This window comes from Hibiscus syriacus, unplaced genomic scaffold (genome assembly GCF_006381635.1).
Source record: "Hibiscus syriacus cultivar Baekdansim isolate YM2019G1 unplaced genomic scaffold, ASM638163v2 tig00112231_pilon, whole genome shotgun sequence".
Taxonomy (NCBI): domain Eukaryota; kingdom Viridiplantae; phylum Streptophyta; class Magnoliopsida; order Malvales; family Malvaceae; genus Hibiscus; species Hibiscus syriacus.
The window spans coordinates 2,408,694-2,475,000 of NW_024063276.1; the positions used below are offsets into that span (position 1 = coordinate 2,408,694).

General features: G+C 33.6%; 1 protein-coding gene and 1 pseudogene across 1 annotated transcript; both read right to left on the reverse strand.

Moving 5' to 3' along the window:
• Positions 1-31,055: 31,055 nt before the first annotated feature.
• LOC120176245 lies at positions 31,056-50,710 on the reverse strand (annotated as a pseudogene).
• Positions 50,711-52,470: 1,760 nt separating this feature from the next.
• Positions 52,471-54,108, reverse strand: LOC120176284 (heat stress transcription factor A-4c-like). The gene is made up of 2 exons (XM_039182732.1): positions 53,667-54,108; positions 52,471-53,409 (listed from the first exon to the last, which is right to left on the reverse strand). Exons 1-2 carry the CDS (start codon positions 53,880-53,882, stop codon positions 52,519-52,521), a joined length of 1,107 nt encoding a protein of 368 aa, XP_039038663.1. The 5' UTR covers positions 53,883-54,108; the 3' UTR covers positions 52,471-52,518.
• Positions 54,109-66,307: the final 12,199 nt, after the last annotated feature.

Here is a 66,307-nt window from a genome sequence, read left to right on the forward strand (position 1 = left end):
GCAAAGATGTAAAATGCAAATGTATGTATGAAAAGGTGTTACTCAAGAGTGATAATCTTAGAACAGATTTCATTGAACACAAAAGTTTCCGTGCATCAAACAAAACTTTTACATGTAAGGGATAACTTTCACTCCTAACTTTTCTATTTCTTTTAAAAGCCAAATTAACTTCCACTCATGCTCAGGTGTGGAGTTATCAATCTGCCTTAATTCTCTCGTGAATCCAGCTAAGTTCACCAGCTTATGGTCCATATTGCTTTCTTGAGCAGTAGTTTCCTTTATGATATTATCTTTTTGTTTCATCTTTCGTGTCAATTCTCGGAGTTGTAGACAATGTTGCTCATTTTGTCTTGTGAGAGAATCTTTATGTTCAAGAAGTTCCCGTACAAGATCTCCATAATCATCTAAACATTTCTTCAATGTCTTGTTCTTGTCTATAGTGGCTTTTAATTCAGTAGTAATCTTATGCTGATGGATATGATATGATGCTCCCATATTGGTCATAGCACTATTCAACCTTTGATTTTTAACTTGATATTTTTCAAATTCAATGACAGAGGTATTGTGTTTTTCTTCTGCAACTAGTAAATCATGAGAAAACTTCTTGGCTTGACCTTCATGTATGTTACAATTCTTCTTCAGTTTAGTGACCCTTGTTATCTACTCTTCTGGGGTGTTTCCTATGCCAGCATTTTGAAAGGCTTGACTGACTTTCTGAAAATCTTCATGCATGGTTTCCATTTTGATGCTCAATTTATCGTTTTCAATCTTTAAATGACGTATTTGAGCCTCAGACCTCAACAAATCTTCTTCCTTCTGAACACCCCTACTAATACTTTTACCTTTGACCACTTTTGGTATTAATCTAGCAGGACCTTCAGTTACCAAACTAGGTCGATCATTTTTCACAAACTGTAAGGTTTCATGATCCAAAAGACTTTGGACTCGACGTTTGAAGGCAAGATAATTCTCGATGGTATGTCCTTGAGCTCCGGTATGATATTCACAATAAACGTTGATGTCATACCAATTCGGATACGGAGGTTGGAACGGTTTTATATAGTACGGAGCCACTTCTTGTGCTTCAAGTAGTTTCTCATATAATTCCTTATATGATATAGGAATAGCATCAGAATGAGAACCGCCTTTTGTCTTGGATTGAACCTGAGTTTTAGACGTCGGGAGCAGACTAAACTTCGATGATTTCAAATTACATGATTTCTTTTCATCTCTGGGAGCTTTTACAGTTGTAACCATTTCTTTGGTATCTCCAGACAATTTATGAATACGAATGATGACTGACTGTAATTTCTTAAATTGATTAGGATCCGAAGTTCCTTGCATATATGAAATTGTAAGGTTATGTTCATTGACCTCTCTCTATTTTTGTGCAGAGATTTCTTTTCCTTTGGCCAAAACATATATTCTACCCATAATCTTGGACATGTGCTCTCTTATTTCTTGTATCTCCTTTTGCTCTTCAATGGGCATACGATCTTTGGGTGCATAGCTCTCCTCGATCCTCGGAGTTCCCTCAGGATGTCATTCCATGGTTGCGTCATATTTTGTTCGATCATAAAACTTTTTGTCCATTTATGAAGTCTTTCCAATTTGATGAACAGTCTTTCAAGTCAACACCTTTTGGTTATGCCATGATCATGTAATGCAAACAAAAGAAATCAATATAAACAAGTTAAAGTAAAATATAATGTAATAACAATAAGAAAAAAATAAAATGAGAAAGGAAAAAATAAATTGGTTAGTACCAATTAATGGAAAGAAAAAATACTATCTATCAAGGTATAAATCCTAACCTCATGCTTTCTAGTTCCATACTTTTATTCAGAAAAAAGAAAATAAATAAATTAAAAGCTAGAGCTTATTTCTTCTTTGTGTACACCTACGGACAAAGGTTCAGTACTATCTTAGATCAAGAGAATTTCTAGGGTTTATTATATGTAGGGTTTCAGTTATAGGAGTAAAGGTACTCGAACTGTCCTTGTTGGTGCCCCCTTAGGCTGCCAAACCCTCAATCCTAATCCATCACAGACGTAAGCGGATCGAGTTCAATTCGAGGGGACATATTTCTCTATGCCTAACACAGAGAATAATTTCTCACAAAGACATAGAGCATATGAGCCCCGAAAGCTTCTTGCTAGGTCTGACACGGAGAATAAATTCTCATGAGGACGTCGCTTTCACTCCCACTTAAAAGGGACAAGCTTGATTATAAAGCTTATGTTATGCAATGCAAGTGTTGTGTGTGAGGAGAAATATTCAAACCTTTGACAAACAAATAAAAATGAAAGTTAATAGTTGAAAATAAAATAAAAATATTAATAAAAAAATAATATATATAAATATTAGGAAAATAATAAGTATATATAAAAAATTTTGAAAAGAAAGAATTATAAATTAAATATATGAATTTTTAATTTCTAATTAATAGAGACAATTTATAATTGATTTTAAAGCTTGACCAGTCCCCAGCGGAGTCGCCAAGCTGTCGTAACTGGTTTTTGCCCGGGCACGAATTTTTTACTTGGCGGGAAAATTAAAATGAATAAATAAATGATTTTGATTAGAAAATGTTTTGCGAGTCGCCATCGACCTTTTTGAGTTAGGTAGGTCGAATACCTAAAAATTATCTTTTAAAAGAGTTTTTAAGAAAACATCAGTTAAAAGATAAATTGGTCTGCGTTTTAACCAAAAATTCGTTTTTTTTAATAATAAAAAGGGATTCGTAGTCGATTACGTTTAGGGAAGGATTAACACCCCTATAACGCCCAAAATTAGTACTCATTAATTATAAATTGTCTCTATTATTGAAAATTTAAGAATTTAACAATATATTTAATTTATAATCCTATTATTTTAAATTTATTAGTATAATTTTAAGAAAATATATTAATTTTTATATTTTTTAAATAAGATATTTATTTACTTAGAAATATCAGAAAAGGACTTCTAGGTGCTTTAAGACAGCTCTTTTCTTAATATTAAAAAATAAATAAATATTAATAAAACATTTATCTAAAAATAATTAGAAAGTAAATTAATATATAAAAGTATGATATTTATTTATTTAAAAATATCAGAAAATGGACATCCAGTTATTTTAAGACTGTTATTTCTTAATATTGAAAAATAAATAAATATTAAAACATGATTAAAATAATTTATATTAAATTAAATAAATAAATAAATATAATATATATATATATATATTATAAAAGCATAATATTTATTTATTTTTAAAATACCAGAATATGACATCTAGTTATGTTAAGACTTCCATTTTCTTAATATTTTAAAAATAAACAAATATTATTAATTTATAAAATTAATCAAATAATATATATATTAATAAAAATAAAATAATAATAATAATAATAAAAATATTAAACATATTAAATTAAAATATATTTAAACCATAATTAAAATAAAATTAAAACTAAATATAAAAAGTAATAAAACTTGTAATTAAATAAAAGTATTAAAAATAGTGACTAAATTAGAACATATTAAAATTAAATATCTAATTCATAATTAATTATTTAAAGTTACAGTGGCTAAACATGCTATTTTACTCATTTATTAATTTAGTGACTAAAATAAAATTATATAAAATTCGAACATCAAATTAAAATAAATTAAAACATGTTGTTCAGGATTAAAATATTAATTAACAAAATTACAAGGACTAATTATAATATTTTCTATAAATTTTTAATCGGGATTAAAATAAAATTTATTAAAATTACAAGGACTAAATCTATTATTTATCCTAAAATATATAAATACTGGCATGGGCTAAATTATAAATTAATAAAGTTAGAAGACCGAATTAAAACTTATTAAAATTGATTTCAGTGACTAATTTGTAATGTTACAAAATTAGGGGGTATTGCGGAAAGGGTTTGGCCAGCGGTGAAATTACGCACATGCCCCTCTCCAAAACACCGCCGTTCAGGGAGGGGTATAAATGGACTAAAATCCAGCCATTTAGGCCATCTCCCTCATTTTTCTTATTTTGCTTCTCTCTCCAAGAGAGAGAAGCTCTGCATTCTCTCTACAAGTTCCCTCGCCGGAGGGAGTCGGCCACCGGCCGGCAGCCATACTCCGGTGACGATGGCCAGAAAATTTTAAAAGAACCCAAAATATAGATCAAAATGTGATAATATCGATTTCTGTGTCCTTTTTCCCTAAAAAGCTCCCAATCAAAGCAAATCTACGAAATTACCTTCAGTTTTCGAAGGTTTTTGGTGGCGCTTGGAGGCCAGTGGTGACTCCGATCGAGGTGTTGTTTTCCGTGGTAAGTTTCTCTCGCTCTTCTCTTTCTGTTTTGTGGTTTGCTTCATGGTTGTTGGCATTTTGCTTCTGGTTTTGGTCTCTTGCCCTCTGTCTGGTTTTTTGTTTGCAGGTGAGCCGAGGCTTTATAGCTTCGATGAGGCCTCGTCGAACCGGTCCCAAAGGGGTTTCTCGGTGAGTCACCATAGAGCTGGACATGGGTGGCTGTTATCATGGCAGTAGAGCTTCTGGAGTCTTCTGTTGGCGTCGTAATGGCACTGGTGTGTCGACAATGAGCGGTGGCGCCGCCGCGTGGTCCCTAGGGTTATGATACTCTAGGGTTTCAAGCTGAAACCATCTGGGCCCTTGGATCTGTCTTGATCTGACGGTGGAAAGGTTGAGGCGGTTGGAGATAGGGTCAGAAAACCCTAGCTTCATTTAGGGTTAGTCTTGGGCCATCTGGGTCTGGTTTGGTTCTGATTGGGCCAGTTCTGTTGTAAACAGGCCTGATTATTGGGCTCCGAGATTTGTATTTAATTTAATAATAATAATAATAATGTATATTAATAATAACAATAATAATAATAATAATAATAATGATAATAATAATAGTAATTTTAAAAAATAATAATTTAAGTAATTTAAGTAAAATGAAAAATTAGTGTTTACAGGGGTAAAGGATGAGAAATATATGATGAATGAATTAGTTTGGCTTCATTCTCTTTATCATTGTTCATTTTTTCCCTATTGTTCTTATTCTGCTTCGTTGTTGCTCTCTACTCTATTTTATATGTATTCTAAAACCACTGTTAATTTCTTGTTATTTCCTTTAGTTTCTACTTGTAACCATTACAAGGGTATCATATGAACCAACAATAATGCAACTATGGGTGAAGGACATCAAACACGTAGTCAAACAACACAACACAACAATAATAAGGTGACCTCGTAAAGCTTCAATAAAAAAAATATAACGTCTCAACGATCGGGTCCGTTCTCTTGAGACCGCCCTCAATGAATGATTCACAAAATTGAAGAAGACACTCATAGAAAAATTACATTTCAATTTTAATAAATTGGATGCTACCTTGGATAAGTTTCATAATCTATTTGGCGTTTATCTGGGTTAAGCAAAACCAATGGCTAGTAGTGGTGGATTGGCATAAGATGTAATTTTGTTACAACTATTTTTCTTAACCATCTATGGAGGAACAAGGTGTTGTTTGGTTTCAAGACTTAAATAGAAAACTAGTGAATTTATATGCGACTGTTGGACATATGAGATTGGATTTGGGTACACATGATTTGATTCGAGGAAAGGCACTAACATTATTGTATGTGACTTCAAAGATCCGGGTTTTGGGCATGGTTCACAATCGGGTTTTTCATTAGTTCAAAGTCGACCAAATGAACCAGTTCTTCCTTTGCCTTGTAACTCGATCCGGGATAATACTAGCAAACAAGTTTCGATTGCTACAATCAACACGAGTTCGAACATAATGGATTACCCAATTATAGGTATTTTTTTCCTTCAAGTCTATTTAACAATTATCCTTCAATCTATATAACTAATTTCCATTTGGGTAGAGATTTTCCATGGCATGCAACTGATCGTTTAACACCTAAAATTCTTCATTCGAATTTGTGAATTGTAACACCCTAATCCAATATAACCAGAAATCCGAAAGATTAAAATATTATGCGGAACCACCAAAGTGATTAATCATTTTTTTTAAAACATTCACCATATCCATAAACTTTAACCATAATTAAAACATAGTAAAATCTCAAAATATAATATACGTTTACAAAATATAGGGTGCTCCCAATAGTACTTCATATTACATAAGTTTCAAAAATAGAGTTTATGACTTGAAACTTTCAAAGGATTTATGATAGTACATGCCCAATACAATAATCAAGACGTAATCTGGTAACGGTCCGGTCTGGAAATATACAATCAGTTGATGAGATCCTCGAATTGGCACCTAAGAAACTGTGCATGGAAACACATTCCGAATGCTAAGCTCACAAGTTTAGTGCCACATGAATAACATAATTGTGCTACATGCACCCAACGAATGAGTATGCTACAAGTATAATTATGAACATGAGGGTACATTTAACACACAACAGAAGCAAGCATCATGGTGTAGTTTGGGGTCACTTTAGCATCACAGAACTCACACACCTATTTGCTTACTAAAGGTACCTTGGGTAAGATCTGGGTCACATAGCATTAGTATCTCACCAATACCATAGACTAGGTCCGGGTCACATAGCGTCAACACCTTGCCAAGCTAGTCTACTCCTTTAGAGTACCTAGAATGTATCTGGGTCATGTAAAGTCAACACATCATTCAACTAGGATAATCTTTTACTTAACTAGACGATCATCAAACACAAGTGACTCGGGTGTCATCGTTGTTTCCCGAGTATCCAAATCAATTGTTAATGTCCTCACTTGCAAGCTTTTATTAGTGTTCCCTTTTGATCCTACCCACTTCCTGGATCCTTTGGTAAAAATAAGGTTTATAGCTTATTGCCAACTCGTTGGTACCAATACTCAGCCATATAGTATCAGTACTCGCTTTACTATGGTAACGATACTACCCCGAGCATCGATACGATTTGAATTCATTGGAATTTTAAACAACTTTTGTAACACCCATTTCCTGTATACGTCCCCGTACACTAGTCATATATGTCACATAACTTTCATAACATTTAAGTCCTTGAGAATTAGTAAAATTTTGTTTCTTTAAATAAAACAAAATGTGAATATAGTTTATAAAACATTCTTCAAGTACACACGCGCACACACATATATATAATAATGTTAAAATCCATCAAATAATAGTTTAAGTTAGAACATAATATATATTAAATACGTCTACTCAAAATAATAACATTGGTCCATATTATCCATATTTAAAATAGCATAAAACGATTCAGTTTATCCATTACAAACTTGTTTCCAAAATAGTTAAACAGAGCTAATAAGACATTCGTAAATACATGCCACTAAACAAAGTCAAAATTACATAATAGGATGTCTTACTGATATTGTAGTATAATCCTTGATGCTTGGAGTTGCTTTGTACTCTTTACTTCTAATCCTGGCTTTTACCTATGCGTGAAAATAACCACACGTTAAGTATACACTTAATGAGGCATAACCAAAACATAAGCATACCATAAAATATCAAAATACGAATATAATCATATAAATAATAGTAATACATAAAACTGATTTGATAAACCAAATTTCTTTCACATAACTTGCGAAACAATATTTAGTATGCCCAGCATACCTATATCAATCAATATTTTTCCAAAGTATCCATTTATTTGCCCAATGTATGTCGAATGAGAATGCAAGGTACATGAGTTGCAGCTAAGTGCTAAACGAAAGCATAGGTTATGTGGTGACAACAACACTATACTAAGGTAACGAAATGGTAATTCACAAACTCATTATGAATACCATGGGTGTACACATAGTGCCAAAAGTACACAAAGTAATGATACGAAAATACAACATATGCATTAAACAAAATCGATTGATAAACCATCATACACAAAGTATATCGAAGTGCACCTACAACTCTCAATGCACATACAATAGGCCTTTAAATCAAATCCGCATATTAAACATTTATTCTGAAACATCGATAGTTGTTAAAATAATAAAAAGTTCATCCATATATGTTAGGGCATTTCATACCTTAAAATTATTCGTAAAATAATTTTCATAAACTTTATGAAAATTTTTCAAAATATTGTAAAACATGCTTTTATAAAAACATTAGAGGTTGACTCATTGCAAGTCGTCCTCATATCATATAAGTACATAATAAATGCACTCACCTGGTATGTCTTACTGTAGTCCGACTATTCTGAAACTTTTTCCTCGCCATTTTGTTTGTTTGTCTCATGAATTTGATTACAATCTTCACAACCATCCATATTCACACATACAAATATAAAATACAATGTTAGTATACTTACTAACATTTATACAAAATAATAATACTCAAAAGTACTATTATTTTCGAATTCTATAAAAATTCATCATAACGTTTTATTTTTATTCATAATGGGTCATTGTCATAAATTCTTCAATTAAAGCCCAAAAAAGCCCAATAATTTTTCAGCATTAAACTTACAACCCAATATCTCAACAATACCAAAATTACCACTTAAGCCATTAACTTTCTCAATATTCACCATTTTGTACTTAAACTTTACCAACTTTCCAAAATGGCTTAATTTCACATTCTAACTTCAATTTCAACCCTCAAACAATAATTTCCAGCAATGTACATTAAATATTAACAAATTTCACAACCATTCACAACTTTTCCAAAATTGCCAAATTGGTCCCCCAACTATTCAAAAATTCCATAATGGTCCCCAATTTTTTTTAAGTTTGTAACATACTTCCTAAATCATTTCCAACCATTATATAATTTCCCATAATTTTTGTCACTCAAATACACCATGTCCAAATGCTTTATCTTTAAAACTAGTTTTCATGATTTTGCTTGATTTTGATTCGAGAAATAAACTTCCAATCAGCCTTACAACATCTCTACAATCAAAGCCCTAATCAACTCTCATCAAAACACAATTTTCTATAATTTTCTCTTTTGGCTGAAAATCATAGAATAATTTATATGAAGTTTGAACATGTTTTAATCATAAATCAAGCTTGAAATGGAATCTACAACCTCTAAATCATCAAGATTCATCATCAATTTCAAGAACCTAGTGTGAACACAAACCCTAAATTTTGGGATTTTTGAAATAAAGCAAGTTGAGCAAGCATAATTGGTACCAAAAGATAGCGTTTTTCGAATTGATCATTTTTCTAATTCACGTCATACATTGAAATCTAAATAAAATAGCTCAAAAATGGAAACCAACTTTTTTCTCTTATCTTTGGAAGCTCGCGGCAAACTTGGAGAAGATGATAACAATTTGACATGAATTTTAGATAATTTCATGCTAAATTTATCTTTTAATTTAAACTTTAATGAATATTAAATTCATTAAATTAAGAAAAAAAAACAATTTACCCTTAATTAAACTTCATATTTACCATCCAACCAAGACACATCAACCTTATCATCTTATTAAAGTCAAAGATGAACAAACAATATCTTACTTTATCTATTTGCCCTTGCCTTTTTCCAAAAATTACAATCTTGCCACTTTAATCCAACAATTTATAATAAATATGAAATTAAATCCTAAAATTCAAAGATTTATATTATTTTCCAACATTTAAAAATGTGGAAATAATATTTTTGAGGTCTAATTTACTATCATTCATATTTTTTTTAAATTTCTATTCGATCCGATTTACTGAATTTTTCATTAATTTCATTGTTTTATAACTTTTAATAAAAAAACCAGTATTAAAATTTTGATTCCCACAGAAACATTATTCTTGAGATAAACTATTTATTTACGAAGCCAATTTTTTTAAATTATCATTTTGGTCCCTGAACTTTTCCAAAGTTTATACTTTGGTCACTTAATGTTAAATTTTTTTAATTTGGTCATTAACCAAATCCATTTATGGAATAAAATTCTTTTTGGGAAAATTACCGCTTAGGTCTTTAAACTTTTCCCAATTTTCTACTTTGACAATCAAACTTTCAAAATTTATATTTTGGTCACTATCCAAAATTTTGGGGTATACAACTTTTGGTTTCGATATCCCTGCTAAGAGTACCGGTACCAACTAATCTTTGATGTTGGCAAAAATACTCAGGTATCGATACTCTTACATAGAGTATCAGTACTAACCCCACGATACTGATACCACCCTGGGTATCGGTACTAATTTGGTCTACTGGAATTTACAAAGATTTACTAGCTCAGTATTAAACCCCGATTATCGATACCCTATAAACAATATCGATACCCCAAGAACTAAATAATGATTTTACTATACAAAATCATTTATTTTTAGCTCATTCAATGAACTATATTGGTACTGTTCTTATAGTATTGATACCCTAAACCTAGAAAACCTTATTTCCTATGAGTTTAACTCTTCAAAACACTCTTAAGACCCTTCTAAGGTCCCCAAATGTTATTTAAAGCTTATGATGGTTCAATGGATCATAAAAGGTTTTTGCTTTATGCATGAATAACACCAAACACCCATTTTTATGCTATCAACCCAAATACACCCAAAATCTTCATATACTTATACAAACAACAACGCTATACATGATGATCTAAAAACGATATAGAAGGGTTAAAAGTGTGTTAATTACAGCTAGAAGCTGGAGAACCAACCTAAAGATCACCCAAGCACTACTTTCTCTTTTCCCTTGATTTTGGAGCCTTCACCCACTTCTTTCACTAGACCAATAAAGGAAATAAGTTATTAACTCATTTAAGGACTTAGGAGAGGTGGAAACATGATTCTAGAAATTAAAAATGAGCTAGGAAACTCTTAAAGTTCAAGAACCAAAACCCCACTAAACCTCTTCCATGCTACCACAACCGTTCATGGAGATGAAGGGCTATAAACAAAGCTCAAGAGATGAATATTACTCTACTTACGTTCTCAAAATCGTTCTAAGGATGAAGAATGATAAAAGAGCTTCTTTTGCTCAAGATACAATAGAGGAGAAGGAGAATTTTGAAAGAAGAAGAAAAAGATAATGAAAAATTTGGTTTTCTTCTACTATGACATAAGTTAAAATAAATGGAATTCATCATTTCTAATACTTTTGGGGATATATACAACTTTTGTCCTTTTTCATTTATCTTTAATTAAAAAAATACCCTTTTTCTTTCTAGTTTGGCTCAACTCAAGTCCAATTAATCTCATACTTAGAGCAAGGCTTCCTACAAGTATATTAGGTTTACCCAAAGCCCTTAAGAGTTAGCCTGAAACTATTAACTCGTAAATCGGGGCATTACAACTCTCCCCTTAAAAAGAAATTTCATTCTCGAGATTTTACCTGAAAAAAACAAATGCAAATACTAGAGTCGCATGTCTTCCTCAGTCTCCCAAGTTGTCTATTTGACACCATGATTCCTCAACAAGACCTTTACTAATGGAATCTAATTATTCCCTAAATCTTTAACTTCTCAATCCAAGATCCTTACCAGTTTTTCCTCATAGGTCATGTCTTGGCTTACCTCAATATGCTCTAGTAGAATGATATACTACGGGTCTGATCGATGCCTCCTAAGCATTGATACATAAAATACTTACTAAATGGCTCTATCTCTGGTCGCAAAGCTAGTCGATTGGCTACGAGTCCAGCTCTCTCCAAAATCTCATAGGGTCTAATGAAGAATAGAGTTAGCTTCTCTTTACGCCCAAACTTAAACACACTCTTCCAAGGTGACACTTTGAGAAATACCTTGTCTCCCACCTTAAACTCTATTTCCTTATGCTTTAAGTTTGCTATGATCTTTTCCTGTCAAAAACTTTTTTTTCAAATGACCTTAAATCAGTTAAACTTTCTCTTCGGCTTCTCTATTTAGGTCAAGACCAATCAATTTATTTTCACTAAGCTCTGTCCAACACAAAGTCATTCTACACTTTTGTCTATATAAAGCTTCATTGGGAGTCGTCTAGACACTTGAGTGATAATTGTTGCTGTAGGCGAACTCAACGAATAGAAGATGATTTTTCCAACTATCTTTGAGATTTATCATGTAACATCTAAGCAAGTCCTCCAAAATCTGAATCACACACTCAGACTGACCATCATTTTGCAGGTGAACGATAATATTAAAATGTAGTAATATGCCTAAGGCTTCGTGAAATGCTTTTTAAAATCTCAAAATGAAACGTGGATCTCAATCAGAAATGATCGACGATGACACTCTATACAAATGCACTATCACTTGGATGTACAAGTTAGCTAATCTCTCTAAAGTGAATGTAATACCCCAAATTTTGGCTAATAACCAAAATGTAAGTTTTGAAAGTTTAGTGGCAAAGTATAAACTTTGTAAAAGTTTAGGGACCAAAAATATAATTTTTAAAAATTATATATTTTTGGCCCGTAAATGAATAGTTTATTCCGAAATTAATGTTTTCATGGAAATCAAAATTTTGATTTAGGATTTATATTAAAAGCTATAAGGCAGAAAAGTCCAATACAAATTCTGATAATCGAATCGAACTAGAATTTCATGAAAAATTCAAGGATGTTAGAAAAGGGTTATAAATATTATTTCCATAATTTAGAATAATGAAATTTAATGTGGATCATTGGAATTAAGGTTGATTTTCCATGTTAAGCCAAAATTGTGAAATTTAGTGACTAAATTGAAATTTTTGAAAATTACCAAGATAAAGGTGGAAAGTCAATTTTTTCAATTCATATTTGAATTTGGAATATTAAATTGGAAGATATTGTGATGGCATGGTTGAAATTATTAAGTTTCATTAATGACAAAATGGTAAACTAGTTTTAAATGAATTTTAAATTCATTTAATTAAGTATAAGACAAATGTATTAGGAGAATTATGAAGAAAATTTCAACTTTCTTCTTATTTGGCTTTGAACCACCATTTTTGATTAAGAAAGCTTTTTAATTTCATTTTAAGCTTATTTGATTGATTTTTGGGGCTAAGCTATTAGATAGAGAATTAATCTACTTGAAATTCTCTATCATTTGGCATAAATAGTTAACGGAAAACATGCTTGGATGATGAATTTAATGTTTAGGGTTTATGAAGGACATGTTAAAATTTAAAGAATTAAAGGATGTTTTTTATGTTATTAGTGTTGTAGATTAATTTACAAGCAAGTGTGATGATTAAAATGATCTAAAAATGAATGTATATGTTTCGACCATAGATAGGGTTTATAGATATTGGTTGAATTTGGATTTAATTTGATGTTAGAATGAATGGAATTGCATTAATTTAATCATAGGAGGTTAAATTCATGCTTGAAATTGAATGAAAAATATGCCCTATTTCTTTGAATATGTTGGACCATAGGGATTAAATTGGGAGAAAATTATTCAAAAATTTAATATTGTTTATATTGGGTATTGGAATGATTCTACATGCTTTGGAAGTTGATTTGGATCAATTTGGAACATTGTGATAGAAAAATGATCATTTTGCAAGTTTTGAAAATTATGGGACATTGCTGAAATTTAATTTTTAAATTCTGAATTTGAAGTTATAATATTGTTTTGGATAAAATTGCAAAAAAAATGGAAAAGTTTGGTGGCTAGTTTGAAAGTATTGAAAGGTTGGGGATTGAATTATAAGTTTCCAAATGTGTAAATACTAGATTCAAAATTTTATTTCTATGCTGGAAATTTTAGTATTGGATTGAATTGAATAAAATGGTGAAGGACCATTTTGAGTTAATTTGGAAAAGTTGGTATGAATTCTAAAAGAATTCATAAATGGTGACTAAATTGTAAGGTTTGCGAAATTGAGTGATTTGATGATGGAAATGAATATATAAGGAATTGAAGTGTCATTTTCGAAAGTGTTAAAGTTATTATGGAATAGTGAAGTGATTTTATATTGAATAAGTATCGAGTTTTATTTTATGGATTTAATTATTGAATTTTGATTATGTTAATATAACACTAACATATACTTTGAATAATGTGTTTTATGCATGATTTTATCTAGACTATGATAAGTCTTGTGATCAAATCAAGTCGAAAGAGAAGGATCAAGTACTTGATTAAAATTATGGAATATTTCCATAATGTTTACTGAAATGATTTATGAATTATTTTTGGGTATAAATTAACCAATATGTTTTATATGATATTTTCTAAAGGGATATTTGAATAATTTCCCTAAAATGATTTTAAGGCATGATCTGCTCAAAGTATTTTTTATGATATATGTATTCTAATTATGGATGATTTCAGGTATGAACTGCCCAATGCACTGGTTTTGATAAATGATGTTTGAAAATGCTATTGATTGGAAATATTGAATTTATAAATGACATGAATTTATCGTAAAGCCCATTATATGATGCATTGAGCGTCGTAGGTACAATTGACATGCCATGAGGTGAGTGATCACTATTTACTATATTGATATAGTACGTTTGTGTACATTCAATGTGGCACAGTCAGTGTAAATTATATGAGGCACTTTCAAGTGCATATTACTATTTACTGTTGATGGCACCTTGAGTGCTTATTGCGCACACTCGTCTTACTCACGTACCTTGCATTCTTTTAGATATACATTGGGCTATGAAATTGAAATGTGAAAGTACTGAATATGTGATCTGTAGAAATAAAATTCTAAAAAAAGGATATTTTTTTCACGTTACAATGAGAGAGTACAAAAGGGGTTTTTATACAAGTACTTTCAAGAGTTTGAGATAGACTAGGGGTTTTTTATCTACAAAGTAGAATTCTAGAGTTAGTGCTGAAGTAGGATACTAATATTTACATCGAACCATAACTCACACTCCCCCTCAAGCCGGGAATAGATGTTGTAAAGACCCAGCTTGGACTTAATCTCGTTGAAATTGATTATTGGAAGTGCCTTGGTCAAAATTCGGCTAGTTGTTCTTTTGAAGAAACATAGTTGAGTCTTATGGTTCCTTCATTCACCTTTTCTGCAATAAAGTTTTTGTCGATTTTCACATGCTTAGTTATATTGTGATGTACCATATTTTAAGCAATGCTTATAGTCGACTATCACTTTGAAGTTCAAAGTAGTTTTTGTCGCAAACTCTTAACTCAGTTAAGAGTCATTGTAACCAAATACCTTCACAAATTCCAAGTAATATTGCTCGATATTCTACTTCCGCACTACTTCTAGAAATTAGGGCTTGTTTCTTGCTTCTCCAAGTCACCAAATTTCCCTAAACAAATGAACAACAACATGTTGTTGGTATCCTATCTGTTAACTCTTCAGCCCATCTTGAATCTGAGAAGATCTTGATTGTTTTATCTTAATGTTTTCCAAAAAATTAACCCATGGCCTGTGTCATCTTCAAATACCTCAAAATATGAGACACTACTTCAAAATGTTCTTATCTAGGATTATTTATGTATTGACTCAAAATACTAACAAAGAAGCCTATGTCTAGTCTAGTAAGTGACAAGTAGATGAGCTTTCTCACTAACCTTTGATATTGTTCTTTGTTTATTGGACTTCTATTTTCCTTTAACTTCAGATTTGCTTCCATGGGAGTTTCCAAAGGCTTGCAACATGTAAATCTAGTTTCAGAGAGTAAGTCCAGAATATACGTTCTTTGGTTTATGACAATCCCTTCTTTCGATCTTGCCACATCCATGCACAAAAAATACCCCAAGGCCCCTAAATTCTTGGTTTCAAATTCTCTTGCTAGCAATGCCTTCAAATTCTTGATTTCTATGTCATCACTTATGATGATGATGTTATCAACGTAAACAATCAAGATTACCCTTTTATTGTTTAGAGCGGTCTTCATAAATGGAGTATGATCATATTGACATTGCCAATATTTGTCTTGTAAAAGTACTTTCGTGAATCTATCAAACCAGGAACGAGGGTATTGTTTTAGTCCATATAATGACTTCAACAACTTGCATACTTGCTGATTTTTTTTTTGCATTTGTAGACTCAGTGGAATTTGCATATAAACCTCTTCTTCAAGAATACCATTTAGAAATGAATTTTTGACATCAAGTTGGTGAAGTATCCAATCCTTATTAACTGCTAAGGATAAAAGTACTCTTACAGTGTTGATTTTGCAACTAGAGCAAAAGTCTCTTGATAATCCACTCCCTGAGTTTGAGTGAACCCCTTTGCCACGAGTCTTGCCTTATACCGCTCAATGTTGTCATATTCCTTGTAATTGTTCATAAAGACCATTTAAACCAACTACTTTCGTGTCTTTAGGAAGATCGCAAATAGTCCAGGTTTTGTTGTTTTCAAGGGCTGAGAGTTCTTCTTCTACTGCCTTCTTCAATTCGGGAATTTTTAGAGCTTCTTCTACAGTCTCTAAAATACGGATGTTGTCAACTTTTGTTGTAAATGACTTAAACACATGCATTAGTTTACCATAAGCAACAAATTTATTAATAGGATGAGTTGTACACCTTTTTACTCCCTTTCTTTGAGCAATGGGTAGTTCACTAGTATCAACTAAAACATCTAAATCACTTTGATCACCGTCTTCACCTTCCAAGGAATCTAAGCTTGGTTCTGGCTCTTGACAATGTGTCGGTGGTGTGTGGATAGGTGAGGTGAATTTGGGTTGCCTTTTGTAGTTACGAGTATTAGTTTGGGAAATAAATGGAGACACTGATAGATTAGGTCTTTTAAGTGAATCAGTTTGGTGTGGGGTTTTGGTATTAGGTGATGTTTGAGTGTTTGTTTCAGTCGATGGTTGAGGTTCTATAGGTTCAGTAGAAGATATGTTGATGGGTAACTCTGAACGAATAAAAAAAAGCTTAAATTCACACTCACTCTCCCCCTGGATTTTAGTCTTAGAGAAGAAATGTTTATGTTCAAGAAAGTTAACATCCACTGAAGTGAACATTTTCTTGGTAAAAGGAGAGTAACATCGATACCCCTTTTGTAGTGAGGAGTACCCAAAAAGACACAACGAACTGCCCAGAGATCAAGTTTGGACTTAGTGGGGGAATAATAATGTGTTGAGTTAATCGAATGACGAAATTGGCCAAGAGGGGGGTGAATTGGCAATAAAAATTTTGTGGAAGCTTTTGCAGAAAATTGAAAATAATTGCACAGCGATTTACAGTGGTTCGACTTTCTCAAACAAAGTCTACGTCCACTACCTTAGCTATCCACACTAAGGATTTTCCAACAAATTCACTAATTTGTTCTTTCTTTTGAGGCCAAAGAGATAACCTTACAATTCCCTCAAGAGTATACCCCAACTCTTGAGAACACTCTTTTCTCAAAGAGAAGATTACAAATTTGCAAACTTACAAGAAAACCTCACAAGGTAAGATGTTTGCACAATTCTAGAACAAAGAAAAGAACACTCAAAGATGAATACAACTGAGCACAAAAAGTGTTCTTGAAAGCAAAATGAATATTGAATGAAAATGGGCTTGAAATGCTCAAACTTGAGGTTTGATGCTTTCTCTTTGATTCTCTCTTGATTCTAGTTGCTTGATATTTCTTGTTGTTGATCAATGGCTTCTAAGCTTGCTTAAATACACCTTGGATCACTTCTGAACGTTGGGGATAATTAGAGAAGATATTATAGCCGTTTTAGTGTGAAAACATTTAATAAAACAGCTTGGACAGTGGGGGGAATCGGTTCCCTCTCATAGGGAATCGGTTCCCTAAGTGTAAAATTCAAATATTTCGACCGTTGAACAGGGGGGAATCGGTTCCCTCCGAGCATTCTGGAAATCTCGGAGCCAAACCATTCAGGGGGGAATCGGTTCCTCCTATGGGGGGGAATCGGTTTCCTCTGAGTAATCTGGAATTTTTGACTTTGAATTGGTTCGAAATACTTTATAAAATATTTTGAAATTGTTTTATGATTAAAACTTAATTTTACACTTAAGTAAGGATCAAAAATGATTTTTGAAATATTTGGAGTAATGTTTTGATATTCGAATAGTTATATCGAATATACTTAGAAAATCATTTGGAAAATCTTAAAATCCATTTAACTTAATTTGTTATATCGAAATATTAAAATGTTTCAACAATCTCCCCCTTTTTGATATAACAAAACATTTTAGTAATTTTAAGATTTTTGAAATCAAGTTTTGAAATTAGAAATTACTCCCCCTTACTTTAACACTTATTCTTCTCCCCCTTTTTGTTAAATCAAAAAGACATTGTAAAACAAGGTTTTGAAAATCATTTAGCCAATTGATTTATTAATTATAAGATTAAGCTGCTAAGATCACGATCAAAAGAGAGGTTAGCCATTAGTTTCATAAATCAATATTCATAAATAATGTGATATGGCAAAATTGGTCATATTGATAATGTAAATGATGCAAAAATAAATAAAACACTCCAAACATATAAGTTCACACCATTCATATATCCAAAATCCAACAATCCACAAAATCAAACAAATCAAAATGTTGAAACAATGTTCATTTTGTTCAAAGTTTTAAAGCTAAACATAAAATCAAGCATCCGGATCGGTAGGAGGAAAACGGGCTCGCATAGCGGCCATTTCATGAGTTAGTTCATTGATACGAGCGTTGGTTGATTCATTGTTTGCACGCATCTCCCGAAGAATCTCTAATTGTTGAGCTCCCATTGTGGATAAATGGGACTCTATAGAGGAAAAGCGCGAGTCCATGGTAGCGTATCGGAAATCGAATGTCTCCATAAAGGATTGAAAATATGGAGGCATTTGATGCGTTTGTTGTGCTTGCTCCTCGGGCTGCTCTTCGGGCTGATCAGGCTCATCTTCGGCTTCATCGATATCTTGCATTAATTGCTCGAGCTCGGGATCTTCGTCAGCTTCGGGTGGAGCTTGTGAAGAACTAGCTCCCGGAGTAGAAGATCGAACCCATTCACCGGTTTCTTTGTCCTTTACCCATCCCGCTCTCGTTAAGGAAAGAAGATTTATTTGTTTCTTAAGAGGAAAAACGGCATCTAGACCGACTCTAAGCCCAGCTTTGGAAAACAGATTACTCAAAAAGCAACCGTAAACTAGAGATGAACAGTGTTTCTTGTTAGGAACAAGATTTACGGTTTCAACAATTTCAGCAAAAATAATCTGAGGTAGGTTAATTTTAATACGATTTTCGAAATAATGTAACCACCAAAGATCCAAAGCTCTAAGAGTAGAATAACGACCTCCGGATGGTCGAAACCACCAAGAAATCATTAGATGAAGAAAACGCTCATGTAGGTCTAAGACACTCGCACTATCTCTTCTTTTGTAACGAGAACCTAAAATTTGTTTTTCATTCGAGATACCATCATTATCTAATCCAAATGTATTGGCTATATATGCCGGGTCAATATATAAGAATTGTCCTAGGAGGTAGGAACGAATTCCTATGGTTTCGGTTTCAGCTTGGTTTTTAACACATACGGCATTAGAGTAGAATATACGAACAAGTTGATGGTAAACGATGGGTTCAAGATCAAATAGTTTATCAAATTTCCATTCTTGTAAAATGGGAAGATATTTAAAATCGATAGCTAACATAGCTTGACAGAAGGAATACGTTCTTCCCGGATTTTGTAAGAATCGAAATATTGATAATACCAATATCGGTGATTTCTAGACCCAGGATGATTGAAACACGAATTTTGGATAGTCAAGTTAGGATTAGTGGGATTGGGATTAGAAATTGGAATAGAAGGAGGATTTGGAGGTGGATTTGGTTGACGACTAGAACGACTAGATGAAGACCTAGGACGTTTAGGATTTGACATGGTGAAGGAAATCGAAATAGATATAATAACCTGCAATTTTAAAACAAGTGTATGCAATTCAATTAATCCCAAAACTCAAATGAGTCCTCAATATTTCAAGATTCTCTAAATCAATCCTAATGGGCAAAGTTTTTGAAAAACTTTTGAAAAATATGGTTTTGAGAAACAATATATGTATAGTTTTTCATAACAACAATATAATTTGATCAAAACACAATAATTTGAAAAATAACATTTTTTTTATTATTATTTCGAAAATTTTAAAAAAATTGAAAAATTCTTGTGTTTTTGATGAAATTAGTTGTAACATCTAGTTTCTAATCACTAAATAATCAATGCCCGATCACTATTTCAACCTAGAACTAATTGAAACTAATCCTATGTTCAAAAATAATGAAATAAAGAGTTTAGAAAAATTTAACTTGAAATATGAAGATTGAGGGGATTTAGATGTTGTTTGCACGATTTTAATGATTCCAACAGGTTTGGAAGATGATTTATGAAGCAAATTCCGATTAATATCGTTGATTTGAGGCAAAAATGGAGATTTGAGGGGTTTAGAGGGTGAGAACGGTGGAAGATATAATAAAATGAGGGTTTGGGATTTTGGGGTGTTCTGTTCGATTTTAACAGAACCCCAGGGGGGTATCGATTCCCCTGTGGGGGGAATCGGTTCCCCTTCAAAGGGGGAATCGGTTCCCTAAGGGGGGGATCGATTCCCTCTGCACCAAAATGCTAAAATCCGATTTTTTAAGCACAAAATGCTAAATTAATCTTTTCTAGTGGTATTGGCAACTCATATATCAAACATTAATTATGTTCAAATAATTAAATTAATCTTTAATTGATTTTTGAACATAAAATTAATTTTCATTAAGAATCACAAACTCCCCCTAACTAATAGCAAGAATGCAGTCAAAAATTATTATTATAAGCATTTTTCAAGCTTTATTAAAAATGCTAAAATTATTTTAAACACTAAGTGAAGATAGGTTGGTCAAACCTAATTCTCTCCTAAGTGTCCAAAATCTTTCCTTGTCTAAGGGTTTTGTAAAGATATCCGCTAATTGGTGCAAAGTATCAACAAATTCTAGAACTACATCTTCCTTAGTGACATGGTCTCTAATGAAGTGATGTCTTATTTCAATGTGCTTAGTTCTAGAGTGTTGGATGGGATTTTTAGTGAGACAAATAGCACTAGTATTGTCACACTTGATAGGAATAGTACCTACTTCAATTCCATAATCAAAAAGTTGTTGTTTCATCCATAAAACTTGTGCACAGCAACTACCGGCTGAAATGTATTCAGCTTCAGTGGTAGATAATGCAACACAATTTTGTTTCTTTGAAAACCAAGAAATCAGCATATTTCCAAGGAATTGGCAAGTACCGGAGGTGCTTTTCCTATCTAATTTGCATCCTCCATAATCCGCATCAGAAAAAGCATGCAAGCTAAAACTAGAGTCTCTAGGATACCAAAGTCCTAAACTAGGAGTGTCCTTAAGGTATCTAAAGATTCTCTTAACAGCTAGTAAATGTGATTCCTTAGGACATGATTGAAATCTAGCACATAAGCAAACACTAAACATAATGTCCGGTCTACTTGCAGTTAGATAAAGCAAAGATCCAATCATTGACCTATATAATTTAACATCTACACATTTACCTCCTTCATCTAAGTCAAGCTTTGTTGAAGAGCTCATTGGAGTGTTATGAGGTTTTCCATTTTCCAGTCCAAACTTCTTGAGCATATCTTTGACGTACTTAGCTTGATTAATGAAGATACCATCTTTTCTTTGCTTGATTTGGAGTCCCAAGAAAAATGAGAGCTCCCCCATCATGCTCATCTCAAACTCACTTTGCATTAGCTTAGAAAATTCTTGGCAAAGAACATCATTAGTAGAACCAAATATTATATCATCAACATAAATTTGAACTACTAATAAATCTTTACCTTTTCTCTTTAAAAACAATGTAGTGTCAACCTTTCCTTTTAAAAAATCTTTTTCAATTAAAAATTTGACAATCTTTCATACCAAGCTCTAGGAGCTTGTTTTAAACCATAAAGAGCTTTTGTCAATTTTAAAACATGATCCGGAAAATTTGAATCTTCAAAACCTGGAGGTTGTTCCACGTACACTTCTTCTTTTATAAAACCATTTAAAAATGCACTTTTAACATCCATTTGATATAATTTAAATTCATTGAAACATGCAAATGCTAATAACATTCTAATTGCTTCCATCCTAGCTACGGGAGCGTATGTTTCATCATAGTCTATGCCTTCTTCTTGAGTATAGCCTTGAGCAACAAGTCTAGCCTTGTTCCTCACTATATTACCACTTTCATCAAGTTTATTTCTAAAAACCCATCTAGTACCTACAGTAGATTTATTACTAGGCCTTTCAACTAATGTCCATACTTTACTTCTCTCAAATTGATTTAATTCTTCTTGCATAGCCATAATCCAATGTTCATCTTTTAATGCTTCTTTGATGTTCTTAGGCTCTATGCATGAAATAAATGCAACATAATTACAGATATTTCTAAGAGAAGATTGAGTAGTTACCCCTTTTGATGGATCACCTATAATTTCACCATCTTTGACATAGTTGTACTCTATTGGAAAAGATACTTCCCTTTCTTCAATGGTTGGATTCTCGAGGGGATCATGAGTTTCCTCATCTTTTGTTTCTTCCTTTGATGATGATTCTCCAACGTCATATCTAACGTCATTTGCTTGTACAATACCTACATCATCATTAACAGAAGAATCCTTCCTCGGAAGGAGATTATCATCGAAAACAACATGTATAGACTCTTCTACAACTAAAGTTCTTTTATTAAATACACGATAAGCTTTAGATTTTAAGGAATAACCCAGAAAAATTCCTTCATCACTTTTAGCATCAAATTTACCAAGATTTTCTTTACCGTTGTTTAAAACAAAACATTTACATCCAAAAGGATGAAAATAGCTAATGTTAGGCTTTTTATTTTTGAGAATTTCATATGGAGTTTTCTTTAAAATTGGCCTAATCATTACTCGATTTATAACATAACAAGCGGTATTTGTGGCTTCCGCCCAAAAATATTTTGGCAAATTATTTTCACAAAGCATGGTTCTAGCCATTTCTTCTAAAGTTTGATTTTTCCTCTCAACAACTCCATTTTGTTGAGGGGTTCTAGGTGCTGAAAAATTGTGGCTAATACCATTAGAATTACAAAACTCAATAAATCCAAGATTTTCAAATTCAGTTCCATGATCACTTCTAACACTAGTGATAGAGTATCCTTTTTCATTTTGGATTATTTTTGAAAATGTGATGAAATTTTCTAATGCTTCATCTTTAGTACTTAAGAATAGAACCCAAGTATATCTAGAATAGTCATCTACCAAGACAAATGCATATTGTTTTCCTCCCAAGCTAGTAGTTCTAGTTGGCCCAAAAAGATCTAAATGGATCAATTGTAATACTCTACTAGTTGATACATCATTAATAGATTTAAAAGAAACTCGTTTTTGTTTTCCTTTAGCACAAGCATCACAGATTTTATCATTATCAAATTTAAGCTTAGGCAACCCTCGAACTAAATCACCTTGAATTAGCCGTTGCAAAACACTCATACTAGCATGACCTAGTCTCCTATGCCATAACCAACTATCATGCTCATCCTTAGCAACTAGGCATAAATTAGTCATATCAATAGAATCTAAATGCACCATGTAAATGTTTCCTATTCTATGACCAACAAGCATAATCCGATTAGATGCAATGTCAATGACTTTACAACCATTAATTTCAAATAAGACATTGAATCCTTTATCGCATAATTGACTAATACTCAATAGATTATGCTTTAATCCATTCACATATAAAACATTCTTAATTTGTATGGAAGAGGTATTACCTATTGTACCAATACCTTCAATGTGACCTTTTGAATTGTCTCCAAAAGTCACTTCTCCTCCATTTTTGGCGTTAAGCTCAATGAACCGGCTTTTGTCTCCGGTCATATGTCTTGAGCATCCACTATCAAGGTACCATGAGTTTGAATTTGTTTCCCGTGCCTTGTAGCAATGCTCCTTTCCCTACAAACATAGATTAATTTTTTATTTTTGGTACCCAAATTCTTTTGGGTCCATATTCATTAGTTTCCAAAATCCTAGTCCCTTTAGGTATCCATTTGTGTAGGATATTTTTATCTTTAGTAGTAATGAGTTCTTTAGGAACCCACACACTTCTAATGATTTTTCCATTAGAGGTTCTTTGGGGACCTCTATGATTGTAGTTTCTAAAACTTTTTCTAACAAAGTTGGATTTTGAATTTTCACCTTTTTCAAAATGTTTTGTTCCAACTTTATCAAAAGAAGTTTTAAGATCATCAATTTTCTTTTGATGATCATCATTGATCTTTGAAAGTAAATTTTGCAAATCTAAATTTTTCTTTTCAAACTCTTCTAGTTTGATTTGCAAATTTTTGATTTTACTTTCAAGATCGTTGTTGGTTTTGGATATGAGTTTGTTTTCATTTTCAATTTTGAAACATCATTTTTATATTTTAAAAACAATTTCTCATAATCCGAAGCCAACCCATTGTACTCCTTAAATAACTCATCATAAGATAAATCATCAAAATCGGATGAGTTAGAGGTTACCTTAGAATCTTCCCCGAATGCCATCAAGCACAAGTTTGCTACTTCTTGTTCCTCTTCATCGGAACCTTCTTCATCGCTCCATGTAGCCACATGAGCCTTGTGCTTATTCTTTGATTGACCCTTTTTCTTCAATTGTGGGCAATCATATTTGACATGCCCCGGCTTTTTGCATTCATAGCAAATGATTGGGTCCTTCTCTTTTGGTTCATTTTTGAGGCCTTCGTTTCGTTTGAATTTTCTTCCTTGGTAAGGTCTCATCATTTTTCTGAACCGTTTGGCAAACAATGCCATTTCCTCGTCATCATCATCATTAGAATCACTCTCATCTTTTGTGGATTTGAGAGCAACTCCAATGTTTTTCTTCTTCTCCTTCTCCTTTGGTGTCTCTTCAACTTTATCAAGGTCCACCTCATCTTCAAGCATCATCTCATGAGTGAGGAGTGAACCGATAAGTTCTTCAAGAGTTAAGGACGATAGGTCCTTAGACTCGATGATTGCCGTCTTCTTTGATTGCCATGATTTTGGGAGGGAGTAGACTAACTTCCTCACAAGCTTTTCATTTGAGATGATCTCTCCATATGATTTGAGACCATTGACAATCGTTGAAAATCTATCCGTCATAGCTTTGATGTCTTCATTTGGTTTCATCCTGAAATTTTCATAGCTATGCGTTAGAATACTAATTTTTGATTTCTTTACCTCATCTGTACCTTCATGTGTGACTTGAAGTTTGTCCCATATTTCTTTGGCGGTTGTACACGATGAAACTCTTCCGTATTCATCTGGTCCAAGAGCACAAAAAATAATATGGATGGCTTTGGAGTTGAGCTGGAACATTTTTGTCTCTCCTTCACTCCACAACCTTGGATGAGTGAGAGGTTTGATGTATCCTTCTTCTACAGCATTCCATGCTCCCATGTCACTTGCTTGAATGAAGTACATCATTCTATTCTTCCAATAGGCATAGTTAGCTCCATTGAAGAAAGGAGGCTTGTTGACGGGCATCGAATCGAGACCGGAATCGAAGTTTGAAGTGGAGGCCATTGATGACTTTGTAATCGATGTAACTCTTCCCGGATCGACTCAAGAGGCAATTAAACCTTCAAATGAGTTAGGCTCTGATACCAATTATTGAGTTAATCGAATGACGAAATTGGCCAAGAGGGGGGTGAATTGGCAATAAAAATTTTGTGGAAGCTTTTGCAGAAAATTGAAAATAATTGCACAGCGATTTACAGTGGTTCGACTTTCTCAAACAAAGTCTACGTCCACTACCTTAGCTATCCACACTAAGGATTTTCCAACAAATTCACTAATTTGTTCTTTCTTTTGAGGCCAAAGAGATAACCTTACAATTCCCTCAAGAGTATACCCCAACTCTTGAGAACACTCTTTTCTCAAAGAGAAGATTACAAATTTGCAAACTTACAAGAAAACCTCACAAGGTAAGATGTTTGCACAATTCTAGAACAAAGAAAAGAACACTCAAAGATGAATACAACTGAGCACAAAAAGTGTTCTTGAAAGCAAAATGAATATTGAATGAAAATGGGCTTGAAATGCTCAAACTTGAGGTTTGATGCTTTCTCTTTGATTCTCTCTTGATTCTAGTTGCTTGATATTTCTTGTTGTTGATCAATGGCTTCTAAGCTTGCTTAAATACACCTTGGATCACTTCTGAACGTTGGGGATAATTAGAGAAGATATTATAGCCGTTTTAGTGTGAAAACATTTAATAAAACAGCTTGGACAGTGGGGGGAATCGGTTCCCTCTCATAGGGAATCGGTTCCCTAAGTGTAAAATTCAAATATTTCGACCGTTGAACAGGGGGGAATCGGTACCCCCTTGGGGGGAATCGGTTCCCTCCGAGCATTCTGGAAATCTCGGAGCCAAACCATTCAGGGGGGAATCGGTTCCTCCTATGGGGGGGAATCGGTTCCCTCTGAGTAATCTGGAATTTTTGACTTTGAATTGGTTCGAAATACTTTATAAAATATTTTGAAATTGTTTTATGATTAAAACTTAATTTTACACTTAAGTAAGGATCAAAAATGATTTTTGAAATATTTGGAGTAATGTTTTGATATTCGAATAGTTATATCGAATATACTTAGAAAATCATTTGGAAAATCTTAAAATCCATTTAACTTAATTTGTTATATCGAAATATTAAAATGTTTCAACATAATGGATGAAGACTGTACAACCAAAGACACGAAGAGGAATAACAATAGTGAATGGTTTAAAATGAGGAAAAAATTAGAAAAGAACATCCCTAGGACGTTGGAATTTAAGGACTTTACTGGGCATGCGATTAATGAGATAAGTTGCGGTTAAGAAAGCCTCACCCCAAATGTATTTAGGAACATGAGTTGAAAAAAGAAGAGCTCGGGTTACCTCAAGAAGATGACATTTTTTACATTCGACAACCCCATTTAGTTGTTGTGTATCGACACAAAAAGTGAGATAGACAATTCCTTTTTCCTGAAAGAAAGACCTTAACAAGTTAGAGAGATATTCACTACCATTATCGGATTTGAGAATATTATTAGAGCTTTGAAATTGAGTCTCAATCAATTTATGGAAATGTTTAAAAATTCCCCTAGCCTCAGATTTATCATTCATAAGAAAAGTCCATGTGGTACGAGAGTGATTATCGATGAAAGAAATGTCACTATGTACCATGAAAATGGTTTAAAGAACGATAAAGAGACAAAAATATGTATTGTGAAAGTTTTTAGCAAGATGACAAATATCACATGAAAAAATGAAGGTTTTTATTAACGAATAGCTTAGGAAACGATTTTTCAAGATAAATAAAACTTAGATGACCTAACCTAAAATACCATAAAACAATTTCAGCAGACATATCACTGGGAGATGGAGATAGTGAAACATAAGAGGACACAGTAGTAGAGGGTGTTATTTTGTGAACCAAAGATAGTGCTTCAAGGATGTATAAACCACCACAACGCTTAGCATTGCCAATCACCATCCCGAGCTTAAATCCTAAAATTCAAAAATATCAGAGTTAAATTAGGAAGTACAACCTAAATATGCAGATAATTTACTGACCAAAAACATATTGCAAGCCAAATTTGGGACATAAAGAACATTAGATAGAGTAATATTATTGTTAATTTGAATTGAGCCAGTTCCCACAATAGAAGAAAGTGACCTATCAGCCATTTGAACACTACATGAAGAGATTACTTTTGTAAAATTCTGAAAGAGGGTGAAATCACCCGTCATATGGTTATTTGCGCCTGAATCAACAATCCAAGAAACACAACCCGTATATAATAGAGCAACATTAGGACTATCTTTCTCATAGAACATCCGTGTTTGGGTTCAGAAGAGGATTAGATTTGACCGAAGATCTGCTCGAGTTCTTCCAGTTGATGGTGGCTAAACGAACTACTATGAATGTTGATTATGGCAATATTTTCGTGAGAATCACACTGGAAGGATAGTTTGGAAGATTTCCAGTCAGTAGGGCAACCATGAAACTTCCAGCACTTCTCTCGAATATGGCTTACTTTCTTGCAGTGGTCGCACGAAGGACAACCTTTCTTTGAATGAGCATCACCTGTTGAATTAGTTACTAGCACCGAACTGTCAACAATAGCAGACAAGAAATCAATGAACGAAGACTTTCCTCATGGCAGACCACGACAAATACTTTACGGAAAGATGGAAGGGGTTTGATACCCAAAATTTTTCCACGGATGTCTTCGAAAGTTGCTGTTAGACCGGATAGAAACTGAAACACCCGATGTTTCTCGAGCAACCCTTTGAAAAGTCTTGCATCCGCGCCGCAGTTCCAGTCGTGGGATTGAAAGAGATCTAATTATTTCCACATATGAGACAACTGGGTAAAGTATTGTGTGACACTCAAATCGTCTTGTTTGAAATCACTGTTCTGACATTCAATTCCAAACAAGGTAGTCAAATTATCAAGATTGGAATAGGTTTAACGAGCAGCAGTCCAGATTTCGACGACAGTCGTATATAGTATGAAATTTTCACCATTTTTCGGCATCATGGAGTTGAGTAGACATGATGTGATCATTGTGTTTTTTTCCATGTTTCATATTAAGGATCAGAAGAGTCTAGAATCGGTATACTATCTGAGAAATACTGCTGCTTCCGGCGACCAGTGATATATAGACGAACGGATTGAGACCAAAGAAGATAATTATTTCCATTCAAGTGATGACATATGATAGAAGATGAACTTGCATCGATGGTAAGCGGGTGAGCGACAGAGTTACCTACCTTTGAAGGAATTTCATAGTATTGTGGATGAATCATCGTCGGCTGAAAAGAAAAAATAGGCGGGGAATGTACTGCAAGGAGGTTGAAGCATTCTGTCCAGAGAGGGGTTTACCCATGGTGATGTTGTGTGAAGAGTGGCACTGTGATGAAGGCGACGCTACGAGGAGGACGACACTACGATGGGAATCAGACGATTGGAAGGGCGGCGGTGTTACAGGATTTGCACGATTGGGAGAACGACAGTGCAATAAAAATGCACCATTGTTCGAATTTTTGACAAACGACGATGGGAGCAAAGAAAAGATCGATGTCGGCAACTGATACCATGTAGAAATAAAATTCTCAAAAAATGATCTTTTATTTCATGTTACAATGAGAGTACATAAATGGTTTTTATACAAGTGATTTCAAAGAGTTTAAGATAGACTAGGGGTTGTCTTATCTACAAAGTAGAATTCTAGAGTTAGTGTTGAAGTAGGATACTAATATTTACATCTAACCATAACTCACATGATAGAATGTAAATGGTTATATTTCTTATTACTATGATTGGACATTTATTGGCATGATTTTATAAAATCATGAGATGTTGATTTTACAGGTTTGCTGAAGAAAAATGACTTATTTAAGTTGGTTTGGAAATTCAAGTATTTTATTTGAATAAATTATATTGTTTTAAATTATTATGTTATTTTTATATTTTATCTCACCTCAATTTGTTTATAACAACTCACTAAGTTATTCTTAGCATGTGATTGTTTTCACGCGTAGGTAAAGAAATGATAAACAAATGGAGTAAGAAGTACTGTTAGCATCACCGAGTAAAATCATATCTACCACCAGTATCAATATGGACATCTTCTAATATCTCTTTTGACTTATTGGTGGCATGTATATTATGTGTTATGTTATATTGTTTGGTTATTATCATTTTAAACTAGTTTGTATAATATAAATAATATGGACTTAGTATAACTGATAGTAGGTAAAGTAATATTTTACATAAATAGTAGTTTATTTATATTATATATGATATCGAAATGAATTTTAAAATTAGGCAGTTTTTAGGCAGTATATTTTATAATAAGAAACATCATTAAACTGTCAAGTTATTGCCTGAAACTGATATCAATTTGAATGTTTAAATATTATATTTTGATGTTACGTGATATAAATTATTTTAATGAAATGATTAAATTGGAAAATTTTAAACTTTCAAATTTGTATTGGTTTTCAATTGTAGAATGATTGTAAATGTAGTGTGACATATTTAACTCGTATTCGGATATGTATACGAGTTAGGGGTGTTACAATGAAATCTATTCGTACTGGCAGAAAATGAGTGGACTTGGTTAATCTATTGACCGCTACCCAAACTACGTCATGTTTTCGTCTTGTCATCGGTAGCCCAATCACGAAATCCATGGTCACTCTATCCTATTTCCACTGTAGAATCTAGACAGGTTGAAGTAACCCTGATGGAACCTGATGTTCCAATTTAACTTGTTGACAAGCCTATAAATACAAAGGATTTTCGGCATTTTCAAATCATCTGAAAATCAAATTCGTCTCTACAATTCCTCCTTATTTCTAAAGCTCTCTGTTTTTTCTTCATTGCTTGCCAATTGATTTCTACTGAGAAGAGCAATATCACTTTTGTCCACTTCATATCTCGAGTGTACGATTTATTGGAGCGACAATACTAATGTCAGGTGACATTCGTCCATTACAACGATTACACACATCAAGACATTTGTTTCTATGGCAGTGGATTACCACAACTCGGTTTTGTTACAATTTATTAATTTCGTTATATTTTTATTCAAAGCTAATGCATCGGTTTTGCCGTTTATGTTACCGACATTCGTCACAAATAATTAAAATGACTCAAATTATAGAAAATATTTTTACATTATGAAATAATTATTGACAATAATAGCTATTTTTAATGAAGTAAATTTGGCTATTATTATTTATTAACGATAAGAGTTAGTTTAATTGATTTATTTAAGTGCATTTATAGTTTTACTAATGTCATAGTAATTTTCTAAGAATTACATTTTCATTTAATTATTTAATAGTAATTTTTCAATAATATATTAAAAATAATCTACGTTTTCACTAATTTAATTTTTATTTACCAATCATAATTTTTGTTTTCCGAAACCTAATGGAGCCTTAGGAAACCCTCTCTTCATCCAAATATCAGAAGGGTTATATACAAAACATGGTTCTAATATATATATATATATATATTGAACTCAATGGTTCTAATATATAACCAAATAAAATACGTATGTTGACATTGAAATCTTAATCTGATTGAATTTCACTTGCATAAAAAACATACGGGGGACTGAAAATAATGGCAATCCAACTGACACATAAAACTGGGTATGGTGAATCCTGTAGTCTTTGGAGAAAGGCTTGATGATTCCTTTGATTTGTTTGAACAGAAAAAAAATGTCAAAAACGTTGTTTCAGTTCTATTTACGTAGGAAACCTTCCTGTTTCACCACCAACTTCATCGGGGGTAGATTTACGAGCCCAGCAGTTGTCGACACAACGAAGACCCTGAGAGATTAATGTTCAGTACTTTCCCTAGATGATTGAGTTTTGGTTAGGCCTCGAATGCAGCAAGTAATGATTTCACAAAACTACTAGTAATGCATGCAAAATATACTAGGCATTAGGAAGACTTACTTGGTTAATCTTTATGGACATCATGTGATCTTTAAAGCTCTCCGGATATTATCATCGGCTTAACAATCCTCCATATCCTCGAGGATGACATACTTGGCAGCATGATCAGCTGCATGTGCCATTGCTATTTCATCTTCTTCTACTCTGCCCTTCTTCAGCTTTAGGTATCTTCAAAAGAGGATGAGCAAAACAGCATTGGTCAGCGTGGTCACCGTAGAAACCAGAGAGCAAAAGAATAAACCAATAAATAAAATTCGATATAGTTTCATGTCCTCGGTTGAACTCGGCTGCATAGAGGAAAATACTTGACATGGCAATAAGTCCAATAACTCAATCAATTAACTTAGAAGACCAACTAATAAAAGACAACAAATTTTGTTGTTGGTCAAAAGAACAAAAAAAAGCCTGAATACTAAAACCAAAGATACAAATTCCTACAAATGACATAAAATTCCTAAACTCTGGCAAATTTCAATGCATAGTGGTCGGAGCTCAGAAGTGCAAAGCCATCTAATTCTATGCCTTCACTTAATAAACAAATGACTCCCTTCTGACTAAAACCACCAAAACTTTGATTTCAGATATGAACAAAAGCTAAATTTCAATAACTATTAAAATAATATGATCTTATACGATGAATTAGAAACATATAAATGTTTGTGTATTCGACAACACCAGACAAATCTTAGGCTTTTGTAAAACTATAAATAATTGTTAAATTTCAGAAAATTAGAAGGAAAATCACTAACTTCAATATTTTGGAGAGAAGGGGGTTGCTTAAAGCTAAAAGAATGGCAAATTCAGAAAGTACACTTAATGACCGCTTACTTGTACCAGTTGAATAAACTGACTCCAACGATGATTGTTGAGAGCCCGGCTCCTTTTAACCAGGTAAACTCATCATGTAAGTAAACTACTGCAACCTGAAAAAGTATTAGAAAATAATTAGTAAGCAACTACAAATATATGGTAGGAAAATAAACAACAAAGGAAATCAACGCGAACAGGAATCAACTTGAAAATGACTATATGCATGTGAAGATTGACGCCCCATGAATCGAGAAGATTTTGTGGGATATATAAAGGGGGTCAGGATTTCACTTTCAGTCCAAATACAAGCCAAAGTACCAGTGGAAATTTAGTGGAATTAAATGCATCGTATATACCCAAACCTTAGTTTTAAAAGGCGCAATGCACACCAAGGAGCAAAAGGTCCCTGGACCCTAGGCGCAAGGCGAAGGCGCACACCTTTCGTAGGCGAGGCACATTTTTCTACTAAAAACCTACAAATTAATTATACAACATATTTTGTTCTTATTTATAAAGAACAAACTGAAATTTTAATAATATAAATAAATATAACTCATTTTAAAAGAATGGTAGATTGACAAAATATGATGGTATGAATACTATCTACTGCAGCAGTATTGCATAATTAGGGATCATGTATTAAATAAATTTTTGAAAAGAGAAAAGCCAGTTTAGTATTTATTGAACTTTAAAAAAGAAAATACACATGCTGTCCATGTACAGTGCACTAATGGCAGCAATCAAAGCTTCAGCCTTCAATAAAGAGTGTAGGGAACCAAAGCAAAAAGATATAACCCCAAACAGCCAAAGAGATAAACAGTCTCAGAATGAAAAAAAAAAGAAAAAAGAAAAAGAAATAAGCAAAATCAAAACTAGAGAATAGCTAACCTTTCTTCTTCCTTGCTAAAAAACTAAAGGTTTTTATAAGAGAAGACCCGATAGATTTTGAACAGAAATGAAGAAGCAGAGGAGATATACTGGTAAGTTTTCTATTAATTTCTCTCTCCCCGCCCCCATATAGGCGCAAGAAGCGCAGCGCCTGCGCTCAGGTAAAAAAGCGCCAAAAGCGTGCGCCCGCCGTTCTGCGCCTCGCCTGTGCAGTTGGAGGCAATTTTTCTGGCGCCATCCTGCGACCGACGCCTTAGGCGTGCTTTTGAAAACTAAGACCCAAACTATAACTCTCATCTTAAATTGATCCTTAAACTTTTGAATAATCGAATTTCATCTCTAAACTATGATTCTCATTTTAAATTAATACATAAACTTTTCAACATTCTAATTTCATCCCTACACTATGATCTTCTTTTTAAAATAGTCCCTAAACTTTTGAATATTTTAAATTCATCCAAATATGTAACTAGTTTCAACAATAATTTAACCTAAATTTTGTTTTTTCAAACATATAATAATATAGTTTGGTCTAATGATTTTACTAACAAGGGATGTGATTCGTATATATGTATGGTTTATGATGAAATTGGAGTGTTCAAAAAGTTTAGGGATCAATTTAGAATGAAATTGAAATGTTCAAAACTTTGAGGACTAATTTAGAATGATAATCATAGTTTAGGGATGAAATTGGAACATTTAAAAGTTTAGGGACCAAAGACCAATTTAAAATCAGTGTCACATTTTGAGGACATGTGATGCAATTAACTCATATGTAGGATCCAGAACCAAGCCCTTAAACAACCCATTCCATCCAATTCAAGACGAGGTTGTCAGACAAGAAATGTGATAACAATTTCTCCTCTCTATGAACTGCCTTTGACTCTCAGAGTCAATCTCTTATATGAAAAAGTTACTCCATTTAAAAAAAAGTATTCCTTCAACCATTTCCTACATATGAATATGGAGTCACTAAATAAAGAAAGTTTCACGAAGGTCAACTAATAATAAATTAACTTTAAACAGGCTAGAGTGACATGCAAGACAAGAACATGACTGAAAATTGTAAAGGACTGATATCGGATGACATGGAGTGATAATTTCAACCTATTCTTTCTTGGATTTGTTCATAAAATTAAGGTGGAAAAGCTAAACCTGTCAAAACAAATTGCTTGGAATCAAACTAGTCTTAACTTGAATAGGCTAAAAGGTCTACCAAAAGCTGATGTGTTTTAAACTCTATAAACTCAGCTTTTCCATGTCCAATGTTTGGGCAAATTCTAGAGCTATAGGTTAGCCAAGATTCTCGTCAAGCTCAATTTCACTAATATTACCAAGCACAAGAATTATGGATTGAACTCAGCTAGGGCTAAGCCATTCTTGAACAATGTGAACCGTGTAGTAGCAATTTTGGTTTACCTTCTAAAGTTATATATTGATATGTATAATACAAAATAAAAAATAAATAAATAAAAATCTGAAATGATATGCGATTGTTATTTCCAAGAGAGCTATCTGCATTCTGCAGCATGCACAAATAGATAATAATTGTCTGAACCATTAGTAGCTCCTAATTGTATCTTGAATTGATGACTAGCGTCAACTACTTAAAGAGTACCAGAATAAAAAGAAAATTGAGATTACTGATGAGATAATGCTTTTTTTCTTCAAGGACTCAAACATCCAATTTGAAGATAGGAATAGCAGTTTTATTCGAGTTTGGATAATAGACAGTCACAAACAGAAAGTAACAATGCCATGTAAGCCTTCTAGTAGAAAGTCAAGATTTTGCAAAACCATGAAAAACTAATATATGTGTCTGTGTGTAAAGAAAACTATATACCAATATGGTGACAACCTCCTTCACAACCCCAGCTATTGTCACTGTAACTGCACTTGTTATAGAAACAAGGATGTACTCGGTTAAAACCTGCAATAAGAATAAATTTTAACTTCTTCAAACCGTAAGACTTTTATTATAGCCACAAGAAGACAAACATGTATACACAATATGTTACCTTTTTATTAAATTATTGTTTTTTATAAAAATAATATTCTAATATAAATGTAACGATATTTATGGGTTAATCATCCACATGGGATTAGTAAATTTAAAAAATAGAATTAAGGGAAAAAATGTCTAATTCTGCATTAGTTCCTACCATAAAGAATGCCAGTGTTCCACCAAAAAGCATCAGAAAGCAGCTTCGAGCAATATGCCATGAACTATTAAAATAATTGTTCTTTCTGAAATCACCCCACGGGTCCAACAAGAGAGAAAGAAGAGCTGTCACAACAGCCATTACTGGAGTCACATAGCTCATGAAGGTAAGTGGGTTTCTCAAACCTAGATACAATTAAATAGTTAGAGAGATGCTGTAAGAAAATCAAAAGAATCAAGAAGAAAAAGACCATCTCATTTGGAGTAATCAGGTAATTTTAGTTGACACCAGTTGCAATTTAGCACTACATATAAATTAAAACCGTCCATGTAATAGATTAGAAAAAGAAAATCTAGAATACAGTTTCAAAATGAGAACTAGAACTTCAAGATTCCCTACTCAGCATCCACACTGAATACTACCCCCCTAAAAAACTATATCTGCTTAAGACAGATCAAAAAAAGAAAGTGTTATTACTAAATCACACAGAACTATTAAGAAGCCATATAGTGCAACCATATCTCACATATATTACTTATCAGCAGAAATAAGATAATAACCTAATATATAATGTAGTATGCCCAGAGAACTAAATATTGCAGTAGACAAATTCCTCTCTATGGTACTGCTGATAAAACATTTCTCATGTTTAAGCAAACTGAAAGGAATTTTACTCCTTAGAAAAAGGGATAAAAACATACAAACTCATTCATCACTCCAGAAAAATCAAATAGAGTACAATCCTTTTAGCAATAATAGTGAGAATGTTGTCTAAATCAAGAATGGATAATAATAATATCATGCAAATGTACTGATCAGAAAACATAGAAAAGAGTACTTAAATGACATGGTGGTAAACAAATTAACAATGGGGGGAAATGATGAACTTAAAAAGAAGGGAACAAGAGAGAGAGAGAGACTACCTACCATAGGCTTCTTTCTTTAGATAGTAGCCATTCCAGACATCATTACCATTGAAAAAGTCAATTTGGAGGCAACGAATAATTAATCAATGTAATTAGAAACAGAAGAAAAATAATTTGAAAACTGAACCAAATAATTGAACTCCAACATATCATGTAGAAGTGAAATAGCCAAAGCCATACCTGCAAAAGTATTTGAGTCATGCACCAGCGAAATCCAGACATAACAGCAGCAAGCATGACAAAAACAAAACCCCAAAACTGAAAAATCTGTCTCCTTTGAAACTGGAATAAAAAAAGATCAAGTTTCACAGGTCTCATAAATACTAGACACTGTAATAGCTAGAGAGAGAGAATAAATAGCATCAACAAAAACTGTCACAGCCTACTCAAACATTCGATAAACTCGATAAAGAAAATTATTTAGAGTGATTAAGGACCAAAATTAGCCATGGAAAAAGATTGCAACAGTGTAGTTAAAAGTGTAATTGTTTTAAAAAAAATTGGTACATTGAAGTTTAGGTCAGGGGTGGCTCCCCCAATCCAGGGTCAAGGCATACCTAAGACCCAATTGGAATTTACATAGGAATTTACAGATTACCCACCAAGAGTGACGATGGTAGGATTCAAACTTGATCTTAAATTCATGAATCCCAACCAATAGTGCCAACACTCATTGGCTGCCATTGTTAAAATTGAAATTCTTAAAAGAACGACAGAAAGGGATAAGAATAAATTTGGCCATTACTGGTAAAATGACAAAGAGATATTAATAAACTATACATGCATGTCATATTTTATTAGACATTTGAATTTATCATTTTTTTTTATAGGAATGGTAGGCCTCGTTAAAACCCCATTCTTGATTAATGGATCACAATGTGCTCCTTAATCAGCGGAAGGAGGAAAGAGTGCCTAAAAACTTCATTAATAACCTCCAGTTACATAATACTTAAAAACTACCACACATACTCCTTTAACAACATCCCAAAACAAAGCGAAAAATAACCTGAATCAACCAGAACAATGTATCTATCCAATACCCTCCTTTGCTAGAATATCAGCCTCAACATTGGCTGACCTAGCAACCCATCTAATAATACCATTCAAACCTCTAAACTTATCACCAATATCATTCACTAAGTCAATGTAGACCAAAGGACATCGTTCTTTATTCTTGACCCAATCAACTGCTATTTTACTGTCAGATTCAACGATTAAATGTTCCTTAAAACGTTGTTGAATCGAAGTAAAGTAGGATAATCCCTTCTTGATTGCCAAAAGCTCAATCAAGATAGGAGGACCTGGACCAGCAGCCTCTTTGAAAGAACCAACCACCGAACCATCCTCAACTCTAAGAATGCCTCCAACACCACTTTTCCTCCAGTCTGCCGTCACTGCCGCATCCACATTCAACTTTAAAAAGCCTTTTGGAGGGCGTGACCAGGGCACAATTAAGGTAATAGGAGAGCTTGAGTAAGAGCAACTATCCCCAAGTGATGGATCACTAATGAGAGAGTCCTTAGGAATATATATCTCCTTGAAGTTAGCTAAGAACCAAGACGCCAACCTACTTCTCGCCATAAAAAATAAATCAATCTGATCTAACTTCCCCCCATCGAACACAATGGCATTCCTCCACTTCCAAATTGACCATAGAACCACACCCGGAATGAAGGACCAAATTTTAGAATTAGGTACCAAATCATCCCAAGCAAACAAGAAATTTTGAGCATTGGCTTGAAAAGCTGAACAAACTCCCCAGAAATTCAAAAATTTGTTCCATAAGGACCGCGCCACAACACAAGTAAAAAATAAATGTGTTGAGGACTCATCCGCCTTGTTACATAAAGGGCAACCAGCGTCAACAATAGCTGAAACTCCTCTCCTCTGTAACTCTAGTTTAACTGGCAATCTTTGAAGCACCACTTGCCACATAAATACCTCCACTTTCGGAGGCACCAAACCCCTCCAAACGTACTTCATCCAAAAAGGGTCTGCTGTACTTGCAGTACAACATGACTTTACACTCGAATTGACAGTATAAACTCCTTCCCCATTCCCTCTCCAGACTAACCCATCAGAACAGTCATGAGAAAGAGTGATATTATGAATTAAAGCCAATAAATCAGAGAATTGAACCAGTTCCCAATCGCTTAAATTCCTTCTCAATTGAACATGCCACGACCAGCCTGCAGACCGAAACTCCCCAAACTCATTCAGCTTCCCATACTTATTTACCGAAAGAACAAACATTCTCGGGAAAACCAGATTTAGAGGGGTATCAAGCGCCCAACAATCATACCAAAATCTGATGCTCTTCCCATCCCCCACTCTAACTTTAAACAAGCTTCGGAACTTTACACCAAACTGATCCTGTTTGAAGTTATTATTGACCACCGATTTCCATATCCAAGAAGCATATGCAGGTAGTTCCTCATTAAACATCAGAGAATTAGGGTCCAGATTATATTTACAGTAAATAACCTTCTTCCACACTGACTCCCTATCGTTTGCAAATCTCCACGACCATTTCCCTAGGAGAGCTCTATTCAAATAACTAACATCCAGAACACCAAGACCCCCAGCATTCTTTCCAGCGCACACAGTCGACCAATTGACCCAATGAATTTTTTTTGCCTCCACACCTCCTCCCCAAATTTTGAATTTATCATTAATATTAAATAAATAATTTTCTCAAAATATATTTATTAAAAAAATCTTTTATTAAAAAAATGAGTTATAAACCTGATTTCAGCATTAATATTATTAATTCACATTGATTGTCATTCATCACTTTCAATTTATTGAACTTGGAACACAAGCTTGTGAGTATTTTGAGCAGTTATTATAGTTCTATGGATTCCATAAACAACCCTGACACATCTGTGAAACCTAAGAAAATTTAGTTGTGAATCCAAAGCTTGTTATGTTTTTCTTCTTTCCCCGACTCTCCATCACAGCAAATTTTTTTTGATAAGAATGGAAGGCCTCGTTAAAACCCCCCTTCATGATTAATGCAGCTTGAGATTAAGCTCCTTAATCAGCGGAAGGAGGAAAAGAGTGCCTTAGAACTTTTACTGATACTGAAAATTACATAAGATTTAACAAATACACTAAATTTCAGTACATGAAACTTAAACACTCCTACTGCCATAAAATTCTTCTCATTGGACCAAAAAAACCACAGTTGAACCTATACAGCCAACCTATCCCTATCTTTGCTAAACTGTCTGCCTCTCCATTGCAAGTCCTTGGAATCAACCTCACTGAATGAACCTTTCCCGTGATAAGAGTAGAAATCTGATAAACTAGATGCGATAAAAAAACTGGAGCCAAAACCGGGGACTGAATCCATTCCACTGCAGACGAACAATCACTCTCAACGATCAACCTACCAACAGACTCCCAATGTGATGACAAAAAAATTTCAATGCCTCTTTTTATAGCTTTTAATTCAGCAAGTGGAGGAGTTCCTTGACCAACATTCTCTGAAAAAAGTCAAAAGGGTACAACAATTCCAATCTCTTAATATACCTCCAATTCCTCCACCCGAACCATCAAGCCTAACAGCTCCGTCGACATTCATCTTTAGGAAATCTACCGGGGGGGAATCCATCGTAAGACATGACGATCTTTAGCTTTCAATAGTGATACTCCATCTGCAAGGGATGGATTACCAATCAATACATCCTCTTGAATAGTTATCTTAGGAAATTTGGCTAGGAATCATTTAGTAAGCCTGAATCTAACAATGAAGAACAAAGACATTCTATCAAGAAGAGATCCTTCAAAAACCATTGCATTCCTAACTTTCCAAATTGACCAAAAGATGACTCCCGGAATAAATTTCCAAATCATCGAGTTTACCCTTAACTCACCCCATGAACTAAGAAGCGAAGGAGGATCTTGTGGTAACACCAACGATATGTCCCAGAAACTAGCTATTTTGTTCCATAATTCCCAAACAACATTACAAGAAATAAATAAATGTTGCACTGATTCCTCCTGTTTCTTACACAAATGACACAAAATATCATCTCCTAAGGGTAGACCTCTCTTAACCAACTCAGCTTTGACTGCTACTTTCTGATGTGCAGCTGCCAAAGGAAAGCTTCCACCCGAGGTGGAGCAAGACCCATCCAAACCCCTTGTATTCACAAAGCACTACCCCCAAACTCATTGGCAAGAGTATTTCTACACGATTTGACCGAATATAGACCATCTCCACTAGCAGACCACGATAAAAAAATTTCCACCAGCTCTGATAGTTGAATATCCTTCAGTTTAGACATCAAATCCATCCATTGAACCAATTCCCAATCACACAAATTCCTTCTAGTTTGGACATTCCACACCCAACCGCTCAGTTCAAAGCTTCCAAACTCTACTACCTTCCCCTCTTTATTAGGAGAGAGCACAAAAATTCTAGGGAAAAGAAATTTTATAGAACACTCATCAACCCATGCATCATTCCAAAAAGAAATGGGCTTTCCATTTCCCACTTTCAACTTCGAGTTTGATCTAAGACAATCTCCTTCCGAATCATTCTTCAAGTAATTATTAGCAATTCCTCTCAAAATCCAAGAAGATTGCGGATAAGTGACCTCCCTAATAGACATATTATTGCAACTAACCTTGTGTTTGTTGCACAACACACTTTTCCATAGGGAATTTTTATCATTGGCAAATTTCCACACCCACTTCCCCAATAGAGCCCGATTGGTGAGATTCAAATCTTGGACACCTAGACCGCCTCCATTCAATGGCCTACAAACCGTACTCCAATTCACCCAGTGAATTCTCCTCTTTTCCTCTTTATCGCCCCATAGAAAATTAGCCATTAACGAATTTAACTTCTTACCAATTTTGCAAGGCATTTTAAACAGAGATAAGAAAAAAATTGGTAAAGAAGTTAGCACCGACTTCAATAATACTGTCCTACCGGCCAATGACAGACAGGAAGCTTTCCAACCAGCAAGTTTGGCACCAAAATTCCTAAAACTGGATCCCATAAAGCCTTTGAATTTTTCTTAACACCCAGGGGAAGACCCAAATACTCTGTTGGAAAAGAACCTACTGAACAGCCCACTTGTGATGCCCAATCTACTAATACTTCATCCTCCATATTAATTCCAAACAGCTTGCTCTTCACCATATTTAGATGCAAACCTGCCATAATACTAAAAATCCTCAGCACTCTTCTGACATTCTTGATCTGAGTAAGATTTGCTTGGCAAAAAATGATTAGGTCGTCAGCAAACTGCATGTGAGACAACCTAGTAGAATTTTCAGCTTTCCCAATAACAAACCCTTGGCAACTGCTTTGGAGAGCATCAAATAGAGTATCTCACCAATAATGCTAAACAAGAGCGGCGAGAGACTACAACCTTGTCTTAAACTCCGAAGGAGACCCATTAAAAAGAATCGAAATCGAGGCTGTCGAAAGGCACTGAGAAATCCACAAGGACCATCTATAACCAAAACCCATCTCTGACATTGCTCTAAATAAAGTTGGCCATTCCACAGTATCATAAGCTCTACGAAAATCGACTTTTATAACAACCCCTTGCAACCCTTGTTTTCTCCAATAGTCAATTCATTCATTAGCAATAAAAGCGCAATCCAACATTTGTCTCCCCGGTATGAAAGCATATTAGGACTGACTGATGATATCTCCAATACAACAACTCAATCTCTTGGATAGCACTTTAGATAGGATCTTATAAAGACTGCCCACAAGACTAATTGGTCTAAAGTCCTCCACATTATCCGGATTAAGCTTCTTCGGAATGAGCGTAATAAACGCATGATTAACCCCATGTTCCCATAACCTACCAAAGTAGAAATCCTGAAAAAATTTCATTACATGCTCCTTTAAGCTAGGCCAACATTTCTTGAAAAAACTCATGGTGAAGCCATCCGAGCCTAATGCTTTAGAACTGTCCGATGAAGCTATCGCTTGCCATATTTCATTTTCTGAAAACTGCTCCTTTAGTTTTGAAGATTGGTCCCCTGTCAGCTTTGCAAAATCCAGAGATAAATCATCCACTGCCAGAGTTAACTTATAATTATAGGCTTTCTTAAAATAATCCGCAATATGCAATTTAATCGATTGCGGATCAGATACAACAGAGCCATTAAACTTCAAACTTGTAATTTCATTTCTTTTACTCCTGTTTAGCGCAGACAGATGAAAGAATCTTGTATTTCTGTCCCCATCTTTGATCCATCTAGCCCTTGATTTCTGGAACCAAATACTTTCTTCAATCCTATACAGCCTCCAAAGATTCGATCTGAACTGTATCAGCTGATCCCACGCCTGTTGGGAGATAACACCACTTTGTGCTTTAATTTCAAGATCATTAATCTTCAATTCTAAATCTGTAATTGACTCAGAAATCCCATGAAACTTTCTGCCAGACCAGTTTCTGATAGATTTTTTGGTTCTTTGTAAAAAACTGAAGATACCCCTTCTCCTCTTACTCACTCGCAAATTATCCAAGAACGATTTAACCAAGTCCTCAAAAACTTCCTCCTCTAACAGATAATTAAAAAATCTGAACGGTTTAGGACCCCAATCTACAGATTTTTCCTCCAATGCAATGGGATTGTGATCGGATAAAGACCTAGGTAACATGCTCTGCACAATATTCGGAAATCAGATAAGAAAATTCCCAGAAATTAGAAACCTATCAAGTCTTACCCAAGTAGAAGCTTCTCTATTATTACACCATGTAAACTTTCCCCCTACCATAGGAAGATCAATTAAGTTAGTTTGGTTCAAGAAATTTCTCAGAATATTAATAGAGTGCCAATTTTGAGACTTTCCCAACTTCTCTACCGGATCAAGGTACACATTAAAATCCCCCCCAATGCAGACTGACACGGTTTGAGCAGCAACAAAATCCAACAATTCCCTGAAAAATTCAGCCTTTTCAGAATCAATGGAAGGACCATACACATTTATAATCACACTCTTCACTTGAGTTCTTAAACTTCCCAAAAACTGCTATGAATCTACCACTTAAGTGACTATTGAGAACTTCAAAATCCTTATCATTCCACAAAACCATTAAACCGCCTACAGAGCCCACTGCTGGAAAAAAAATTCCTCCATTCAGAATACTTCCACCTATCCTTCTCCTAAGAGCCTGAGAACAATTTTCTAGCTTTGTTTCTTGAATGAGGAGGATGCACGGTTTGTACTTCTTGACCATATTTGCTAAAGCTCTTGATTTTTCCTTCTTACCAATACCCCTTACATTCCATGAAATAATCTTAATCTTAATCATGAAGATTGTTGTTAAACCAAAGCCTCAGAGCAAAAAAGTAGACAAAAGTCTATTCCCCTGGGTCCAACCTTACCCTACTTTCATCCAAACCTTCCTCAAAATTTATAATTTTTTCCAAGAAGGCCTTCTTCCCCTCTTTGAATGTAATCCCCAAAATTTTACTGACTTCCCATGTTGCCAAAGCCTCCTCCAAAAATACCGAGAAATTTGAAGAAGATGCAGTATGGAGACTGACCACATCCAGAGCTTCCCTGATCAGAAGCCTTCTCTTTCTTCTTTTCTCCATCCTAGCCACTGGACCAAACTGACAATCTGTTACAACATCTTTTACACTCCTAGCCACTGCAGAAAAGTGCCTAGAACTACCTTCCTCCTCCACTCCCATGGATCTTCCCTCCACGAAAACAGGAAGAGATTGATTACTCAACATAGGCTCAATTATAGTCCTGTTATGATCAGTCATCTCCAAAGATTGCAATGCTCCTTCTTCTCTGCTCGGGTTAAACCACACCTTTCTGTCTCTAGTTCTTTTATACACTCTAGAGATAGAGCCTCTATTCCACCTTCCTATCGATGCATTCCTTATATGTAGACTTCTAGACAAATGATCTAAAGGACTCCAACTCCTTAGACCATTTACAAGAGACTCCAACTCCTTAGACCATTTACAAGAGACTCCTTATATACTCCTAACCCTTGGTTACTACCCATATGAACTTGCCTTGCTTCCCTTACCACCTCTGTTGCTTCCGCTCTACTATCTTCATTATCCTGGACTGTTACTTCCTCTAACCTTTTCTCATTTGACTTTTTTGGAGTCCCTCTGTCAATGGCCCCACCAGGAATCGAAATTGAGATTAAGTCTGACGGAACATTTGCCACATTCTGCATATTTGTTTCAACCGAACCATGATGCTGCTGATCTCCTAATATTTCCACCTGAGACTCCTTATAATTACCATAGCCCAATTTAAATAAATTAACAGCTGGCCCAGAAAGGGAAATTCTAGTGTTTTTTTAATTGGGCTCACTCAACTCCTCTAATTGGGCTTTATCCCTTTCATTGATGATATCATTCCTTAAACCAAGACCCCGGTAATCCCCTTTAAAATTCAAATCTTCTTCTGAAAAATCTGACATCTTTCCACCACTAGGTTGACCTTCTCCTTCCTGCAACATTAAATGTTGACTTTCATTACAGCTTGCCACTGTTGTACGGTCATCCCCTACCAACCATCTGTCTACTGTGTCCCTAGAATCCTCAGCTAGCAACTTTGAGCTACCTACCCCGCCTGAAAACCTATCTTCTTTCTCCTCCGATGAAGCTTCATCTCTGGACTCACCATCACCGGCCACCGTAAAATTTGCTACTGAATAGCAATCCTGTTTTGTACTAACCGATCCCACATTAATTTTTACCTTAAAGGATCTCCCATACGAACCCACTGTAATAGTTTCCTGTATATCATAAGGACTGACCACCCTCAACAATGCCCTTGCCACCGCCAGATCCTCTCTTCTGACCGTCGACTCATGAATACACACCAGTTTCCCCCACCTTGAAACAAGCTTTTCCAGAAAAGGAACATTCCAACAGAGCAAGGGGATTTCAACCAATTCCACCGAACAAAAAGCCATCGGGACACCATCCACACTCATAAGTGGATCGAGCCAATCAAACCAAAAGAACAGTTCCTCCCTTCTGTTCGACCACGCCTCCTCAAACTCTTCCTTCGAACCAAAGGTTAAGATACAAGAGTTCCATGAATAACCCCATTTAGCTCCCTTGACCTTGATCCCATCACTAGTCAGCCCCTTCACTACTAGCTCCAATTCAAAATGGGATTTGATAATCCCTGTTAATGATCTTTTCACCCAGTTATATTCATCTGAGGGAATATGCATCTCCCACAAATTCCTCAGACCTGCTTCCTTTCCTGGATGACCCTCCCTTGTCTCTTTACTCGCCGGAACTTCTCTCCGCCCATCATAAGATACTAACGCATCCTTATATGATCTGTCATCCCTCAATCGATTGAAAGACTCAGATCCACCTCTTCTTCTCCAAGTCATTCCCTTCTTCAACTTATCTTCTTCCCTTCTGACGTTACTACTAACAACTTGCCTTAGCCTCTGCTTCTGATATTTAGCTACTCCTACCGATACTTTCTTTCCATCTACCCAAATACCATTGACATTTGCTATCGCCTTCTTCAGCCCATCTTCCTTTGCAAACTGAACGAAAGCAAATGTATGGTTTCTATAATTTGGCTTGTTAGAACTACTCGGAATTTAAACGCGCAGAAAACTCCCCTGTTGTTGAAAAATTTCCTTTATTGTTCTCCAAGTTACCCTCTTACTCAAATTGTCCACAAATACCGGTCAATCCTCGCCGGAGGACTGACCGCCTAAGACCCTCTCTCTCTCCCACTCTCTCTCTGACACTCTCTCTCATGATTTCACATATGATTGCTCCATCACAGCAAATTGAAAGCCATCTTTCTTTTACGAGTGTCAAAAAAATGTAAAACTTCCCCCAAATGCACCGCATTTTTCCCAATGTTTCCCAATCTCTAGCTTTTATTTAATTAAATGGCAAAAGTTGTGAAAGAACAAAATACTTCATTCTTCAAACTTTGTGCTGTTCGGAAAGTGAATATCCAGTTTCAGACACTGGAAATATTTTAATTTTCACTTCTGTTACAGATTCAAAATCATTCCTATAAACTCTTTAAGCTTAGAACATTCCACACTAACTAAATAATCATTAAACTTCAACCCCATTCCTAAACTGCTTTTCACAGGTCCATTCATAGTAAAAGACGGTGCCTAGGTAGCTTTCTAAATATTCAATCTCTCTCTTCAATAATAACCCAGTATTAATAGATTGAAAGCCTCTACTCTGGTCATAATTCCAATCCTTTTGACATCAGCAAAGCCTCACTTCAAATTTTACATCATTCGTACAACCATAAGAACTCTAATAGTCTAGTGAGTTTTATATTCACGTCAATCATGAAATGAAAAGAATCAAAGGAAAATGCCCATAATGTATTACTGCATAAAATAGGATATAGTTTCCAAACGCTTGAAAATTTTAAGAAAGGTGAAAAGAAGGGGGTACTCCATAAAGAGAAAAGCCAAAAGATTGTAACATCTTTCCCCTTAAGTGAAGCATTAAGGTAAATGAAATCCTTTCTAAATTGTAATTGCCTTCAAAATGATTAGGACAGGTGCACATTACTCATAGTTAGAAGCAGTACAGATATCCACTCACTATTGCCTTTCTCCTACATCATTCTTCATAATTTGGATAAACAAAATGCAGCCACGAAGGTGCTAAATATATACATAGAAATTCAATTGGTTGTAAGAAACATACATAATTGGTAAGAATCCATACCTGTTAATAGAATCCCAACAGATATTACAAGGATAATTCCCAAAAGTTTAAGGCTTGGAGATTCCAACCTTAAAAAGTAAAACATTCCACGGCGATATCAGAACAAAGGGCATGGGAAAAATTATTTTTTCTCAGAAGAAACATAAATGGAGCTGCAAGACTAAGAGATATCTGAACATGTCACATGGAATCTTCTCTTTATCATATCTGTGTCAGACAGTTCCCTGTATAAATGGATCTAACACTTTGATCCTCAAAAATAACGTAAAGGTTGACATAAACATAACTTGCCAGTTTATGATACATATCTCAAGACCATGTATAATACCCCATCCATAGGCTTAAAGTGACTTAATCTTATAATATAACAAAACAGGTGGATTAAAGATACCAAATAGACATGTTACTTTTTCATCCCCAATAACTGTAAAAACAAACAAAAGCTCCAAAATTGATCAAGATATAGCATACAAAAAACTGTAAAATATAAGATCAAAGTTTTAAGAGTGGTCTAGTATAAAAAGAGTAAAACAAAGTCAAGAAAATGAATTGAAATAACTATCTGACAGTTATGCAACAAAAGTCTCAATAAAGCCGACAAGATAACAGCCCTTTCCATCAGTAAATTTGAACCAAGTCTATCTTAGTCCCATAAACCAACTTGGTCAGCACTTTGAGCAAATTATAAAGGCTCAACAAAGCCTTAATTCAACAACTTGTGGTAGATGCAAAAGTCGAACCAATATAGATTCTTTTGAGGCATTCCCTAGTTTCATCATCTTCTTTTGTTGCTTTAGATCTTTCAGATGATAAAGCCTTCCAGACAAAGCTGATAACACGGATTCAAGTAGAAGACCCCAACTCGTTTGGAATTAAGAAAAAAACCAATATAGCTGAGATCGTATTGGTTCTAATTCTAATGCAAATTTAGGTCAAATTGATTTACTATTTCATTCTCATAAATACATCTCAAGCTACCCCACACAGCAGATCATGAACGAAAAAGGAACTTGAAGATGACCCATCCTGTATGGTAAGCCTAACTAACCATACCATATAATTCAGCATGAAAATCATGACCCAATTCATAAGGTTGATTAAAGGCAAAGTCCAATGATTCCCGAGACAGGTTCCTCAGAGTTAGTTCCTAAGGGCCCAAACCAGTTACAAATTAAGTTTCCTTTTTCTTCTTTTTTCTGATACTGCTTTCATTTAATTTTCTATGAATTCAATCCTGGAAATACAATATCCCACCTTCTTTCACTACCCAAGGTTCCGATACATTTCAAAATGAATAAATTTATACTGAAGCAGGTGTTATTCAAGAATAATTAGCAGATCACTATTTGCGTTGATTATTCGTAGGTAGAATGGAAAGAATTAGGAGAAGAAGACCCTATAGGTAATGAATGGGAAGATCAAATGGAAGAAGAAAGGATTTTTTGGTTAGACACATGGAATTGGCTAATCACTTTATTTGAACAAATATAGATATATTTTGATAGAAGAATTCATAATAAGTATGTGTTCTTGTTCATCAATGTCCAATCAAACAATCCTAGAGTGATTCATTCAACCCTCACTGAGTAAGCAATATTAATAAACCCATGAAAGGTAAAAAATTGAAAAGAAGAAGAAGAAGCATTAGGAAAAACAGTTGAAGTAACAAAATAGATCATCATCTAATAGATACTCTAATAATGCATGGTTTCAAGATTCTAGAAAGTATAAACTGCAATTTTTTTAGTTATAAATTTAAATAAGACGGCGTCATCCCTAAATTTTTAGACTTACAATATATTGTTCATCACCATCTAAGCTACAACCAACATGAAATCAATTTGAAAACTCACCTGAATGCAAAAGCGAACAGGAGAAGAAAAATAGGAGTGGCAGATTTACACTGTAGTTACAAAAATGAGCAATATTTTAGTCAACAACACAACCCAGAAAAGAAAAATAAAAAGGCATATTCACAGATTTGGAGGAAGTCATTTAATCATGACGAGATTAAATATTCATCACAATATAGAGTATAGAAAAGTTAACAAACCATTGTGGCAAAAGTAACAGATATGAAAACCAGTGATGCGTTGCTCAGGTTAACATCCAGTGCTGTTGAAAGAGCGGTAGGTACAACTGTGAAAGGCAAAGTCCATCTGTACATTAGTTGATAGAAAAGTTAATAAGTTACAGAGAAACACAGATTTGAAAAAACATAGAAGAAAATATGAACAGGATTTTAAAACACTAAATCTAACTGCAACTATCCATTTAGGTATGAGATAATGATGTAATATTGAACATAATATTTACAAGTTAATTCCATCGATGACATGCAAGAGCCAATTCTCATTATAATGAAGCAGAAAGGAACATATGCTTGATGAATTACCTTTGTAGAAGTAATCTCTCCGTGTCATTGGATCGGTATGGAGAAATCTATGAGACCAATACCATGTGATTAGCTTTGATAAAACAGCTTGCATGGTGAAGTGGACTGTATTCATCAACAAGGGAGCCGGAAACTTCCCCAGGTCATCACCCAACAAGGTTTTGTTGTACCTACTCAAGGAAAAATTGTAAGAGGAAAAATGAAGAAGTTTCTAAACATATGATCTTAAATTTAATTACAATGGTGCTCTGATTAATTTAAGATGAACTTACAAAGTCAAAAATGTGCTGAAAGTGTACCATACAAGTATAAAGAACAAAGTCTTCAATGCATCCACAGCAGAAATAGGGCTGTTAGAATTCACTGGCAATGATCTTGGAGTGCTGGTATCACTGGCTCCATCAGAAGAAACATTTGATGATCTTCTATGCACAGCAGACTCATTTTCGATATTGAAAGGTGCATACTTCCCAGCACTATCTTCTTGTATATCTTCCACGGTACTACCACCATTCAAGTGCATACTTTTCTCTGGAAATTTATTGTACTTAACCCCTACTACAAACCTGTTTTGTGACTCACTCTGATTAAGCATAGGCTACTTAAATCAAAGTCTTCTACAGTTGAAACAGTATTCACTGAACAGCGTTCCAAATGAATTGTCCAAGTTTCATCAAACCAGACAGAGAAGGAGGGGTCCCTGTGAAGACCTAAACCTTGATTTCCACTCCGAGTATCAATTATCCCAGTGCATTGAACTGTGTTTTCATCAGAACTATTCTCTACCATCTCCTTTATTAACCTAAGTTAGAGCCATCTAAGGACTGCATTAGAACACAACTCAAAACTGTAAAATCAGTGCCTTCTTTTTAGATCAATTATGCAACTATAGTGGTAACGATACATCGGAAAAAACTAAGAACCAACCAAATACATTAAAATGTTTCTGCCACCCTGCTTATTTTAGATCATCCAGAGACCCCCAGATGACACCTATTGGAATGAATTATAACAGAAAAACTAGAGTTCGACACAGCTACATTTACAAGAATAAAAAGGTGAAGGAAATACCCAACAGTGAAAATTCTTATTTCCATCACCAACGGCCTCCTATTAATTTTCAGAATGAAAATTCGATATCATTCAAGCATTAAATCAACGCATTGGTAAAAAAAAAAAAAAAAACTCCCCACGAGCAAATACAAAAACCGCCCCCATCCCTTCTACTTATTCAGTACAACAAATTTTTAAAAAGTTTCAGTTGAATGAACGAAAAAGAAAAGCTCAATAAACAAACTACCAATTGGAATCGGATAAAACAATGTACTTACATAAATTTAAGAACAAAAGACGCAGAATCAAATCCATAAGAAACTCAATGAAATTCGACAATGGCATAATCAAATACAATTACAATTTACAAAAAAAAATGACAATGTAGAGACCTGGTCAAGTGCTGATGAGATCCAGAAGTGAAGGAGAATGAGAAAGAGATGATCTTCAGAATGTTCATAAAAAAGAGGAAACAATGGAACCGTGAGATCTAATGATATGGTGATGAATGAAGGATCAAATAACGTGATGACGGCATCGATACGCAGTCGTTTTAGGCCTACGTTTGAGCGTTGTAGTCTGTTGTTGGTTTTCTGGTTTGACTCCGAACGTAGATTCAAAGGCACAAACATCTGTCTGCCTTTCTTTAATGGATAATTCCACTACACATCCCTACATTATACTCTATATTTTGATTTGATATTTAACCTTTAAAATATTTTAATTAAACCTTTCAAGTGTCAATATCTTATCAATCAAGTCTTTCCTTCACCTTAGAAATTAAATGCTAGCTCGGATCAGATGTAGAGCATACTTAACATAGGTGAATTAAAATTCAAATTTTCATGTATTATTGTTTGAATTTAATGTTAAGAAAAATAAATAGTCGTTTTAAATTTTTAATAATTTTTTAATGCATTAGATCAAATATGTACATTTATTAGATCAAATCTATAGTGATATTAACTGTTTAAGTTGATGAAATAACATCAAATCTTAGTTAATATTATTTTTTTAAAGTTGATGAGTTAAATTGATGGAAGAACTTATTTAATAAAATATTGATGATTTAACCCTCACTTAATATATTTTAAAATTTAAACTATAATATAAAATATTTGATAAAAAATAAACTTTCTTTAACCTTTTTTCTCAATTTTTCATTTTTATAAATTAAACAACAATAGAAGATTCTTTTAATGAGATTTAACGTCATAAATAGAAAATGAATTATATATATATTAGGTATTAATTTTTAGGTAAGACTATTTCATATACTACAGAACTTTATCCGTGGATTTGTTTATATTATTGAACTTTTAATTTTACAATTTATAATATTGAATTTTATTTTTTACATTCAATTATGTCATTTTGTCGTCAAGTAAGTGGTAGGATGATGACATGACTAACGGTTGCTAACGTGGTCTGCCATACTAAAACGACATCGTTTTGATGTGTTTGTTCTAATGCCTAAAATGATATCATTTTAAACATTGAGCAGTTTTTTAGCACCATACTTTCTGATTGTTGTTGATAGCCAAGCATAGTCTGTCATCGATCATATTTTATGACAAGATCGATACCAAAATGTTAATATTTCACTCCTTATTCTTCTCCTATGATTGGTTTTCCATGAAATTTACTCAAAATAGATGAAAATAACAATGATTACACATCGACAATTAACTTTAATACAACTCAAGCGCGACATATTTGAGATGATTATGAGTACTTACTAATATGAGAGAATCAATTCGATGGTCCAAATCAAGAAAAAGTCAACAAGAGAATCAAATCACATTCGAATATTAACTCAAAAATTAAGGTCATTACATTTTCACAACTACTATTTAAGCCTCGTTTCTTAATGGTTTTTAAAAGTGCTTTTAAGATCAATGCACACACCTTACATGCATAACTATTCGAATTCAAAATTTCAAGATAAAATAATATTCTTTTTAAATGTTGAGGTTGTTCGATGGTTTTTTTATTTTATGATACATTTAAATTGATATGTTAGTTTTGGTGTAGAATAATTTGATCGTTTCCAGCCCAATTAACATGTACGTAAAACTCATTATACGAAGCCCAAATTCATTTTAGTGGACACTCTCGCATCATACGTCTGCACAACTAAATGGGAAGACGCTAAAGTGAAAATTGATGCTAAACTAACAGAAAAAACTTGCACCAAAAAATTATAGTCCTCCAACCTAACCATATTTTATAATGAAGACATAGTCTTCCAAAGCTGCTCCATATGCCATATGCTCTATGATCTAATCTAAACCGACTGAATCTCTTGTGCAAATGACGATGTATCCGGTACTTCGGTCAGAAACCGTTCCCAGAAAACATCGTTTACGGCACTCGGCACCGTATAATCTGCCGCCACTGCTTCTACCTTGTTTTTCAAGGCACCATCGGTCTCTGGTGGACTAGCATGCTCCGGCTTTCGAGGAAAAGCCGAAGATGGTGGAAGAGGATAATAAGCAGAGGCAGCCAGCTCAGGGGATGAGTTAATGTCCGTTGAATAAGGGGAGCAAGGGTGTGATGAAGGCGAGCAAAGTTCACCATCCATGTCGTACTCTCCCGAAGAGGTCGGTATTTCGGTAATAACAATCGGAGGAGGTCGTGACGATGACGTCCCGATTCCAAACAATGTTTCCCAATAGCTTATAGATAACTCCAGCTTTTCAATCTGTTTCAAGTCCAATCTCATGTCTGCCTTCTGAGAAGCTGAACTGTGATGATGTTCTTCGCCATTCAAGTCATGCACATTCAACAACTTCCTCTTTTTTCTATTAAATTGGGACACAAAATCGGGTTTGTCTATAACATGAGACAATGAGGCCATAACCCGTCGTTGTCGGTCTTCCATGTTCCGAAACCGATCCGATAACAGCCGTACTTGAACCCGAAACTCATTATTCTCTTTCTGATGACCCTGCAACTGCAACTGAAGCCGGCTCTTATCGTCATTCAACCTCTTGATCACTTCTTCAAATTCCTTCTTCTCTTTCTCCGTTAATGGTACACTAGTGATCCCTTGGCCATTCGAGGAATGGCTATGAACCGGCTTTCGTCGATAAATGTTCTTCAGAAGATGTTTCTTCCCTCTTATGAATTCCTCGTTTGCAAACTCCCATTGATCTGGATCAATCTTTCTGAATCCCTGATCAAAACAATAATAGCAAGCGTCAATCAAAACCATGAAAATTCACATGGAAAACACTAGAAAACATAAGCCAAATACTCGTATACATTTTCAGGGTCAATTATATGTATGTATATGAATATGTATGACCATCCAATTTTTGTTCTTTCATCAACAGTTCTTGCAACATGACATGGTACCATGGAGAAAAAACATCATCAATGTCTAGTTTGGAATTTTTAAACAAGAAAACAGAGCAAGCGAGGAAACATTACATAAGTGTTGAGCTGTCGGACAAAACTGGAGAAATTATTGTGCTTGAAATATGTGGGGAGCAAATCTCTTGCAAAATCCGGCGGGTTCCAGACAATGAAACTATAACCAGTTTCACTCCAAGACACCAAAGAGTTGGTGGCCGGATCATCCACCATCTCGTACGTCTTCGTCAGAAAAGGCGGCGGCCCATTACCACTTCCCTGCGATCCTTCCATTTCATTCAACTGAAAGCTTCTGTTCCTCTTTTTTTTTTTCTTCCTTGAAGAAGACTGCAACGTAAACCCTTTAAACCCAGAAAAAAAAAGCCCCCCCTTCAAGAAGAATCCAATGAGAAATTTGTCAACAGGGTTGGAATTGGATCACGAGAAGAAACTGGGGAAAAAAAGAAGAAAAACAATCACGTTTAAGGAAGTTTCTAAAGCAATCCAGAATCGAAACTTGGGGATAAAGCAAAGAGGAAGAAGATAAGGATTAGAGGGAGGACTGGAGAAGAAAATAGAACAAATAAAGGTTGGATATTTAAAGTTATTTTGACTTTTTAACAACCATGGGGAGCGAGCTACATGCCTTTATAACGTTCAAAGATTCAAAGCTGAAGCTTTTCTCATGGGACTCGTTGATCGTGCTGTTTGGGTTTGGTCATTTTGAAAATTCTTCAAGAGCAGAGTTGGTTTCTTTTGACTGTAGCCATGGTTTCATCCCCTTGGAACTTTGACTTTGACCACTACGAATAAATAATGTCCCATGATCCTCCACATTTGCATAACTTGGGATTAACAATCATTCATTTGTTTCCACTCCTGAAACTTCCATATTGGATTCCAGGTTACTATTATTTTCCACTGCTAAACCTTCCATATAGGATTCAAGGTTGGTATTGTTTTTGATACAATTCAGAGGATGTGAGATTAAATGTTTAAGCTTAAATTAACCATTAATAGGCCTATCGGGATGAGATACTATATTATTTAATCAAGGTCAAAATATCAAATCTTATTTATTGTGAATGAAGTTGGATCGAAAGAATCACCCCACAATATGTCTCTACAAAACATAATCTGAATTAATCGATCAATAAACTAAATATCATTAACTAATTCAAAAAATATTTAACCGTTAATATTCTTAACTGAAGAATAAAGATTTATATGAATTTGGATAATTTAAATATTGTATGAAAAAATCAACTAACTATTTAGAGCTCCGCTTATCAATAAGGTTTAAATTTAAGGGTTTTGAGGTTTCATTTTTAAGTCTCATTTTAGGTAAATCATGTTTATTTTTTTTAAACTTATTATACTTCTTTCAAATTTAATATGATTTAAGTTCACATATATTAATTTTATAATATTTTATTTGATTATAGTTTCTGTAACGTCCCGAATCCCGGGTTAGTAGTTTGGGTCAACCCGAGACCCACAATTTGAACCCAAAGGACCCATTAGAATAGTTTGGACTTAATTAAGTTGAGAGTGGGCTTGAGTTGGACACAAAAATTGTGGTGATTTAAGTTAAATTATAAAGCAAAGGGACCAAAAGTGTAATTTATCCCTTGTTATTTTGAAAGCTGAAAACCCCTTCCTTATTTTATGTAATTCATGTATCCACTCCCCCTTATCACCCACCAAGCACTCTTCCTCCTCATCTCATCTTTCTCTTTTCTTCTTCCTCTTTCAAGTGAAAGCTTCAAGGATTTCAATCCTTGTGGGTTTAGATAAGGTAAGAATATTAATCCTCAATCAAAGAGCTTTAATTTAATCCATATTTCTCAAGTTTTAGACTTAGTTCCCAAAAATAGGTTTTAGAGAGGTTTAAGAGAATCAATGGATTCTAGCTCTTTTTTAGTGGATTTAAGTTATAGGAAGTGTTTTTAACTTTAATCCAACCACTTAGTTGAGTTAATAACTCCTTTTCATACCTTTGGTTAGTGAAAGAAGTGGGAGAAAGATCAAGAGCAAGGGAAAAAAGAAATTGCCTCTTGAGTGATTTGAGGACGTTTCTAGTAGCCAAGAAATCAAGGTAACACATTTGTAACTCTTTCATACCTTTTGTGGGTCATTAGAAATGCAATATAGGTTAAGAGTTGAGTTTGAAGCATGTTAAGCATTTACATGGTAGACTTTATGTTTTAGAGTTTTAAACATGTTTAAAGCCTTATTTATGCCCTTTCGTGTTTACATAAAACATTTATAATGATTAAAAACCTCAAAATATCAATATAGGTGAGTTTGAGTACTCAATTCGTGCCCAAATAGGATATTTTTGAGAAAGAGTATTGGTACTGAAAGAACAGTACCAATATTGTTTTTATTAGAGATAAAATCAAAAGTTTTATGAGGGCAATATCGATACACCTTTAAGGAGTATCGATACTGGGGTCCCAGATTCGAGACCAAAGGGACTTGTATCAAAACCATTTTTACAAAATGAAATTTTGGTATCGATACTCTAGGGAGTATCTGTAACGTCATAATCCAGTTAAACCTGAAGGTCCATTAATTACAATGTTACACGGGACTACCGAAATAGTGACCCAAAATTTTCTTTTAAAATTGCTTGTAATCTCTGAAATTTAGACATTCATAAAGTAATATAAAAACATAATAATAATCTGGGTTTATAAATAATGGGGAGCTCCCAAAATACATCCGCAAAATAATACAAAATATTGAGTTTCAAAAGAGTTACGACAGAATACATAACAAGGTCCATAACAGAACATGCCCTTTAAAGATGACTCAAGACATACTCTGAAAGGTCTCTAGAAATATGAATTTACTGAACTAGAATATCTGATGATGATAGTTCCCCACGATCTACTTCCTAAGAACTTGCGCAATGAAACACATTCCGAACGTTGAATTTACGAGTTCAGTGCCTCACTAAAAACTGTATTATACTATATGCATTCACTAAATGAAATGGAAAGTGGAACAGGTATGAGTATACAACTACTAGGTTGTTAATCTATGGCTGACATCATGGTGCGGCTAAGGGATTTTACATATCAGAGCTCACGCACCCCTCTAGCATTGCCAAAGCACCACTGGGTACTATTGGGTGAGATCTGAAATTCTGTATCAGAACGTACACCCATTGATTTACACCATCGAGTCTTGATCTTTAGATATGTCGAAACCTTAAGATTCTTTACCCTAGGTAGGAACTTTTACCAAAAGTTATCGGGTTGAGACACACAACTCTTCATCGTACCATCGAAGCAATGCTTAGAACCAAAAATTATTACCACTTTCGAAAACACGGTCTCAAAGAATAGCACCATCATGATTTCCATACTTACATAAGTACTTTAAGTACCTAGGGCATGTATTCACTGACACCTTATTAAAACTGACCACTAAGCCCTAGAGCCGATTCAACCTAATGCTCTGATACCACTAAATGTAACACACTAAATCTGATTGGGCCTAAAGTGCTACACTGGGCTATCGAGACAATCCTTGATTTCCTAAAACATGTTCATTTTCCTTTAAAACATATTGAATGGTATCATAAGTAAAACATAAATATTTGTTATAAAAACAGATTTGCAAAAATCAGGGCTTTGTTACACATAATTTAAAATCAAATAATACATACCCAAAGTTTAACAACCGAATACATAAGTAAAGTTCTATGAATATATTTGCCCACTAACTACAATACAGTACTCTTAAGGAGATGCTGGAAGTCCTGCCATGATGGTGTTCCACAAAATGCACAAGCTACTAACCTGCCAAAGGAAAACATCCGAAGGTTGAGTTTACAAAGCTTAGCAGTATGGTCGCTAATCTAGAGCAACATAATAATTACATAAACATAAGCATGCTAATACATAATAATAAGCATTAGGTATATGCAAGATCTAGATCAAGTACTACCTACTTAGGGTTCAACATTCTATCACTATAGTTTGAGTTTCATGATTCCTTTAGTTTTCTACTAAGAGCCTAGCCATGAGTATACAAGTATGGGGTCTCTAATCGTAATGCCAAAATGACAGAATGCAATAACCATGATATATAACCAAATATAAAATATAAATATATTTATTGGCATAGCCATAAATACACGGAAATGCCTTAGCACTGGTACTAAAATGTCTCAGTACTGATACAAAAGTGCATTTGCAATGATTCAAAAGTACATTTGCACTGATACTAAAGTGCCTTAGTACTGCAACCACATATATATACATTAGACGATCGTCTTGCATACAAGTAACTCGAGTGTCCTTATCATTTCCCGAAAAGTAACAAAGGCATAAGCCTTATGGAGTCTTACCCCATAAGGATCATATGTTTATCAAACATATATTATTGTTATCTCCTTGATATCTTGTCATTATTTTCATTTACAACATAAGTTAGTAAGGACGCTCCCTCATTTACTAGTATTTATGTCATTTTGTCTCTCTTAGAATGTTATGCAATGGCTTAACAGTATTTAGAGCCTTATGCACTTAAGGAAAATCATATTCATTAATACCCAAGCATATCTAAGGCCCAAAGGCCACCAAAATCTGACATCGCTAACCCACTATTTGCGAGTGTTCGGACCTCTCGCCCTAGTTAGATCTTGAAGTGTCTCGCGCACTAAAATGTCTCCTAGGGCAACCAAGATAACCTAACTATACTCTATTATAGTTAGACTCACTAAAGTGAGGTTATCCTCTCACTAGCTTCCTTCTCGTTCATTACTTAAAGACCCTGTACTCACTTTGACTCAAGAGAAGTCTCTATGTGTTTCGTCGTTCAGCGACAGTTTTGAAGTTTGCTTATCACTTTCTGAAGCACTAGTTGGCTCGATACATGATTCGAGTTCATTTCTGAGTAACGAAACTTTTGTTGTTCTTATCGTACTTCCCTTCGATACCTCATGAATTAGAAGGGACGGCTTACCCCTCTTGGATTCGCTAACGTTCTTGGAGCCCACGCTTTCCGCTATTTCTAAATCTGACTTGTTCATTATACCACTAGTTGGTATATTCCCCCATAATGATCCTCATTCTCAATTATCTGTATGCATGGTCAAGTGAAGATATTTCGACATATTCGCTAAGTATGGTTTCATCTATTGAAATCCAGCTTTAAACACCTTCATTAAAACTTTTTCTAGCGCTTTACACATATTCGGTCTTATTTATGGTCATATTATGGGTCTAGGGCCTCCCGAGCAACATTTTAGGCTAATTTGGATATTTTGGGTAGGGTTTTTGAAACCATATTAGGGTGTTTCAAAGCCATCTTAAGGGGTTTTAAAACCTCTACTGCAAGTTTACATTTTTGGACTAGGGGTTGTGAAACCTCTGTTGAAGATTTACCTTTTTCTTCCGATAAAGCTCTCTCAATCACTCTCAAAACCTTTCCAAGGTCCCCAAATGTTTTATAAAGATTAAGAAAGTTATTTAGGGTCACCTAGCACTATAAAAACACTAGCTTTTTAACAAAAACATCCTTCATGGTAAAAATCAAAGACAAACCATAATATGCCCAATTACTCAAATTTTCAACAAGCATTATGGTTTATGGAAATCACGACACCACAAAAGATTAGAAATACACTACCTTGATGTTACAAACTCGAAATGGACCTTCTTTAGCTAACAATCACCCTCCTCAAGGCTTGGATAATGACAACCCTTCTTTTCTTGCAAAATAAAACTCAGAGCTTGAATCTTCAAAAATGAGGTTGTTAGGGGTTTATTATGATGAAATTGAAGTATAAAAGAGTTCAAGATCTTACCTTGCTATGGAACTTGGAAAGGGAATGAAGTAAGAAGAGAAAAGAAGAAGAGGAAATCAAGAGAAGAGAAATAGGGAATGAAACCCACATCCAAAACATAATAAAACCCCAAAATCAGCTTCTATTTCTCACATGGGTCTAATTACACTTTTGGTCCTTCGTATTTTGTCCATTAATTAAAAAAATACCCTTTTTATAGCTAATTAGGCCCCTAAAACCAACCCAATTAAGCCTAACAATTTAATTTATAAAATTCATGAAGTCCACTTACCTCTCGGGTAAACCCAAAACTACTAGCCAAAATTTGAGGTGTTACAATTTGAATCTAAGATTGAAATGATAATTGATATTTGTTTCTCATTGAGTACAATCTCTATTGTTTTTCATTCCATAACGGAAGATCTTCCTGATGAAAATTATAGAAAGGTATTGGATAAAATGGCTTGAGCAATATCCGGGGGGAAACATGGATTGAATGAGAGAGATGTTCTATTAACGAGTTGAATGTATGATTAGATCAACCGCTTGATCAATATCGTTAACCTGATAAGAGGCCAATTTGTGGGAAGGGATCTGTGGCAACAAGAAACCATTCCAAAATGAAATAGATAAGCCATTTCTCACCTTCTAACAACAACCCATTTGTAAAATTCTCCAAGAACACCATAACTCCTCCAGATAAGTGAGAGATTTGATCTTCAAAGGGACTTATCAAATGAAGAGTTGGGGAAATATTTCGCACGTAAAACAAGTGCCATTAGAGAACCTAGAACCGTGATTAAGTGCCACCTCTGTCTAGCTAACAAGGCAATATTGAATTTGTCAAGATCTCGAAAACTCATTCCCCCATTTTCCTTTAGGTTACATAAAGATTTTCAAGTGCACTAATGGACTAATCTCAAGTTTTAACGTCAATGAAAATTAAAATAATAAAAGTTGGTTTGGTTTCAGAAAATATAAGTTGTTTTTATTTTTATTTTCTTAGAAAATAGAAAATATTGAAAAATATGTTTGGTTGTAAAATTAGAAAATAATTTTCAAAAACTGAAAACAAAAATAAATGAAAATATGAAAACATAAAAAAATGTTTTCAGTATTTTCATTAAATTTATTTTGGAAAAATTGAAAAGTAAGAAAACATGAGAACTAAATTTTTAACTTAACTTACACGAGTTCAAATTCTTATAAAAATAATTTTTTTGACTTAATAGTATATAAAACCCTCCAACTTTTACAAAAAAATCAATATAGTTCCTGAATTTTTTTACACTCAATATAATCCTTAAACTAAACTTTTTTAATAATTTAATTTTATAATATTTTTATATTTAATATATTGTTTTACATTTTATAATTTAAATTTATAAGATTTCTTAATTTTTCTAAAAAATTAAATAAGCCCTCAAACTTTCTAAAAAACAATTAGGCCCTTGAACTTATAAAAAAATCAATTAAGCTCATCTATCACATTATCATCCATCATGTATTGTCATACGAACATCGTGAACTATTATATCAATATTTTAGATTATTATGTAAGCGTTGTGACAATTAATATTTGATGTCATTGGTCAAAGGGTTAGATTGATTTTTTTTTTTTAGTTTAAAAGTCACATTGTGTGAAAAAAAGTTTGACTACACAATTTTCCCCCAAAAGTTTGGGGACCTTAAATAGCAATAAATATATTTTTATTTTAATAATATTTTTATGTGCTCTTCCTTAAAACAATATTTTTTGGTACAATTTTAGTGCCTTTTTATTTTACGTAAAACATTTTTCAAAAAAACGTTTTCCTTATTTTCCAGTGTTTGATTGAAAGAAAACTGGTTGGTCAACATAAAACATTTTTCTGATCAATATAATTTCCTTTACATTTTCTGGAAAATGACTATTGGTCTGATTTTCCGTAAGTCATTTTCTGAACTTTTTACTTCAAAGAATAAATAATCAAAAAATTATTTTATGAATTTAATATTAATATAATATTTTAATAAAAATATTTAAAATATATTTATTCATATTTATAATAATATAATATTATATTTTTAATATAATAATATAATCAATCATATTATAATAATATAAGATAATATTTTTTATTTTATTAATATATAATAAATTATTAATAAAATTTATATTATTTATTAATTTTATGGAAATAATATTATTAAATATTAATAATGAATAATATTATTTATGTACTTAATATTAATATAATAATCTAATAAATTTTAATAAAGATATTTAAAATATATTAATTAATATTTTTAAAATATAATATAATACTATTACTTTAATAAATAATTAATATAATTTTATAATATTTTTATTTTAATAGAATGTACTAATCTTAATATTTTTATTAATAAAATTTTAAAAATAATATTTTAATAATAATAAATAAATTATTATAATATTAAAATAATAATAATATTAAGTTTTGATGATAAATAATATTATTTATTTTATTTAATAATTATAATAAATAATATATATAAAAATCATCAACTAGTGAAAATTGGTTTACACAATCTCTTTCAAATACTGAAAAACGTTTTCCAGAAAATGTACTTCATTTTATGAAAAATATTTGTTGGAAAATGTTTTTAGTGAAACAAATGGACCCTTAGTTCAATTGATGTCCAATATGCATTAACATTATATTCTTATTATAAACTAAAAATAATTTTTGTGTTATGAAATTTCTTATCAATTTTAATTTTTTATGTTTGCATGACTCACATGCTAAATAAATTCATGTAATGGATTTTTAATAAATATATTTTAATTTAATTATTTAATAAATATCCATTCATCTCTATTTTATTATCTATTTTCAATTTATATTAATTGAACATGTTTTCTAATTTTCATAAAAATAAAATAAAAACTATTTTCAAAAAATAAAAACAAAAAAACAAATATTTTCCAAAACCAAACGTTCTCTAACTTTAGTTAGTACACCACAAATTTAGTTTTTAATAAAATTTTAAGTTTCTAATAATATCTCTTGTTATTACACCACAAATTTAGTTTACAATAAGGATTCAAGTTTAATCACATATGAATTTGCGTCTATGATAATTATTATTATGTTTTTTCCAAAATTATTACTAATTAATATGATTGATCTAACAAATTAATTTTAAATGTAAAATTAATAATACAGTAAAAACTAAAGACAATGAATTCTCACCGATTAATAAGTTTCTTCAAACTCGTGCTTACATGTTATAATAAATTTAATTATGTAGGGGGTAAAACGTAAATACTCATTTGACGCAAAGGACTGCGAAAGAACTTGAAAATTTTAGAGGGAGTCAAACATAAATATCCCTTTTCGTCATTAGAGATTCTAAAACGTGAGAAGAAAAATGAAATTTTTTAGGGGGGGGGGGGGATGAAATCAATCTCCTTAGCTACGTCCCTGAAAATAAGTAACAAAGTTGGCCTAGAATTTCCCATTTCATGCAAATTATCTCGAAGGACATTAGAATATCATATTTTTTTCTATGCGTTTGGCGTGACCCATGACTAAACAGTGAGAATCATAACTGTTGACGTACTGAAAAGTAAGAAATAATATTAATCAAATCATTAAAAATATAAAATATCATTTTAGATGTACACACTTTGAAGTTTCACTTGATGACGTCAATAATTCTTTATCCTTCGTCTTCCCGTCATCAGTGACGATAGTTTTTCCATCACCACTGACGCAGTTAAATTTAAGGGTAAACTACAATGTTAGTCACTAATTTATTATCACATCTTTATTTTGATCGCCAAACTATTTATTTTGAAAAAAAACATCTTCAATAATATGTTGTTGTTTTTTCTATTTTAATCCCCCTTCATTTAAAAATTTAATGGCAACGATGACATGAATTTATTTGTATTTTTCTCGCTTTATCATGTCATTTTCTCTCTCTTTGTCAGCGGTACATATATCAATTTTAGTTTTTTTATTTAATTAATCAGGTGGCAGATAACGCATTAAATTCCTACTAAAATTAGTATTTGAGTTAAAATTTAACTCAGAACTTGGAGACAAGTTATATTTATTAGCTTTGATATATAGGGTTCAAATAGGTTGCTAAGTTTAAAATGGAAATTAGAGACAAGTTATATTTATTAGCTTTGGAGGAAGAAGAGATTATGAGGTATTTTAGGGATGCCATTTTAACATCATTATTCCTTGTTTCTAAAGGCAACGAATCATTAATCTTTTTCAACAAAGCCCGATGTTCTTGTTTTCAAAACATTAAAACTTGTAACAATTATCAATAGCTTAATAAGAGTGTCACATTTATCTAATTTCTTATGTTGTTCCCGGTTATAATTAGGCTTTAAAATATTGTTCCTAGTTGCACGAATCAACTTACCTCAGTGGTTAAAGGAATCATTGTTATTCCTAGAAGTCACGTGTTCGAGCACCAACGACTGCAACAAGATGATTGAGCATTCATTGTCAAATGATTGAGAGTGTTTAGTGTTGTGGAATACGGCTATCGGATAGAGCAAAATCGCAACTGATAATTTGAGAAAATAAAAATGAAGATAAAGAAGACACAAATTTTACGTGGAAAACCCCTACATAATATAGGGTAAAAACCACGGGCAAAGATAGAGGAATTTCACTATGAGAAAAGGGAATTACAACTTCTCTCGATCTAACAAGGAGAAAACAATAACAATTCTCTTTTGATAAAAAAGAGAAAATAACTCTCAAGAAAACTCTCTAAATTCTCTAGTATTGGGAGAAAGCTAGAATGATATAGGATGATTTTGAAGCTAAATGGGTTAGGGTATTTATAGTTGAAGCTTAAGGACTAATCTTGTAAATACCTTAAAGTACAGAGACTAATTGAGAGATTTTACCATGCCATATTTTCAACAATTTATGCAGCCTTTTGACCACTGCACATTCGGTGCATTAATGCACCGAATAAATGTTTGGCTTTCAACAATCTCCCACTTGAAGATTTGATTGGAACAATCATATCTTCACAAAATTCTTTCTACCTTCCACGATGGTTGACGCTTCACAACATCTCCATCATCTGAAGTGTTTGCGGTATTGCCTTGTGAATTGGAGTTTTTACCTAGACTCCAACAATCCTTCTTCAAGTTACCCTTCTTTCCACAGTTGTAGCACTTTAAATTCTTTTTGCTTCTCGACTTTGATCGACCATGTTTGTGACTGCTACTTTGGCCACGTTCTGTTGATCTCCCTCTCATCGTTGTCAACGCTTCTGCTTGTTGTAGATTTACTTGTCTGTCTTCCTTGTTCTTGCACCGATTTTCTTCTTGTAGAACAGAGCTGCAACGTCATCGAAGACTAGACTGGTCACATTACTATTTGTCAAGTTGATGATTAGTTGATCATACGAATCAGTTAGACTTTGAAGTAGAATTTTAGCATGTTCTTGTTCTCCTATTTTACAACTTAAGGATGTAAGATGAGAAAATAAAGTATTTAGTGTGTTTAAGTGCTCCGTCACTGAAGTAGATTCTGGCATACTGAGAGTGTACAATTTCCTCTTAAGGAAAATTTTATTATGCAACGATGTGGCCTCGTACAGTTTGGTGAGATGATCTCATATCTCCTTAGTTGTATTCTTCTCCTTGATGCTTGGCAATACTTCATCTTCTAATGCTAAATGAAAGTTTGCCATTACATTCCCGTCCATTTCGATCCATTTGTTGTTATCTGTGAAATCTACCGGCCTTTCACTGATAGCTGCTAGACAACCGTCTTTCCTCAGGATGACCTTCATCTTCAATTTCCACAATGAAAAATTTCTCCCATTGAACTTTTCAATATCAAATTTCGTTGCCATAACTTCTATTACAGATAGCTCCCACTATTTCACTATTGTGAATAGTTCTCTGGAACCTTCAAAGAATGGGTAATACCTTTACTTTCTTATGTTGGAGGATCCAGCTTTTGGTGGCAACCACAAAGACAATAAGTAGATATTACACACTCAAATTTGGCTCAGATACCAATTGTTGCGGAATACAACTATTGGATAGAGCAAAATAGTAACTGATAATTTGAGAAAATAAAAATGAAGATAAAGAAAAAACAAATTTTATGTGGAGAACCCCTAAATAATATAGGGTAAAAACCACGGGCAAAGATAGAAGAATTTTACTATGAGAAAATAGGAACTACAATTTCTCTCAATCTAACAAGGAGAAAACAATAACAATTTTCTCTTGATAAAAAGGAGAAAACAACTCTCAAGAAAACTCTCTAAATTCTCTAGTATAAGGAGAAAGCTAGAATGATATGGGATGATTTTGAAGCTAAATGAGTTAGGATATTTATAGTTAAAGTTTAAGGACTAATCTTATAAATATCCTAAAGTACAGAGACTAATTAAGAGATTTTACCATGCCATATTTTCAACAATTTATGTAGCCTTTTGACCACTGCACATTCGGTGCATTAATGCACCGAATAAATGTTTGACTTTCAACATTTAGAATAGATACTATAGGCGAAACCAACATAGCATATGGCCAGTTATTGAAGTTGACTCCACTAGAGAGGATTCACTCTCTAAAATCTATCGATCACATTCTTCTTAGCTAATGTAACATTAGAACGTGCCATTAAAATGGCCATGAAAAGGGCTGGATGTGAAGCACCCATGAAACTGTTATAGCCATTGTTGAATTATTTTGTCTTGGATTTCCTCTCTTTCAATCTTGTGTAGATAGAAAGATGGAAGAATAGTGAGAGATGATTGACGAATTTATACAGCAAAAGGAGCCAAAATGAAGAGTAAAAAGAGGCTGTAAAGTAGTTCAGTGTAGTTATGAAGTTATAAAATGATTTTTGTAGTGTTACGGTTGGAAAAGTTAAGGTTATTGTTTTATTAT

Bases quoted from the DNA above. Each gene is read 5' to 3' on its own strand.
- LOC120176284 (XM_039182732.1), bottom strand. From the start codon at position 53,882: ATGGAAGGATCGCAGGGAAGTGGTAATGGGCCGCCGCCTTTTCTGACG. The intron at 53,410-53,666 runs GTAATGTTTCCT...TGTTTTGATCAG, and splicing joins TCCGACAGCTCAACACTTAT to GGATTCAGAAAGATTGATCC.